The sequence below is a fragment of the Camellia sinensis genome, chromosome 10 (genome assembly GCF_055761805.1).
Source record: "Camellia sinensis isolate YWXY chromosome 10, ASM5576180v1, whole genome shotgun sequence".
NCBI classification, from domain to species: domain Eukaryota; kingdom Viridiplantae; phylum Streptophyta; class Magnoliopsida; order Ericales; family Theaceae; genus Camellia; species Camellia sinensis.
This window is the reverse complement of record NC_138970.1, coordinates 27,884,790-27,956,878: the sequence shown is the minus strand read 5'-3', so window position 1 is coordinate 27,956,878 and position 72,089 is coordinate 27,884,790. Positions and strand designations below refer to the sequence as shown.

The 72,089-nt window shown below is 35.1% G+C and overlaps 3 protein-coding genes and 1 long non-coding RNA gene across 5 annotated transcripts; 3 read left to right on the top strand and 1 right to left on the bottom strand.

Annotated features, from left to right (window-relative positions):
• The first annotated feature begins 9,611 nt into the window (after window positions 1-9,611).
• Window positions 9,612-13,439, top strand: LOC114270387 (WEB family protein At2g38370). The gene is made up of 2 exons (XM_082891178.1): window positions 9,612-10,124; window positions 11,777-13,439. Exons 1-2 carry the CDS (start codon window positions 9,867-9,869, stop codon window positions 13,166-13,168), a joined length of 1,650 nt encoding a protein of 549 aa, XP_082747304.1. The 5' UTR covers window positions 9,612-9,866; the 3' UTR covers window positions 13,169-13,439.
• Window positions 13,440-17,536: 4,097 nt separating this feature from the next.
• Window positions 17,537-22,145, top strand: LOC114270386 (uncharacterized). 2 transcript variants are annotated; one of them, XM_028211858.2, is made up of 6 exons: window positions 17,537-17,765; window positions 20,347-20,472; window positions 20,589-20,785; window positions 21,188-21,385; window positions 21,680-21,739; window positions 21,844-22,145. In XM_028211858.2, the coding sequence occupies exons 1-6, from the start codon at window positions 17,738-17,740 to the stop codon at window positions 21,979-21,981; spliced, it is 747 nt and encodes a 248-aa protein (XP_028067659.2). In that variant the 5' UTR covers window positions 17,537-17,737; the 3' UTR covers window positions 21,982-22,145. The 2 variants fall into 2 exon arrangements, with proteins under 2 accessions (XP_028067659.2, XP_082747303.1); XM_082891177.1 differs by having other exon boundaries at window positions 17,759-17,865.
• On the bottom strand, window positions 17,700-19,476 carry LOC145801043 (uncharacterized). The gene is made up of 2 exons (XR_014341867.1): window positions 18,914-19,476; window positions 17,700-18,851 (listed from the first exon to the last, which is right to left on the bottom strand). It is a non-coding gene; the product is annotated as an uncharacterized LOC145801043 (long non-coding RNA).
• Window positions 22,146-34,833: 12,688 nt separating the features above from the next.
• Window positions 34,834-63,392, top strand: LOC114290314 (uncharacterized). Its single transcript, XM_082889914.1, has 5 exons — window positions 34,834-35,001; window positions 58,029-58,089; window positions 58,944-59,037; window positions 62,823-62,875; window positions 63,165-63,392. Exons 1-5 carry the CDS (start codon window positions 34,834-34,836, stop codon window positions 63,302-63,304), a joined length of 516 nt encoding a protein of 171 aa, XP_082746040.1. The 3' UTR covers window positions 63,305-63,392.
• The last annotated feature ends 8,697 nt before the right edge of the window (window positions 63,393-72,089 follow it).

The following is a 72,089-nucleotide window of genomic DNA, read 5'->3' as shown; positions in this document are numbered from 1 at the left end:
TTTTTTGACATTTATTTTTTTCAAATTAGTTTATATTTTATCAAATTGACGAATTTGCCCTTAAAATTGAGCAATGATATCTTTAATTGTTCTTATTTGAAACAAGATTCAAAATTTAGGATCAAATGTGTCACAATTGAAAAGTCAATAACTAAAGTGACACGAGTTCCAAACTATAAAGACTATTAGTGTTATTCGTCATTTATTGAATATGAGAATTATAAAGCATAATTCAATAATTGAGTGTTTTATGACAATAGAAGAACTTACGATGGAAAATTAGAGGGATGTTAGAGATCCCAAATAATTTATCAAATTTTTCACATAGATGTGAAACCCATACATATGTGAGTTTGAATGGATCACACATCCATGTGAGAAGTTTGATAAAAAATTTGATACTCCCTTAGTCCTAAAATATTAGTTCCTTATTTCATTTTTTATTTTCCCAACATATTAGTCCCTTTTCAAAAATCAAGTACAAAAATAATATAAATTTTTTATTTTGCCCTTCTTTTAAATTAATAAACAATATAAAAAGTATAATTATGATATTGATATTCTCAAAAAATGTACTATCAAAAGGGTAATTTTGAAAAATTAATTTTTTTAAAGTGCAATAATTGTACTACTAAAAAAAGTTAAGTTCCCCAAAAAAAACCATTATTTAGAGACAAAAAGAGTAGATTATTTAAAATCTATAACATTTTCTTAAAAATTATGTATCACGTTTCTTTATGTCATCCATCTCAATCATACAACATTTTTAATAATTCAATTTACATAAAAATCAAATCGTTATTCTTAATAATTCAATTTACATAAATATCAAATTGTGTGACTGTGAGGAATGAGGATCCTCTCTTTGCCGTTCTGGTACTTGCGCCCGTCCTTGTAGGCCTTCGGGTCTACTTTTAGGCCCAATTTTGATAATCCGAACCGTTCATATTTTATGATTTATTCAGTATATCATACCTGTAAAAAATTAAGTTAATCGGATATCAGAAAGTATGTGTTCGAAAAATTGAACTAAAAACTATTTTTTAAAGAATTTAATAAACAGTTTTCCAAACATATGCTTTCTGATATTCGATCAACTTGATTTTTTACAGGTATGATATACTGAATAAATCATAAAATATGAACGGTTCGGATTATTAAAATTGGGCCTAAAAGTAGACCCGAAGGCCTGTAAAGACGAGCGCAAATACAAGACTGCAAGGAGAGAACCTTGGCTCGACTGTGAGTGCATGTGTCAGGAAACAAGCACCTTCTTAAAACAAAAGATTTCGTGCCTCAAACAAGGACCCCTTCCTTTTCCTGGACAAGAATGATATTTATTACAAGGTGACTGCCTTTGCAATTTGATTTATAAAATTATTATTTTTCTATTTTAAAACTAGGTCTGTTGTGGTTTGAAAATGTTCCAAATTCATCCACATTCTCTAGTTCCATGGATTCTATGCAAAATATAGCAGCAGAAAAGGAGAAGAAAAAGAAGAGGACAAATGGTGAAATACTGAAATGAGATGATTTACAAAATTACATTATCCATTTCTTTGGATCAGCAACAACAGCTAACACAAAACATTTTAATTGCCATAGTTTTGGTTACCATACATGAACCAGAAAACCAAACCCCACCAAAACCAAAATCAAAAACAAAAACAAAAACACAAAAGAACAAGAGGGTGGCAATGGCACATGGGCTTCTAGACCTAAATCAGTTTGGTTTCGTTTTCAGAATCTATTTTCTGAAATATCACATTGTTCTCTCTTTTCTTTTCCTTTTTTAAGAGTTTTGATAACTCAAAAGCATATTTCCTCATTTATTTTCGCCAAACTAGTTTTTATTATTTTTAAAAAAACAAATTCCGAAAACGAAACCATAAAAGGTGTGTAAAAGTTTGGACCTTGAGTGCTTCTTTGTGGGTTTAGAGATATTGGAATAGTAGGAGGGAGGAGGAGTGAGAGGAGGGAGAGAAGTGTCACAAAGTGGATTCTTAGGAGTACCAGGCTGAGACTCCCACAAGAATGGGACAGCAACAGAGACTCCACCATAGTAGACTCTGAAAGATGGGCTACCCATGGAGCTTCTTTCCTTAGATTCAAGTCTAGAGAAGAACTTGTCATCCTGCTTAATTTGAAGTGACTTTTGGGGAAGCTCAGGGCTACTACTTGTGAACATCTTGGACTTGATTGACGACTTGCTTGGAAAATGGATATGATGATGGAGAGAGAAGAAGAGTGGAGAGCTTCAACTGATATATGAACTCACACATAATATATACTAGTGGGAGGGGTGGTTAATTTAGGGAGATTGGGATGGTTTTCTTACATTTTGTCCAAACAATTATTAATTGAAATAATTTAAATAAAAACAAATTATATCGGTAGCCTCTATACTTTCATCTTTATATCATTTTGGTTCGTAAAATTTTAATTGGTTCCATTTTGATTATGAAGTTATGATATTGTCACAATTTACTCCAATTAATTACAATAGTTAGTATTTTTTTATGAAAAGTGCACACATAAGCGGCATATGTTATACTTTTAAGTAAAATTATAAATTTATTAAACTCAGTGAGTTAATTTCAATTAACTTAATAATTATTTTTTAAAAAAAATCCTTGTTATCAATTAGATTAATTGATACAAAATTTAAAATTAAAGATCAAAATTAAACTAATTAAAATTAGAAGAATTAAAATGATATAAAGGACAAATTGTAAAGACTATCAATATCATTTACTATAAAGTAATTTAGGGGGCTTTGTAATATAACCTCCTTTGCAAGTCATTTTTCAAAAGTGAGTTCTATGCCGGGATTACTAAATTCTCGATCTTTAAAATTTTTGTCTCATTATTTTTAATGCACTAGTAATTGCACAATCACATTCAAGATTTTTTTGTTTTGAAATTTTCACCGATATAATTAAAAGTAATTTAGAGGAAAAAAATATAGAATAGAAGACCGTTGAACATGACGAACATATGGCAATTGATTAAGATTTGTGCCCACAATAAGTACTAGAGCTTTAAATGACAACAATTTGGGAAAGTGTAATATTAGAAATTTCAAAAATTTTATTAAAAGTTTCACCAAATGTTTTATATGGGTGTGGGACCCACACAATGTGGGTCCTATGTAGGTCTCACACTAATGTGAGACATTTGGTAAAATTTTTGGTAGAATTTTTAGGACCTCTAACATTTTTGTTTGGAAAATCAGTCATTTACTGTGCTTATAAATGGTGGGGGGCAAAACCAAGTAGTCTTTTCACTCATAATATAAGTCTATTTATCGTTCTAAATTAATTGGAACAAAATCATAAATCTGCATTGCTGGTTGTATATGGAGTTTGAAATTTCTCAGAATACCTTAACGGTGGTATCACATATACTAATTAGGGGTGAGCAGCGGATATACCGATCCGTCAAAACCGACCGAACCGAACCGATCCGCCGCATTTTGGACGGATGCGTGATGACGAGCGGACGGTTGTAGATTGATTTTCTCCAATCTGCCAATCTGGCGGACGGATGGCGGATTTGAGATTCCTTTGGCCGCAACCGAACCGCCAAACCGCAACACCATAGTAATTTATAAGACTTTGTGTTTTCAATTTGTTTAAATATTTTGTTTGTGTTTTCAATTAAAAAAGAGTTTAAATATTCTATTGAAAAAAAGTTTTCAACTTGAATATTTTTTTGAATTGAAAAAAATAAACATATTATTTATCTATATTTTTGGTTTTTAAATCCATCTCTAAAAATAATAAGTAGAAAATATGATATATGTTGGTTGATTTTTGTTTTTAAAAACAGATATAGATGTAACAATACAGAGACATATAATCTCTACTACTGCTCTGTTCATGGTTTTGTTGGTTTGAATTGTTTTTATATTTTAAGAATCACAGATTGTAATACTTTATGTGGATGATGCATGTTGTGATTGTAGTATGTGGATGAGACATGCAGTGATTGTGATATTCTAAAATTTCAAACTTTCTTACTTTGGATGAGGCATGCAGTGATTATAATATTTTTTTATGTCATTAGCTGTAATACTTTCTTTTCTTTTCTTTTTTTTTTGAAAAAGTGCACAAGTTGAATTATGTTGAAAATTTATAAAATTTTAAACTGCCAAACCGATTCGCATCCATCCGCCAAACCGCCAATCCGCTCAATCTACATCCGCCGAATTGGCGGACGGATGCGGATTGATTTTCTCCAATTCGCCAATCTGGTGGACGGATGACGGATTGGAGGTTTTGTGGCTGCAACCGACCCGCGCCCACCCCTAATACTAATTAGTATATTAATATTAATTATGATATTATTTTGATCTCATTCATTAATCACTTTATAAATCTAAAAAATCTCTTAAATTATATCACATTATCAATTGGTACACAAATTAGTATACTAATTAGTGCATATAGCATTATTCATACATTAATATGACACAAACTGTACATAAAATTAATGAATATATAAATTTTTAAAAAATGGCACATACTATACCTAAAATTAGTGAATGGATCATTTTACCTCATTACAAGATCTGAATTCGACTCCCTTCTCTTCCTCTAAATACACACCAAAAAAAAAAAAAAAAAATCTAAAATTTGATTGCTCCTCAATTAGTTTTTCAAAGTTTTGATCAAGCAATTTAAATGTTGATGTGCACAGGGGTGTGCATATGTCATGAATTACTAACCCCATATGCATTTAGGTAAATTAACAAATCATATATAATAGGAAATTTTCTCTTCTCTAAACTAATTTTTTTAACCCTAAACCCAAATGAAATATGAGCTGAAAATCAATGTGGACGATATTAACCTTGATGGAGCATCGAATAAGAGTAAATTTAAGCACACAACAAGATTTTCATGTAATAAAAAAATTCTATTTTCATGTAACATTTATATTTTCTTATGTAAAAATCTTATGTATTCATAATGCATTTGTTCCGATAATAATAGTCGGTGGCACCATCATGTCAATCATTGTCGTTTGGGCCCTTGGTTGTACAAAAAGACAATGTGCTACATGATCCTAATTTTTTTTGTCTAGGCTACAGGAGCTCATAGGACAATGACCACACACTATACATAGAGGCTTTTTTTCTTTTTTATTGGGAAAGTCCGTAGACTTAGAAATTGAACATAAAAAAGTGAAATCAATTATTTATATAATGAGGTCCATGAAATCAATTTCAATCATTAAATATGTTTTGTAGACATTTTTTTGAAGTGATACTATACTGCTGCTAATAACCATATTGTATATATTCATTCAGAGTTCAACTTTTGTATGCACTCTCTTTTAAAAGAGTGACATTATGTTGGAGAAAATATCAATTCTCATCGCATTTTTTTATTATATATTTTTATACATTTTTAACTTAATGATCACTTATGCAAGTTTAATATTTTCATGGGAGAAATGATCTTGTAGGCCACTAAACGAAAAAGAGAAGGATGATTCCAAAAGATTGACCACTAGATGAGCAACTTCTTTGGTTGATATGGATTGAGTTTTTTGCAATACCATCTATAAATATGCAATAATGGCTGCAACAACTCATGTGATGTACCGTGAAACATTGAACAAGAGAGAATTTTGAGCCTGAACTCATGTGACCACACAGAAGACAGAGACATATAGACTCTCTTCTCACAACACTAATATTATCGGGTGACATAATTTATCTCGTATTCTAAATTAATTATACCAAAAATCTAACAGGCGAAAGATTCACATTTGTTAGATAGTTGAGAGGTAAATGATGAATGCTAGTTGATCGATGGGGAGAAAGAGAGAGAGAGAAGAACCTAAGTAGTTGATATAGTACATAGACAGAGAAGAGATTAAGATTGAAAATGAAAGATACATTAATTAACCGCGGAACCATCAAATTGTTTCATGAGATTAGTGGCTTCCGCTTTGTTTACATGTACCATAAGATTATATATATATATATATATATATTTTATACTTACTGTTTATATAAATATAAACAACACACATTAACAAAATATTTGTTAAGAATGATAATTACGTTTGGAAGTTCAAATTCACCAGGGATGGAGTGGTTCTACTTATACATAATAATTTTTTTATAATAAAACTTATTGTGTGTAAATAGAAACCCTCCAATGTAGGATCATCCATCAGCACAATATAGTACAGGTTCACAACAAATTTTTTTAATGATTTTAATTTCTTTATTTTAAATCATCTAATCAAAGACAGACCTTAAAAATAAAATAAGCTACATACCAGCTGAATAATTAATCTATGATTGCAAGTAGTTTCTAGACCAGCTCGGGATAGGATCCGTTAAACATACTTACAAGGAGGGAAAAGTATGCAAATCTCCGTGTAAACGAAAGCTTCAAATATAACGAAGCACTAACTATTTTTTTAACTTTGTCTAATTAATTTTGTTTGGAAATATATTATTTTAATATTTTTTTAATTTTTTATGAAAAGATAGAAAAAAATAAAAAGAACGACATGATAATTTATAATAATTTTTTAATTTTTTAATTAAAATTAAAAATTATCAAACGAGACTATTTCTTTACTTATTTCATAAAATGCTAGGGTGACTTCTACTATGTATTGCTTTAAATTTTTTTTCCAATAATATGCTTTAAAAAAAAGAAAAGAAAAGAAAAGGGTGACCATTTACCTTAATATGTTTCAACTGTCACTTCCCATGAAAAAGTAGATTCCAAAATAAAGCTCGAGAGTTTGGTCTACCACGCATTACCACTTTTGCAAAAGCTTTTGTTTGGGATGTGAATTAGGTTTTTTGATTTTTTATTTATTTTAGTTAAGGATTAAAAAAATTTATTTTGAATAAGTTTTTTTATTTTTTTAAGTTTTGTGAAAGAAAAAATAAAATAGTTATGATTTGGATGTGATATTTTATTTTATTGACTTTTTAGTCTATTTTATTTTTTTGTAACTATTTTAGTCCGAAAGCTATATGCCAAACAAAGCTCAAAGGGCAAAAATATTGCTTTACTTTAGGATTATGCAAAATACCGCCTAATTCACTAAAATCGCATCGATCTGCATTAATCTGCACTGTTTTAACCGCTAATCGTGGTTTAAATTTTAAATTTTATAATCCACCAATCGAACTGTTCCGCTTCACTATAGTTTTTTTTTTTTTTTATCAGCAAGAGAATTTTATTGAATAAGAATCAAAGATAAATCCTTACATCAAACATCAATAAAGAACAAAACCTAGTAGGTGCTATAAGCATCAGAGTGAAGGCCATTTATCCTAAGGGTGGGCGCGGGTTGGTTGCGGCCACGAAACTTTCAATCCGTCATTCGTCTACCAGATTGACGAATTGGAGAAAATCAATCCACATTCGTCCGCCAATTTGGCGGATGTGGATCAAGCGGATTGGGAGATATATGCGAATCGGTTTGACGGTTTAAAATTTTATAAATTTTCAATATAATTCAACTTATGCACTTCCTCAAAAAAAAATAAATAAATAAAATATTACAGTCACCGCATGTCTCATTCAAATAAAGAAAGTTTGAAACTTTAGAATATTACAATCACTGTATGTCTCATCCATATATTACAATCACAGCATGCCTTATCTATATAAAGTATTACAATTTGTGATTCTTAAATTATAAAAATAATTCAAACCATCAAAATCATGAACAGAGCAGTAGTAAAGACTGTATGCCTTTATTGTATTGTTCAATCTATATCTGTTTTTGAAAATAAAAACCAACCAACATATATCATCTTTTTTATTTATTATTTTTAGAGTTAGATGTAAAAATCAAAAAATATAGATAAATAATACATTTATTTATTTTTAATTCAAAAAATATATTCAAGTGAAAAACTATTTTTCAATAGAATACATTCGACAGAATATTTAAACTCTTTTTCAATTGAAAACACAAAGACTTACAAATTATTAGGGGTGGTTGGGGTTTGGCAGTTTAGTTGTGGCCAAAAGAACCTCAAATCCACCATCCGTCCAAAACTAGGTGGATTGGAAAAAATCAATCTGCAACCGTTCGTTCGTCATCACGCATCCGTCCAAAATACGACAGATTGACTCGGTTCGGTCAGTTTAAGCAGATCAGTATATCCGCTGCTCACCCCTAATTTATCTCAACTAGGTTGGCACAAAAGGACTCACCCAATCATATGCAACACCTACAGAACAAGGCTGAAGAGAGATCAACCAAACATAAACAAAACAACAACTACCAACACCCAAAACACAGAAACCTAACCAGCTAGCTACCCCTTATAACTTTGATACTAAACACCAAGCCAAAAACAGAGTAACTCACCTCTTTGACATAATATTTAACCCATAAGGCTATATGCAATAATATCGATTCACACAAATCTTTCTAATTAATACCAAGACTAGCAAACTTGTACCCATTTCTAGTCTTCCATAAATTCCATGTCACAGCAGCTGGAATTGCACCCCAAATACTTTTTTCCAACTTTTTGAATTTGAATCCATCCCACCACTCCAACAAATGACTTACAGATTGAGGAACCAGCCAAAAAATACCCCACCATGACAAAATCTCTGTCCAGATTTTCCAAGCAAAACTGCAATGAAGGAGCACATGGTTCACATCTTCATCACAAGAATTACAGAAAATGCAATATCAATATAAAATGAGTGTGAGAGAGATTTAAGATATGAAATTTGTTACAAATTAGTGGTTATATATATGAAATATGTTATGTAAAATTACTTTGTATTATATATCTCAAAAAAAATTATACAAATTAGTGTTATATATTATGCAAATGTATAATAATTAGTTAGAATATTTTTCAATTTGCCAATCCGCCAAAAATCGTCCAAACCGCAATTTGTCAATTCATTAATCCGCTAACCCATCATTCGATTTGTAATTTTACTTTCAAACCATCTGAACCGCACCGCGCACACCCTTACCCTAAGCTGCATATAATTTTTTAGGACAATTAAAAAAAAAATTGAATTTGATTTTTGTAATAAAATAAATTTTTAATTTTTAATTTTATCAATTTAAATTTAATATTAGTATTTATTTTAAATCTAAATTATTTGCCCATTTTCTTTAACTAAATCTGATGAAAAAAATAATATTTTAATAATTAAACTCAATGTAAAAATATCTAAAATATTTATGTTCATTTGGTTTACTGATTAAAATATTTGTTTTTTTAGTCATTTTCATTTTCCTATTTGACTAAATAGATATTTTTTTCATTTGCCTATTTGAAAATAAGTATTTTAGATATTTTAGCCATATCTTGAGTTCAATGATTAAAATACTATTTTTTTATCGATTTTAATTAATGAAAACAGATAAATAATTTAAATTAAAAATAAATTAAAATATTAATATTTAAATTAACAAAATTAAAATTAAAATTTTATTACAAGGTCAAATCTTGAGTGTGTTTTTTTTATTATTTTAAATTTATTTATCAATAATCCACACATTGCAAGATGAACAAAAGTGGATGAAAGAAAAAGTCAAACAAAATGTCATTGAGCCCAAATAAATTAAATAGTAGAATCCAGTCCAAACTAGCCGTTGGCCCGTAATCCATGCTGAAATTTTTGTTTCCCTCTCCTCCACTTTTGGGTTCTTCTGAAAAATCGAACGTTACACACCCACCTAGTTACTCCTTGACTCAGATACACATTACAACACAACGTTTCTCTCTCTCTCTCTCTCTCTCTCTCTCTCTCTCCTCTGTTGTATCTACTAGTATAGTCCACTGTTTGGGATAATCATTGTTCATTATCCACAAGTTTAAGTTTTGGATTGAGGTTTCAATGGCTGCTCAGGACTCAGATTGCTTTACCCAATTTGTTTCGGAAACACTAGAGACAGATTCACTTGGGGGTGAAGCTGAAAGTGTCGAAATTGGACTCAGACAGAGCGAAGCTGAACTGGGTTCGGGGAAGAAGATGAAGATGAGGGCTGAAATCGACACGTCAGCGCCTTTCGAGTCTGTGAAGGAGGCAGCGAGTCGATTCGGTGGAATCGGTTTCTGGAAACCCAATTCCCATAAGCCCTCTGAATCTTCTGAGGTGTGCTCTCTCTCTCTCTCCAAGCAAAGTTTATTAATGTTTTTGCTTTAGAATTTTATTTTAACCTGTTATTCTTTAGTTATTTTTTGATAAATCATACAAAGTATGAATTTTTAATTTTATTATGATTTCAGCTTCTTTTTTGTTTACTGGCATTGACATTGTCATTCTGTCTCTCTTTTGGTTTTTGAAGCTAATTGTTAATTGTTCTTCTTCAAAGGTGTTTCATATTATTACTTCTTACTTAACCCATGATCCCAATTTGCTTTGAAAAATATAGTTTAGAGCTATATTCATGTTATGCCTTCATTTGCAAAAGTATATGGTTCTCATTTTGTTTCTTTTTTTCTTTCCATTCATAGTTTCAATTTGCAGTCAAGAGCAGTAGTCTCCATTTAAATGGGGTCATCATAAATCTCATATTTGGCATCCATTTATTCAGTTTATGTACCTCAGGATTAACCATCTTTTTCCACCATGAATGGGGACTATGGTTGTAGTCATAGAGTGCATTACCTAGGAATAGGATCATCCGTAGTTGGGGGACCTATTTGAGCTCGGTACCTATTACAACTACCGGCAGGTGTGGGATACCCAACAACAATATGATTAGTTTAGTTAAACAAGTTTTGCTTTTTTTTTTTTCCAACCAAACCCTTGCTATTTGAAATAGATTTCCAAAAGCAAGTTTTTTTAAACTTATATGTCGCAAAACTCAATACATGACTTAAAAGAACAACCTAGGTTTGGTAAATAAGTTCAAAACAACTTTTATTTGAGAATTTTTTTAGACACGGCATGGGTTTGGTGCACTGGTTTGTCATCCTTCAAAAAAGTCAAAAAGCCAAAAAGTCACTATCCTATTTAAGTCACATCATCTTATTTAAGTCACATCACCTCTCTACCACATCACTTCAAACCCAATCCATACCCAACTCATATTTCATAAAAAGTCAAAAAGTGCACTTATTTAGATCCTCCCAAACCACCCTGAACACCTCACAACCAGTTTAGTTTCTACTCTAGAGCTGCATTGCGCACATTTTAAAGTTGATACCTTTTTCCCTTTTTTTGGGTAATGTGGTTTTGAGATGTGGTTTTTTGGGTAATACACAATAGCATAGATATAGTTATATTACACTTATCTAGTTTTAATATGTTTCACAGATTCTCTCCCACCTAGGAAAAAAAGAGCATAAATTTGAGATGAATAGTAAATCAAGTGTTCTGATTTCTTGATTCATACCTAGAAAGCTATCTATCTTGGCATTATTTGATGTTAAGGATTATGAAGATCCTCAAAATTTTGCTGCATTTCTTATAAATTATGGTTTCTCTTCAATTTTTTGGAGAGCCATTTATCTTAAAGTCTTGTTGTCTTACAAACTCAATAGCTGCCATCTTAATTCAATGTGAGGATCATGTTTTTTCTTATGATTTTGCTTTCAGTTGAAATGGAAACACAGTCTAAACCACTTTAAGCAAAATCTGTTTGTGATTTCTATTGAGATTTTTATTTATTTTTTGGGGGTATGGAAGTCTGAAAGATCAGTTAAATACAATTACAAGGCTGGATTCTGGTAAATTTTCTTTAACTTATTTATTTATTTTTTACAATATTTGATTTGTTGAGGAGTTTCCATTAATGGCAGCATGGCATTGAAGTGGTTGACATCGCAAAAGTGGAGGGACAGGCTGCACAGTTGGAGAAAGATCTGATTGCAAAAGAAAAGGAAACACTCGATGTCTTGAAAGAACTGGAAACAACTAAAACAATTGTACAAGAACTGAAACTAAAGCTACAGAAAGAAACATCTGAAATCAACGCAGCCTCTGATGCAAATTTCGAAGATAGGAATGCAAATTCAGTTCCGGAATTCATCTTAATGGAATTGAAACAAGCCAAGTTGAATCTCAGCAGAACCACGAATGATCTTGCTGATATTCGAGGTACTGTTGAATCATTTAACGAGAAAATAGAGAAGGAAAGAATTTCGCTTGAGAAGACCTGTGAGAGGTTATCTTTAAATTCCTCAAAAATGTCAACACTCGAGGAAGAACTAAACAAAACAAGACTGAAGCTACAACAGGCCCAAGATAATCCCATTGATATAACACGAGAGCTTCAATGGTTGAGTAATGAGGCAGAGCAGTACAAGAGAATGGGTGAATCAGCAAAATCAGAAGTTCTGAGAGCAATGTCGGAGATTGAACAGACAAAAACTAGGATTAAAACCGCTGAGATCAGATTGGTTGCAGCCAAGAAAATGAAGGAAGCGGCTAGAGCCACTGAAGCTGTTGCTCATGCCGAGATCAAGGCCCTATCAAGCAGTGAGGCTAAAGGAGTTACCCTTTCGTTCGAGGAATACACATCTCTAACTACAAAAGCCCGAGATGCTGAGGAAGCTTCTAAGAGGAGAGTAGTAGATACCATGCTTCAAGTTGATGCAGCAACAAACGTTTCAAAAATGGAGATTTTGAAGAGGGTAGAAGAAGCAACGGAGGAAGTCAAAACATGTAAGGTGGTCTTTGAAGAAGCTATGAATAGAGTAGATGCTGCAAATAGAGCAAAGTTGGAGGCTGAAGAGGCACTGCGAAAATGGAGATCTGAACACGGTCAAAAAAGACGTTCCATACAGAACTCTACCAAGTTCAAGAATTCTTACCCATCTCACCATCGAAAAGAACCTTGTGTTATTGATGTGAATGGGTTGAATCTGGTAAATGATGAGCCAAAGCTGGTTTTGAGGTCATCACTGTCTATAGGGCAAATACTGAGCAGGAAACTGCTTCTAAAAGAAGAATTTGAGAATGGGACGAGGGCGGGAAAAGGTGCTGTGAAGCGGAAGATTTCACTCGGTCAAATGCTTAGTAGGTCTAATGGTGATACGCCCTCTACGCAGAAGAGCGATGAGAGGGAAAGTGGCCACAAACAGCTGCCTGCAAAGAGAAAGAAGTTTGGATTTGCTCGGTTCTCAGTCCTCATCAACAAAAAGCAAAGTAAGAAAAAGAAGAAGCAAATTCCTCATCAAAAAACAAAGTAAGAAAAGGAAGCAAATTCCTCCTAATTCAAGGTGCCACGGTTGCTTCAGATCAAGAACTGCCTTTTCTTGTCATCTTTAATTGTCATGTTCTTGTTATTATTAGGCCCTAAACCTCTTTCGGTGTGTCGCTAGTTTAATGTTTATGTCTTCTTAATTAGGTGCCTAATCCATTGTTTATGGATTGTATTTTCTCTCTTTTGTGGTGGTTCAAATGATGAAAGTGAAATTTCACTATTACAACCTTCACTGAGAATGTGGTGTATGCTTAAAACATTGTCTCGATGATATATTTCTCTTTTGGCAGGGAGTAATTCTAAGTGCACAAATGATTTTTACAGAATGGGACATAAATGTGAAACAACCTGTGTCTCATGTCTGTGTCATATTCTATGAATATCTTTTGTTTTTCTAACAGAGCTGTTTTTGGCAATTTGTATAGTCATTTATGCCAAATCATGCAATAATCTGTCAATTATTTTCAGCAGTTTCCTTCTGGCTCTTTCTTTCATGCACTGTGAATGGGGAAGTTTATCTGTTGCTTCTTTCCCAGCTCCTTCATATAATAATTCAGATTAATATTTTTGCGAAGGAAAATGAGTGAGACTCAATTTTGGGGATCGTCACGACCCTCAAAATGATCTGTCACGACCCTCAAAATGATCTGGGCCACTCAAATGTTGTTGTTTTTTTTTTTTTTTCCTATCTCTCTCACATGACTGGTTCATATAATTTTGGGGGCGAACGTGAGTGGAGCAGACTATTTAGGGATGGACCTCACTGCCCACTGGGCTGCGTTTTAGACATTTTAAAAGAGAGGAGGGTTGTGTCCGGCAAAAAAAATTTAAAATATTTTTTTGTTCTGAGAGCAGTAAAAAATAGAAAAACAAATTTGCAAATTTACTTGGTTTGTTGTTCAAAAAAACTATTCTTAAAATAACTTATGTCGAGATAAGAATTTTATCGAAAAGTGGCTAAACTAAAATACTTTGGCCAAGTTTGGCATGATTGAAAAAAGACAAAAAGTCAAAAAGTCACTATCCTATTTAAGTCATATCATCTTATTTAAGTCACATCACCTCTCTAACACATCACTTCAAACCCAACCCAAACTCAACCCATATTTTATAAAAAGTCAAAAAGTGCACTTATTTAGATCATTCCAAACAACCCCTTTATCCTGAGATAACTTGTCATATCTTATCCTATTCACAACCCAAACATGACCCTTGAATTTTTCTTCAATTTATTATTATTTTTTGAAAGAAACATTGTGAAAGAGAAACATAATCAATCAATAGAGATAGACAATGATGAGCTTTTGTTTTGCTTTCCAAATTTGACCTTGCTTTCTTCTTAAGCTAATCCTCAAAACACACTCATTAGTGTATACAACAGAAAATTAATAAAATTGACATAAATTCTATGTCCACTATTTTTTTTATTTTTTTTTTGGTTACAGGAAAATCCTCCCACCCTCCCGCAGGTATGAGGAGATCACCAGGGTGTCCTGTTGTTCGTTCCGAGTAAGAGACTATAATCTGGAAGCTTGTCCCGACCTCCCAAGGCAAGTTTCAACCGAGTAAGAGACTATAATCTGGAAGCTTGTCCCGACCTCCCAAGGGACTATAATCTGGAAGCTTGTCCCGACCTCCCAAGGCAAGTTTCGATTAAGTCAGGACTCGCACAGCGGGGGAGCATTAAACCCACACCAAGTAGCTGATTAGGCATCCTTGAGGTCCAACCTCCTAACCAACAGTGCTTCGCCCAAGAGATTGGCCCAAAGGAGGAATTGAACTTGTGACCTTGGGGCTTAAACCCCAAGACCTTACCACAATGCCGCAACCCCTTGGGTTATCCACTATTATTTTAATCTTTAATCTCTTTAACATTCTGTTTAAGGTTTCAAAATATTCTCATCTCAATAGAAAAAGTATCTAATATTCTCTTTTTCATTTGATAACTTTTAATATTCTTATATGAAATATGAAAAGTTCTATTTAAGAGGTCTTATATATAATGAGTGTCGCCTACAGATTAAAAATTGTTGAATAAATTATACAAACGGTCTCTGTAATTTACCTGTTTTATCATTTTGATCCCTATTGTTTTAATTTGATCAATTTTGCTTCTGAATTTTACGGATTGTATCATATCGGTCCAATAAATAACGGCGGTTAAGTTTGATGGACGGAAATCGAATGATGTATCAATTTGGTCCCGATGGATTATAGGAAAGTCAAAACGACATGGACCAAATGGACACATCGTGGAAAATACAATGATCAAATTGACACATCACTTAATTTTTCGTCCATCAAACTTAACTGCCGTTATTTATTGGACTAATATGATACAATCCATAAATTCAGGGGCAAAATTGATCAAATTAGAACACAGGGACCAAAATGATAAAACGGGTAAACTACAGGGACTACTGCTGTAATTTATCCAAAATTATTTATAAATCATATTTGAAAGACTTATTTAATATGAAATTTTATAAATATTCTTTCAGAGTTTGAAATCCTATTTAAATAGAAATGTGTTCTATAAGATCTTATGAGTTGTAAATGGATGATATTAGTATACTATTATACTCCTAATTTGTTTTCATATTATACCTTACTTTCTCATTTATCATATCATGTTTGGGAAGACTTTTAGAAAAGATAAGTCTACAGGCAACGAACGTGCGAATTTTTTTTGCCTTGATCGCAAGATTCTAGTGCAGTTTCAAAATATTGCTTAAATGGATGTAGATATGGTCGATGATATGATAGAGTTTGAGGGTTGTGTGTTGATTCCTTCGACAGATTTCGACTCCAATCGGTTGAAGGGAAGAGGTATACTTTCTTCTTCTTCTTTTTTGTTGAAGTGTAGATTGTTCATCTTTACACTTTAGCCAATGTTCTGATTGAATGTGTGTATTTGACATTGTGATGGTTGATTCGTTTTAATATGTTCGATGTGTGGGGTGGTGTGCATGGGTTAGAGGGTTGGGTTAGGTTAGGAGTATTTGGTTTGGGTTGTTAATTAGATATCGAATGTGAACGACGTCGTAGGATGGCAATTGTACATTGAGACATGGATGATCGTGTTATAATGCATGTTACATTTAGTGTGTGATGTTAATCCACATATACCATGTAGTAAATGACATTTGTGTGTTTGTTCAATTATATATGTGTTTGAATGTGTATCATATCTTTGTTATAGTCGATGTTTATATGCATGTCACAGTACATTGAGTAAAATTATTAGGGATTTGGATTTGTAATTGAATGTAGATTGAATCTCATTGCTCGATGTTGAAATTACGCTGGATTGGGAGTGATGGTGGTTCAATACATGGGTTGAATTAGGATGTTACATGTTACATTTAAGAGGTTACATTATTTATAATTCAACGATAGAGTATTGGAATGTCACATTGGGTTTGAGATGAGAAGCATATGGGAATGTCACGGTGGGTTTGAGATGTTACATCTTATATTTACGCTGGGTTTGGAATGAGAAGTATATGAGAATGTCACGTTGAGTTTAGGAATGTCACATTGGGTTTAGAATGTTACATGTTACGTTTATGTTTTGAATTTCAAATTTCCAACCACATATATATATTACTACAATTTATGGTAATATTGGATTTCTCAGGTATAATATTGCCGTTAATCAAGTTATTTTGAATTTCAGAAGCATATTGAAATATCACGTTGGGTTTGGGAATGTTACATTGAGTTTGGGATATTACATGTTACATTTACGTTTTGAATTTCAAATTTTCAAACATACAGATATGACCACAATTTATGGTAATATTGAATTTTTCATATATGGTATTACTATTAATTAGGTTATTTTGAATTTCAAATTTCTAACCATATAGATATAATCACAATCTATAGTAACATTGAATTTCCTATATATGGTATGGTCATTAACTAAGTTATTTTGAATTTTAAATTTCTAACTGTATAAATATGATCACAATTTATGATACACATTAAAATTTTCATATATAGTATTATTATTAATCAAATTATTAATTCATTAAGATTGGGGGTACATGTATCCACGAGAAAATCACAGGACCAATAAATAAATTTTTTCATTATATAAGTTTTCCAAATGTTACCCATTAATGTTTGTGAATTAAATTTTGAATAAGGTTTTAGGATACAGCAATGCTAGGTATCATGAAAAATCGTTCATGAAAATAGTCATGAAAGATTTGTGACCTTTGGATTACACTTACAATAAAGCACCACACACTAATCAAGGTAATTTAAAGGTCACAAAATTTTCGTGATCATTTTCATGACAAAATTTCTATGAGCTCTAACATTTCTCTTTAGCGTATGTGGTATTACTGTTCTTATATTTTGGTAATCAGTGGACAGGATCAAAACTTATGTGGGTGTCCTTTTTCAAAGTTGTTATCTAACATTCCAAATGGAACCAAAATGACAACAACCATTCAACCCAAGAACCCTTTACTTGTAAGGAAGGGAAGAATCAATACCTATCCATCTTTTTCTTTCCCTTCTGAGACAATCCACATTGACTCCCATGGCGTTCCCCAGAACTTCTGCAAAAGGTATGGTTTTGGATTTTGAATTCTAGGGTTTCATTCTTGTATTTAGTCTCTATATTTCTATTGTGTTTGGGTTCTTATATATGGCCTTAAATCTATTTAGGTATGTATGTATGATTGGAACTTAAACCTTCAATTTGTTTATTGTGGGTTTACTAGTTTATTATCTTCAGTGGCATTGCTGGTTGAAAATTTGTGCAGGTTTTGCTCTGATTTTTGTGGGTTAATTAATTAATTTATTTACTTATTTTTTGCACGGATATTAGCAAGTTAACAAGCTATGTTAGCAAAATCGGACATTCAACGCTTCTCTATGAGCTTGAATTCCAAACCTCTTTCTAGAAATTTACAGGTACAACCACCTGAGGTACGCTAATGTTCTTTGTGGGTTAATTTGATAGAGCCATAGATTTGATTATTACTAGGTTGTCAACTAAATATGGGATTAGAGAACTTAGCTAATCATATGGGTTTTAAATTTCTGAGGTAAATCTTCAAACTAGTCCTTGCATTACACTCTGAGGGCATACTGATTACGATGTTGGAGTATACACTGGGGTTGGGTCCATATTAATAATCACTCATGAATAGTATCTTCTTTTTTTTGAACAGTCACTCATGAATATTGTCAGCTTTGCTTGGTTGTTTTCTTATTTTAGCTTATCCACAAGCCTAAATAGGTACCGTTAAACTTGTGCAACACTTGGCTCAATGTTATTGGCTTGTTAAATGTTGAGGTAGGTGTCAAGGGGAAAAAAAGTTGACAAGTGACAGATTCTTTGTGCAAGCTTTTGCTCTAGTAATGAACTTGACTTCAGAAATATGGATGTCTGAAGTGGGTCATTTACTCATTTGGTTAGGCAGGGCTTGTGTATGAACCAAACATTGGCCAACCTAGATGAGTGATCTCAAATTGGGTTATGTTATGTTGTGTTGTGCATTTTTCTTTTTCTTTTTTTTGAAAAGTGTTGTGTTAGAGTGTCCGTGTCGTGTCGTGTGTTTGCTTCATAGTATTGCATAAACATGGGAGAATTTGATAGCTCTAAATTATTTCCAGAGCTGCTAATATGCCTTAATTGATTTGATAACCTTACTTTGATAGCTCTAAATTATTTCCAGAGCTGCTAATATGCCTTAATTGATTTGATAACCTTACTTTTTTGCATTCCAAATGTAAGGGTTGTATTGTATCTTTCACCATTGTTAGTTTTTTTTTTTGTTTCTATTCTATTTCTTATTTGTTAAGTTGTCTTATGTTCTAGTGCCAAACTGTATCCTGTAGAAACCTCATTACTTCTTTGACTAATGAACTTCTAAATTTGGAGCTTGTGATGAATACAAATTGTCCCCTGCTCACTTCTCAATCACATGGCAGTGTTTGGAAATTTCCTTGAAAAGATAACCTAATTCCTGTGGCCCCAATTATATTATAATGAATATGAACCTTTAATTCCTGTGTCCCCAATTATATCATAATAAATATGAACCTTTTCATTAGAATCATCATAACTAGGGTCAGTCTAGTAGTTGTCTTAAATTCTCAATTCATATTCCTTTTATCCAAGGTGAAGCATCCTTATTATCTTCAGAGCCTAGAATGTCCTTTATGAAAAAGTTCCCATTTGGATTTGCTAAACTTATTTGAAGGTGCTTGTTTAGAGGTGTTGGATTATTATTATTATTATTAAAAAAGAAATAAAAAAATAAAAAAAAACTGTGATTGTGTTTGGCAAAGGTTGCTGAAACTGGGTCATATGTGGAATTGCCACTTTTGTTTTGAGGGAAATTTTGGAAGCTTATGGTTGCTAAAAACAGGTTCATTACTGAAAGTTTACATTTGGGTATGGTATTTAAAGCTTACAAGTGGAATGTCACTAGTTCGGGAGAAAACTTGTGCAACTGAGCTTGTCTATTTGTGTGAATAAGTTTAGTTTTCAGTACATGTTTTTGCAGACATAGCACAATAGTGTATATTATGTTCATATATTCTGGTACAATTGAAACTTAGGTACTCTGCTCTTGCAAAATTTAGTTCTGATCTTTTTTTCTATTTGTACCATTTGGGAATTTTTTATTTTTTATTTGAGCTAGAGAATTAGCAATCCAAATTATTGTCATCAAAAGAAGTGTTTTTAGAGAAGCAAGGAAAACATTGTGGATCAAAGACCTGCTAAGGTTTTTTGACCTTACAACTGATTGGTCCAACCTAAGAGCATGAACATGATCCAATGAAGAAGTTAATGGATAGTAGATTTCATCTAGTACATATATAATTCATTCAAATTATATTAATTGAGTTTTTAAATTGGGTAAATATTAGTCATTGTCTTATGATTTGGCTTTCATTCACTTCTTCATATTTATATGCATCTAGGAGTTGGTCCTACCATTATGAAAACCTGTGTGCTGGTTTGTGCCTTTTGTTCATTAATTCATCATCTAAGAACGGTGGGTTACAATATTTTGTGATTTTCAGCTATTACTGTCAATAAGTTTATCATATTGGTGATTTGAGTGTTTTCCTTTCATATTGTTTTTCTTTTTTCAATGCTTTTTGGGTTGAATCGAATTTCTTTTGCCTCAGGCACCATGGTTGCAACGGGTGGACTCTTTGTTCTTTTCGTTTTGGGCACTAGCTGGGCATGTGATGCTAGAGAATTAATGACAACCGAACTCTCTAGTAGAGAAACGGTGATATCTGATGTTTCAGGTAGTTCTCTTTTTTCTTTTTTCCTCTTCCAAATTTATATAATTTTAAGATTTTAATGTTTGCAGTACATGATACTTAAGTATATATCCAAATAAATCAATGTTTTCTGGCTACAGTGTTGCAGATAAATCACCAGGAATCAGAAGGGATAATTAAAGCTTCAGAAGAAGTTGGAAGGAATGAAAATGTGTGCACGCTGTGTGAAGAGTTTGCTGCCAAGGCAATTGAGTACCTCGAGGACAACAAGACTCAGACGGAGATCATTGATATCCTTCACAACACTTGTGCTCGGCTGATCCCTATTGAGCAAAAGGTAGTAACTGACATAAATGCCATTGGATTTGAATAAACTTGTTTGTTCACCATAATCCCGAGCTTTAGGCACTGTCAAGTTTCTCATGCCTAATTTGTAAACACTAATAGGAGTAATGAATACCCAATTACCCATTCTAGGTAGTTATTATTAGATAGTGGTGTTTTTCGGTGATTGCCACCAAAAACATCTGCAACCACATGATTTCAGCCTTCACTAGTTGATTGGTTATCTTGATCAGCAAGTGTTGAGATTCAAACTGTCTGTTTGCACGAATGGATCTATCATCTTTGTCATGTTGATTTGTATAAAAAATGAGTAGGTTCCCTTCATTTGAATGGCCCATCTTCTTCACATATGGTGATAATTGGAAGACTTACATCTATAATATTTTTTTGGCAGTGCATAACTTTGGTGGACTATTATGTTACTCTCCTATTCTCGGAGATTGAATTATTGCAACCCGAAGATTTCTGCCAAGCATTCTATCTTTGTGAACAAAGGGTACTCGCTTCTCAGTCACTAGCTGAGGATAAGTGTGAAATTTGCCATCTTGCTATTTCGGAAGTTATAGTAAAGTTGAAAGATCCTGACACACAGGTACATATACTTCCAATCATCAGCTGATCTCCAAGAAATACAATTATAAATTGTATCTTTCAATTTACAACTGCAAATTACCTTTGTGACTTTATTTTGTTCTTCAATGTGGATTTCATGTCTAAAACTCATTTCTATCTCTAGAACATTTTCTTTCTAGTTGAGGACGGTAAATGATATTGAGTGATAGTTCAAACCCGTTAATTTATCTTATATGTGTCTTGAAGCATAAATATTTCACAATCTATCTCAATGTACATGGATATTTAGTTTTGTTTTTGCCTTTTATTTCAGTTGGAGATAATTGAGCTGCTTCTGAAAGCATGTGATGCTGTGGAGAACTATGTCAAAAAGGTTAGAAACATTTTAGTAGCTTAAGTAAGATGAACAATCCATTTTGTGACTCCAATATATGCTCCTCTCTTTTTTTGATTCTGTTATTTCAATTCTTTGGGCAGTGTAAGACTCTGGTTTTCGAATACGGACCGTTCATCCTTGAGAATGCAGAGCAGTTTCTTGAATCAACAGACATATGCACTCTAATTCATGCCTGCCCTTCGACTTCCACTGGCGGCGAGCAAGCTTTATCACAATAGAGAAAACATCCCTCACAATAGAGAAAACATCCCTGCTTTCTGTTTTGTAAAAAAATGCAAAAAAATGGACCTGGTTGAAAATGTCACAATGTAACAAGAGCAAATTGGTATATTCTCTTCTTTAGGGGTTTGCGTGCAATAATAATAAGGGTAAATTATATTAATCTCTCTTGAGGCTTGAAAAATATGTCGAGACCCATAAATTTGACATAATTATGTTAAGTTTTGATAAAATTTTAGTTCACATAATATTTTTCATATTTTTAAGTAATTTATTAGTAGTATGAATGAAAAAAATGATGTCATATTTCATATTAAAATATATATTTTACAATTGTTTATCATTATGACCACACAAGTCACATTATTTGTATTAGTTTTGATTATTTTATTCTTACTAAAAGTAAAATAAAGGTAATTATGCTAAAATTAAATTTAGGAATATGAACGGCAATGCGGGGCAACAAGGCGGATATTAATTTCCCGTTCTTATTCCCTGATCATAATTTTTCTCCATTCTTTATGGGAACTACCATTTTCATCTCCTAACGAATTTGAATTTTCCTCAATTTGACTTGACTAATTTTTTACTACTTTTTTTTGAAAAAAAAAAAATTATTATTTTTCAAACAATTTTAATTTTCCTAAAATTACATATATTTTTATTTTTTAAAATATTTTTTTATTAAGGAACTTATTTAAAAAAATTTAGAATTGATGGTATAAGTAATGTAAAAACATATGAAGAAATTGGTGAGTATCATTGTTGATGAAGATTTAAATCATGCGACTGACCTGATCCGAGGGGTAGAAAAACAAGAAAAATCCATATATTTTAGGTTGGGTTTGCATGCATAACTGCTGGATAAAGTCCATTCCTACATAGGTAGGGGCAGAGCCAAAACTCCGAGGTTGGGGGCCCACCTAAGAAGCATTTATGTTCTTTGAAATCTCTATGTTTTTATAATTGTCATTTTGTCATTTTTTTTATAATAGCAGTGGGCTTTTAAAATAGCTAATAAACTATTGGTTATTGTTTGATTAACTAGAATGAATAAAAATCTAACAATTATTTTATTAGAATATCTATTTTATATTTAGTTCATTAAAAAATGATATAAAAAGTATTATAAATTAAAAAGAGATTTATTAGAAAATTATTTTTTAAGTGTTTATATCTCAATTAGTTTATAAGATATTTTTATATTTTAATAAGTCCTATTATTTGAACATTTGATTTATCAAATCCTAATTCTCATATTTAAGGTATTTTATGGACATTTCTACTCTTACAAATATTTTTTGAACGGTTAGTAATTTGGTGATGTGAACATTCATATTTTACAATGTGAATATTCACATTGACGTGCTAACATTTACATTGACGGTGTGAACATTCACATTGATAGTGCCTTACAAATAAAAAGTATCCCTAAAAAAATTATCAATTATCATTATAAATAAATAATCATTTCAAAGAAATAAAAAATAATGAATGACTATTCAATTTTATTCCACTTTAGTAAACCAAAAGTACCCTAATTTTTTTCTCACTTTTATTTGTCATTACCTTAATTGGTGAGTAATTATTTTTGATGATACCTAAATTGGCTTTCCACCCATTAATATTTGGGTAAATTACAAATACCTCCTTCGAGATTTAACTAAATTACAAATACCCTCTCAGGTTTCAGAAATTACATCCCGTCCCCTGGAGTTTGTATTTTCATAACAATTTGTTCCCTGAGATTTATATTTTTCATAACAAATTACCGTCTAATTTGTTATGCAAATATAACATTCAGGGAGAAATCAAATCTCAAGAAGTATCTGTAATTTAGCCAAACTTAAAAGAAGTATATGTAATTTGTCCTTAATATTTTGACTTTCCCTTTAAAATTACAGTAATACTTGAGACCCCCAGGTGCGGGTGAACCCACCACCCCCACTGCCTTTTCATTGGTTTAATTTTTTTTTTTTTGTAAGTCTGGCTCTCATCTATTTTAGCCTAGCCTTTGTCCCTTTTGAAAGCCTACATACGGTGCATATTGGTGCAAACAATGGAAAATGTCCCATCATTGATGATAGACAAAAAGACCAAATATCAAAACTTGGAAGATCCAGCAAATTCGGAGGGCCATTGCATGAGTGCCATCAAAATATTTGAAGTCATCTACTGTAAAAAGGAGTGGTCAGTATAATTTATCCTAATAATAATTTAATTGCTGACCACAACTCATTAACTTGCTAGCCTGGAGTCTCATTACCCCTGTTTGGAAAATTTTGTTTGCAGCATATTTAACTTTAAATTTTGATATTTCATACTTTCGTACTCATTAAATATTTGGTAGGATTTTTCAAGTTGTTAACTGATTTACCTTTTCAAGTAAAAAAAAAATTAAAATAAGCTAAGAATTTATTATTATTATTATTATTATTTTTTATTTTTACAGTAGGATTCGAGATGTTTTTCTTAGATTGTGAGTAAGTTTTATCGAACAAGTTCAATCTGTTTATTTATGAATGTTGTTACTCAAACTTATTCAAATTAGCTACGTCACATGTATAAACTTTTTTTATTTTATAGAATGAGATGCAAATATGAAGACGGTGTTAAATTTTGCTTAGTCATACTTAAAAATCCAAACTGTTGATGGGTTGGTGAGAATGGTAGCTATGAATTTTTTAAATTCAGTTCTATACTTGAATAATGCTTCTAAAATTTGTAGTTTCGATAATCATACAAGTACATGAATCCAACCCAGTAGGTTGGATAAGATTTACAAATTGTTCTTCCATTGAAACAACTTCATTTAAAAAATTAATCCACTGTTAATTGGGCTGGGGGGGCATAAATAAGTTTAAAACACAGATTACCGGAAAGTTAGGAATGTCATTTTTCATTTTTCTGATTATTAAAATTTTGATTACAAAGAGTTGCACCAAAAATCTTTATAATATAATCTATAATTACAATTTCGAAGCACCTCTTTCATACTTTTAGGCTAATTTATATAGGTTATATTACCTATCAATTATATGTAGTGATGATACAGTTTGTCCCAGTGAATGGATCGGACTGGTCCAAGCTCCTCAAGCCCTGGTCCAAGCTCCTCAAGCTCTCCGAATAACCTACAAACAAGTTCAACGGGGAACGGGGTAGTCCCCCAGTGAACGCTCCGACGAGCAAGTTAGGAATATGAGTGGAGTGTAGAGAGAGAGATTAGAGATAGAAAAACTTAACATTCTTCTTGTCTTCAACGTTTGCTTATATCCTTTGATAATCATTTCACTGTCCCTTCCGATCTGCCTCCTCGCCGAAAGTCTATGCTGTAGCTTACCTTATTCAGGTTAAGGGGGTCCTGTTCCGACGGAGAAGTGTTGTCGTAATAAATGCTGTGATGGGCTGCATTAATGGTGATGTGCAGTGGCAATAATTTTGTAGATCTTTGTCTGCTGATGTGGCTCGTCCTTCTCCTGCCGTGTGTCTGAATGTCATTGGCTCTTTATGCTATGTTGGACTCCAGCTGTCCTGGACCTCACCAGCTGGGTTATGCATTAGGCTCCAAGTGATGGGCTTGAATGGTCCATAGGTGATTTGTGGCCTTTATGGGCTTATACACATCAGTAGTCCCCCATTCCCGAGTGCAGCTTTAGTCCAACGAAGGGCATATGAATGAAGTAGATGAGTGTGTTAGGGATTGGCAGGATGGAGGTCGACCGGCAGGGGTGATCGAGGGGGTGAACTGACCGGGAGATGGTCCGACTGTGCAGGGCGACCGAGTGGAAGGGCCGATCAGGGAGAGGATCGACCGCAAGGTTGGCCGAGTGGGATGGTTGACAACAAGGAGGGCCGACCGCGAAGGGGGGGCCGAGCGCGGTGGTTGGCCGAGCGGGAGGGTCGACCGCAAAGGGTGAGGTGGAGAGGCGTGGAGCTGGTCGGCCAACCCTCCCGCCGAGCGGTGAGGTGGAGGGGCTGGTTGAAAAGACAGTTTTGGCGGATGATTTGAAAAGTTTTCAAACTGGCGAAAATTAATTGGGATCCTTGGAATACGGGTGAACCGTGGGCTTTTACCGTCGTCCGATTCACTTACTTGTTTACACAGAACCAAAACATTCCAAGTGTTACTTCATTTGTTGCTCACGATACACCTCTGCAGCACTTCTTCAATTTCCTTGCTCCTACATCGGAAGCGATTCGCAGACATACCATAGAAATGGCTCAAAAAGAAGCTGTGAATGTCAGGGTGGATCCACTGGGTGATGATGATGCGGTGGAGTTAGCGCAGCAATACAGGATGGAGAGGGTGGGGGAGTTGATTGTACGATCCCATGGTTCCACCATGATAGCAGCTCCAAAGTCAATCAACCAAGCAGAACCTGATCACTGGCACACAAAGGCAGATAAATCAACAGTCACTGCAGCGGATTTGGAGGCTATTCGCGAAAAATACCAGGTGCCTGCTGAAATAGAGTTGTCGTTGCCGATGTCGACGGAGAGGCCATCCGATGCCAAGCTAAGGCAATTTGCCCTTTATGAGGAAGCATTGAAAGGAGGACTGAGGTTGTCCCTGTTGCAGGTGGTAGTAGATGTCCTAAATCGTTTGGAGGTGGCGCCGAGCCAACTAATGCCCAACGCGTGGAAGATCTTGTTGTCCTGTGCAAGTACCTGGCCGAAGGCGAACGAAGGGGTGGCCATGACAGTGGACGAATTCTTCGCGTGCTACAAGGCCTCAGGGCAGCAAGAGACTTGGGTCACTCTGCAAGCAACAGCAGGGAAAGGGCTGGTGGCGGGGTTGCCGTCGTCGATCAAGGGGTGGAGACCACGGTGGTTCTATGTGTCTGCCAGTAGAGGAGTTGGAGTGCGCACCATTTGGAAGGTACCCACCAAGTCGATGGAGCCAAAGTTGGGGACAGCAGCAGAGGAGAGGGTAAAGAGGGTAAAGGAGTGGAGGGAGAAAGAAGGGGCCAAATGGGATGAGCTCGTTCAGCCGTCTGCATTGTTTAAGGCAGGGGTTGGGTCCACAGCCGAGCGGTGGGGACCTCGACCGTGTGGAGTTGGAAGCGAGGAGGAGGGCTCAAGAGGCGGAGGATCAGACCGTCCTTGCGAAAGCCCAAAAATTCTAAGAGTCCCAGGCCGATCGACCACCAAAACCGGTTGCAAGGGAGCGGATTCGACCTCACCCCAAACCCTTGGGAGAGAAAGACTTGAGCGAATTTGTGCCGCGACCGCCCCCAATAGACCCTTTGAAGGAGAGATCTTTGAAGGAGTTGGAGGCGTTGGGCGTGGTGGAGAAGAAGAGGGTGAGGCGGAGTGAAGAAGAGCCTGCCTAGAAGAGGAGAAGGGAGATGAGTGTAAAGGAGACCAGTGTGGCCAAGGAGGCAGAGAGGGGAGAAATGGGGGGGGCCCAGGAAGAGTGATTGCCTCAGAAGTGGTGGACATCGCCTCAGAGGAAATGGAGGTGGTACCAGTGGTAGCGGTGATCGCCACAGGGGTCGCAAGGGCCGCCCCTGAAGGGCAAGTAGAAGATGGGGCAACTGGACCTGGGCCAAGGAGGGAAGAACAACCCCAGGAGGGTCCTGCACCTCAAGGAGGGGGAGTCAGTCTGACCACAGCGATCTACCATGCTCGTGTGGTGGCGGGGCGGCTGGAAGGAGAAGAAGGCCCAGCTAGGGCAGGGGCAGACCGCCTGGTAGGGATTGTAGAAGAGGCAGCCTTGCGCTCGGCATCCAGATTCAACGAGGCTGAACTGCTAAGGGGGTTATGCTCCGCTCAAATGGAGGTAACCACCTTAGCAGGGGCTCTGCTGAGGAAGGCGGAAACTGCCAAACTCAAGGCAGATGAGGCCAAGGCTCAGCTTGCAAAGTTGAAGAAGAAGAGTGCAAGTTGGGAGAGTGCCCACGCTGATCTGCAAGCGGTTAGGGTGGAGCTGGAGAACACACGCTGCCAGGTTGTGTCGCTCGAGTTCCAACTGGCTAGCGAGCAGAAGAAGTTGGATGAGGCCCAAAAAGCTTACGCAGTCGCGGTCGAATGCCATGAAGAGGCAATGAGCAGTAATGAAGAGCTGGTCAGGCAGAAAGATGAGGCAGATGTGAAGATTGGCGATCTGCAGAAGGAGCTGGAGGGCAAGCGGGCTAAGGCAATGGAGGAGAAGAGGAGCCTTTAGAAGGAGCTGGAAGCAGAGAGAGCCAAGGCGACGGCGGAAAAGGAGAACCTGAAAAAGGAGTTGGAGGAGGAGAGGGCTAAGGCTGCGTCTGAAAGGGCGACCTTGCAGAAGGAGCTAGACGAAGAGAGGGTGAATGCAGCCTCTGAGAGGGCGGCCTACCCCGATCTGTGCATCGCAGCGGTGGAGCAATTCAAAGGGTCTGATGAATTTCAGATGGCAGTTGATGCCGCGGTCGCCAGCAGCTTGGCTAGGCAAGAATCTGGGGGGGCGGGCCCATCGAGGACGACCGCTGGAGGCAGAACCAAAGCAGAAGTTATTGAGAGCTTCCAGCGGTCAAATTTCTATAAACACGAAATGGCTGAGTTTTGGGACAGTGGCTGGAAGATGTTCAAACGTAGAGCTGAAGAACTGTTCCCAGACATAGACCTCAATAGTGTAACAATTGGTGAGGACGATGTGGCCCAAACCCCCCTGGATGAGGGTATTGAAGAAGAGGACCTCATCTCCAGTGAGAAGGAGTAACTGGAAAATAAGAAGAAGAAGACTGTGCACAGACATTGTGTTTGTTTGGTTTTGTTTGTTTGTTTGTTTTGTTTTTTTTTTTTTTTTTTTGAATTGCTGTAATGAACTTTTGTACAAAGTTGTGAAGAAATAAAATTTCAATTGTGTTTTGCATTTGATTGTTTTTGCTTGTACGTCTGAAACGGGTGAAAACTGGTGATAAAAACTTGTGATAGACTTGTGATAAAAATTGAATTTAGGAATTCCTCAAGGCAGAGTGAAATTGAACTTGTAATAAAAACTCAATCCAGAGTGAAGGTGAACTTGCAATAAAAACTCAATGTAGAGTGAAATTTAAAATGTAATAAAATTACAAGTTTGCGTTTGCCACACTGCTCAAGTAGGTTAGTGGTTTATAGAGTGAGGCTTGGTTTGTGAGTTTGATTGAGGAAAGAATAACTTGACTTGTGTAAGAACAGCTCTGGAATTCGACTGAGCAAAGAGTGGTGTAGAGATTTGGAGCTGGAATTGTGACTAAGTGTGTCTACTAATTCCACGAGCATGGAATTTGAATGGGTGGCCTTGGTCGAGTCCTGCATGCGTGCTCATTTGGGTTAAGGCTATGATTTACTGACAGTGTAGGTAACTGAGTCTAACCCTGAAACTGTGGTGCTCAGTCTGGCTAAGACTTGTCAGGCAAGCCGAGTACTTCATGTTCGGTCTAGCAGAGGCTGTTAGTGCTCGGTCTGGCTGAGGCTTTTTAATGCTCAGTCTGGTTGAGGCTTTTGGTGCTCAGTCTGGCTGAGGCTTTTTTAGTGCTCAGTCTGGCTGAGACTTGTCATGTAAGCCGAGTACTTCATGTTCGGTCTGGCAAAGGCTGTTAGTTCTCGGTCTGGCCGAGGCTTTTTTAGTGCTCAGTCTGGCTGAGACTTGTCAGGCAAGCCGAGTACTTCATGTTCGGTCTGGCAGAGGCTGTTAGTGCTCGGTCTGGCCGAGGCTTTTTTAGTGCTCAGTCTGGCTGAGGCTGTTGACGGTCGGACTGGCCGAGACTTATAGAGTGACGCTCGGTCTGGCTGAGGCTTGTAATAAGTGCTGCAAATGAGAATGTTATTGAGACAACACATAAATAGCCAAGGTATAGAATTATTGTCATGATCGGTGTAATCCAGTCGATCCAAGTTTACATTATGTAACAAAACAAAAATAAAATAAAACAACTGAGCAATACAAAAGTAGGAGCTTATTGAAAGTAATGTTTCAGGTGTTCAGCATTCCATGGGTGGGGTAGGTCTTGACCTTCCATGTCCTGAAGTCGGTAGGTGCCCGGACGTGGTTGGGCTTTCACAACGTAAGGTCTCTCCCATTTGGCTGCCAGTTTACCCTCAGTCGGATTTTTTGTGGCAATAGTTGCTTCTTTTAAGACAAGGTCCCCGACAACGAACTCCCTTGGTCGGACTTTCCGGTTATAGTGTGTTCTCATTTTCTGTTGGTATGAGGCCAGTCTGACAGAGGTGGTCTCTCTGAGTTCTTCGATTAGGTCCAGGTCTGCCCAACGGAGCTCTTCCGTTTGTGCTGGATCCGGATGTAAAACCCTAAGAGTAGGCAGACTGACTTCTACTGGAATAACCGCCTCAGCGCCGTATGTTAAGCGGAAAGGGGTTTCCCCAGTGGGAGTCCGAGCTGTAGTTCGGTAAGCCTAGAGTACATTCGGTAGTTCCTCGGCCCAAAGCTCCTTAGCAGCCTCGAGCTTAGTTTTGATGATCTTCGGGAGAGAACGGTTGGTGACCTCAACTTGGCCATTGGCCTGGGGATGACCGGGGGAAGAGAAACATGGTTAAATCTGGAGGTCGGCACAGAACTTCCTGTACTTGGCGTTGTCAAATTGTTTGCCGTTGTTAGAGACGATGGCCTGAGGGATGCCAAATCTGCAAACGATCGACTGCCAAATGAACTTTGTTGTGTTCCGTTCAGTAATGGTGGCAAGGGGTTTTGCCTCTACCCACTTAGTGAAGTAATCAATGGCAACGATCGCGAACTTGGTCTGACCTCGACCGGTGGGAAGTGGACCGACCAAGTCGATCCCCCATTTGGCGAACGGATAAGGGCTGCAAAGTGTGATCAACTCTGAAGGAGGAGCATGGGGAATGTTGGCAAAACGTTGACACTTATCACATTTGAGCACGAAATCAGTCGCATCTTAATTGAGAGTTGGCCAGAAATAACCAGTACATAGCATTTTATGGGCCAGAGACCTGCCACCCGAATGATTGCCACAAATTCCCTCATGGATTTCCCGCATTACATAGGTTGCTTGAGCCGAATTGAGGCATCGCAGGTATGGGGGTGAAAAACCACGTTTGTATAAGACGCCACTGACCAGGATGTAATTGGACGACCGGGCCCTGACTTTGGCGGCCTGCTGTCGGTCATCTGGGAGTTCCCCGTTGTCAAAAATAGGAAGATGTCGGAGGCCCAAGGGATGGGTTCATTTTGGAGGAACTACACTTCTTGTAAGTCGGGTGAGATGGCCGGGTAGGCTAGGTATTCGAGGCGGACACCGTAGCTGAGGTCGGACTGGTCTACAGAGGTCAACTGAGCAATCTCGTCTGCCTTGGAGTTTTCCGCCCGAGGTATGTGCTCAATGTGAAAGGTATTGAAGAGGCGAACAAGGGGGAGGGCCATATCCCTGTAAGCCCGCATTGTGTCCTCCTTGGTATCGAATTCCTCCGTAATCTGGCTGACGATAAGCTGGGAGTCACTGAACACCCGGATGTGGCTGACTCCAATGTCGTTGGCGAGGCAGAGTCCTGCTATCAATGCCTCACATTCGGCCTCATTGTTACTGGTATTAAACAAGAAACATAGAGCACATTTGAAATAGCTGCCCTCAGGAGCGGTAAGAATGAGGCCAGCCCCACTACTTTCCCTGCGGGATGATCCGTCCACGTTGAGAGTCCATGAATGCGGGTCTTCTGGCTCGGTAGGGGTTGGTGGGGGTGGGGGCGTAGCGGTTGGGGTAGGATTAGTGAATTCCAAGATGAAGTTGGCGATAGCCTGCCCCTTAATTGCTGTTCGAGGCCGGTAAGAGATGTCAAACAGGCTGAATTCCACTGACCACTGCATGAGTTTGCCGGAAAGTTCTGGTTGCTGCATGACCTTCTTCAAGGGTTGGTCGGTGAGGACCACTATGGAATGGGCTTGGAAGTAAGGACGGAGTCGTCTGGAGGAGGTGACCAAGGCCAAGGACAATTTTTCTAACAGTGGGTAGTTCTGCTCCGCTCCCTTGAGGGCCCGACTGATGTAGTAGACCGGTCGTTGGACAGAGCCGTCTTCCCTGATTAGTGCTGCACTGACGGTGGTGCTTGATACGGCTAAGTAGAGAAAGAGGGGCTTGCCCGTGATTGCTTGTGAAAGGAGGGGAGGGTTGGCCATGAACTGCTTCAACTGCTGAAAAGCTTCTTCAGATTCAGCTGTCCATTCAAAAGTTTGCCGAAGAACTTTAAAAAATGGGAGGCACTTATCTGTTGCGCGGGAAATGAAGCGGTTGAGGGCTGCAACTCGGCCAGTGAGACTTTGAACCTCCTTCACCGTTCTGGGTGACTGCATCTCAATCAAGGCCTTGATCTTTTCAGGGTTAGCTTCAATGCCCCGCTGACTGACCATAAAACCCAGAAACTTCCCAGATCCTACGCCGAAGGCGCACTTCTCTGGGTTGAGCATCATTTGGTACTTGCGTAGGGTGGCGAAGGTCTCTCGCAGGTCAGACAAATGATCAGTAGAGAGTTTGCTCTTGACTAGCATGTCGTCGACGTAGACTTCCATATTCCGACCTATTTGATGATGGAAAACGGCATTGACCAACCGCTGGTAGGTGGCCCCAGCATTCTTTAGTCCGAATGGCATCACGCGGTAGTGGTAGGTACCTCAGTCGGTAATGAAGGATATATGTTTCCGATCGGACGGGTGCATCAGGATTTGGTTGTACCTAGAGAAAGCATCCATGAAGCTGAGCATTTGATGACCGATCGTAGTGTCGACCAGCAGATCTATGCGGGGAAGAGGATAGCTGTCTTTGGGACAAGCGCGGTTTAGGTCAGAGTAATCAACACAGAGTCGCCATTTGCCATTGTTCTTGTGGACTAGGACCACGTTTGACAACCACTTAGGGTAATCCATGTTTTTGATGAATTGGGCCTCAAGAAGCTTGTCAACCTCTGCGGCTATAAGTGTATTGCGCTCTGGATGGAAGATGCGCTGCTTCTGGCGGTAAAGTCAGAAATGGGGTTCGATGCTGAGGCGGTGAGTTATGAAAGAGGGGTCGATGCGTGGCATGTCTGAATGGGTCCAGGCAAATACATCATGGTGCTCGATCAGAAGGGCGGTAAGGTCGGCCTTAGCTTGGAAGAATAGTTGGCTGCCAATCTTGGCAGTTTTCAAAGGATTGGTGGGATCGATGGGAACCTCAACGAGCTCCTCAACCGATTCTCCTCTAACCAGCTCGTTCTCATCTCGGACGTCAAGTCCTTCAATGATCATGGCCTCCTTCAGCTTGACTTCCTTGAGTGAGGCGACATAACATTCCCTGGCTACAGTTTGCTCTCCCCTTACTGTCCCGACGCCCAGGTCGGTAGGGAACTTTATGGCGAGGTGGTAGGTTGAAGTGATAGCTTGAAAAGCATTGAGGGTGGTGCGACCAAGGATGATGTTGTAGGCAGAGGGACAGTCGACCACAAAGAAAGTGACCAACTTGGTAGTCTGCCGTGGGTATTCGCCGATGGTGAGGGGGAGATCGATGGAGCCGATGGAGGTCATCCGGTCGCCAGTGAAACCAACCAAAGGGGCTTGGAGGGGAGACAAGCTTTCCTCCCCAATTTTGAGCTGGCGGAAGCAGTTGAGGAATATGATGTCGGAAGAATTGCCGTTGTCGATGAGAACCCGTCTAACCTTATAGTTGGAGAAGAGTGCAGAAATGACGAGAGGGTCATCATGAGGATAACGGATGCCTGTACAATCGACGTCCGTGAAGGTGATGGGCTCTGTCCACTGCTTGGGCTGTTTGGAGGGTCGGTCTACCGTGGCAACTGCTCTGTCCGAGCCTTGCCTTATCTTCCTGAGTTCTGCTCTCTGAGCGGAACGGGATGGTCCGCCACAAGCAAGACCACCTGAAATGACTCGGATTTCACCGACTGGCGGAGGGGGATTACCTGGAGGCCGAGGCTGTTGTGGGGGGCGATCATGGCCTTGGTTGGGTTGGGCGGGTTGCCGGGGTGGGGTGCACCGGCAGTTGTTTCTGAGGGGCTCGGTTCTTTGCCTCTGTTGTGGGCGGGTGTCCGTGAACCGGCTGAGACGCCCTTGACGAATGAGGGTCTCGACCTGATCCTTGAGGTTGATGCAGTCATCAGTGTTATGGCCATGATCTTGGTGGAAACGACAATATTTGGATTGGTCTTTCCGATTGGAAAAGGTCCGTGAAGGTAGGGGCCATTTGAGGGGGTAGTCCCGTTAGATCTGGTGGAGGACTTGTTCCATAGGAGAGTTAAGGGGCGTGTACAGCTCGAACTGACCGGGCGGTCGAGCGGGTGTCGACCGGTCATTGCGAGAAGGTTGGTCGGTATAATGTGGTGTTTGGCTGTTATACTGGGTGTTTCTGGATTCTGAGTCTTTTCTCTTTTCTCTGGGGGTCGGGTTTTTAGATATGGGATCCTGCCGAACGGCTAGTGAATCTTCGGCATTCATGTATTTTTAGGCTTTGGAGAGTAAGGCTGCCATGGAGGTTGGGGGGTTTTTGGAGAGGGAAAAGAGGAAATCGGATGACCATAACCCGGCCATAAAAGCCGTGAGGATGACCTTGTCATCGTTTTCCGCCACTTGCAGGGCTTCGGTGTTGAAGCGGGTAACAAAACTGCACAGTGACTCCCCCTCGGTCTGACGGATGTTGAGGAGTTGGGTTGCCGGGTGGCGTTGGCGCTGGGCTTCAATGAAATGGCTAAGGAAGGAGTCGCTGAGATGCTGAAAAGTGGAGACAGAGTCTGCTGGTAACTGGCTGAACCACAATCGAGCTGACCCCTTCAGTGTCACGGGGAAAGCCCGACACATGATCTCGTCGGGGAAGGCATGAAGGATCATGAGAGTACGGTAGGTCTCTAGATGGTCGACTGGGTCCGTCGTACCGTCAAAAGAGTCAATGGTGGGCATCTTGAACTTGGTGGGCAGAGGTTTGTTCTGGATGGAGGCAACAAATGGTGAATTTGCCGTGATAGAGGGTTTTATGCTGAATGTTATGCATGACCCCTTGGAGTTGGAGCTTTATTGCTCGGAGTTTAGCGTCTTAGAGGGAAATGTGGTCACCATGGTCAGTCAATGGGGTCTGGACGCTGCTGGCTTCCCCTTCAGGGGCTGGTGCCACAACCGACGGGTGTGGGGGTGGAGGTGGTGGATTTATATGTGGCTAAGGAGGTTGCAAACCTTCCAAGTTGAGTGGATGGGGTTGCGGAGCAGTGTGGCTCGGGGCTCTTTCTTGGTTGGGTGGAATATCTGGAGGTGGTGGAGGAGGCATCGGAAGGTTTCTTTGGAGTAAAGCATTTATCAGGGCCTGGTTTTGCTCGGCCATGCGGTTAATGCTGTTGGTAAGCTCGATAAAATACTGGGGTGGATTGTTTGGATTGGGGGGGTCGGCGTGATGGTCGGCAACATTATTGTGAGAAGCCATGGATCTAGTTGTGACCATACACTTTGACGGGTAGGAGGAAAGGTTGTTGGAACCGGGTCTCCGGCGACAGTGAACACAACTGGCGCGAGGAGCAAAGTGTTCCCACAGATGGCGCCAACTGATGATACAGTTTGTCCCAGTAAATGGATCGGACTGGTCCAAGCTCCTCAAGCCCAAGTCCAAATGATCAAGCTCTCCGGATAACCTGCAAATAAGTTCAACGGGGAACGGGGTAGTCCCCCGTGAACCCTCCGACGAGCAAGTTAGGAAAAGGAGTGGAGTGTAGAGAGAGAGATTAGAGATAGAAAAACTTAACCTTCTTCTTGTCTTCAACGTTTGCTTATATCCTTTGGTAATCATTTCACTGTCCCTTCCGACCTGCCCTCCTCACCGAAAGTCTATGTTGTAGCTTACCTTGTTCAGGGTAAGGGGGTCCTGTTCCGACGGAGAGGTGTTGTCGTAATAAATGCTGTGATGGGGTACATTGATGGTGATGTGCAGTGGCAATAACTTTGCAGATCTTTGTCTGCTGATGTGGCTCATCCTTCTCCTGCCGTGTGTCTGAATGTCATTGGCTCTTTATGCCATGTTGGACTCCAGCTGTCCTGGACCTCACCAGCTGGGTTATACATTGGGCTCCAAGTGATGAGCTTGGATGGTCCATAGGTGATTCGTGGCCTTTATGGACTTATAAACGTCATGTAGAATTCAAAATTTCAAGATAAATAATAAAGAGTTTTGCTAGTAAGTGTCCCTATAATATAAGAAATAACAATAAATAAATAAATTCTGAGACATTTTTTACTAAATTCAAAATATTTTTTTAACACATTCACTAGGAACACTTGTTGACATTTACTAATAATTAAAAAAAATATATTAAAAACTCATTTAAGATGCGTTGATATAAAAAAATTAGGACTTAATATTCGTTTGGGAATTGATTTTGTTTAGTTATTTTTTGATTTTTTACACACAAAAAATATATACAAAAAATATAAAGAAAATAAGTTGACCTTTTGTATTGATTTTTTTGATTATTTTGGTTAACGACAATGTTAGGTAGCTCAAATTTTTGTAGCTCAAATAGCTCAAATCTGTCAAAACGACGTCATTTTGACAGATTTTGAGTGTAAAACGACGTCGTTTTGACAGATTTGAGCCATTTGAGCCACAAAAAATTGAGCTACCAAACATTTTCCTTTGGTTAATTGCCAGACACTCCCGAGTAAGGTTCAATCCGGGTGCATGCGCCCATTATTTGGTCTTTTCATTTTTACAACTATGCGTAAATTATTTATATAAAAATAATTAATTAATTTAATAAAAATGAATGACAAATATAATTTTAAAAACATAATAATCAATTTTTTTTTAATAAATAACAATAAAATTATATAATTATAATTATTGAATCAATTTGAATGACTTACTTTTAGAAAAAATTTAAAAGTTAACAAAACCAAATTACAGAAAGGATAATTCTTAAGTGTACAAGTATATACTATGTGTATTTACATAAGTTGTCATAAATATGCGTAAGTTACCTCATAAAATTGCGGATGAATCCACCATTACGAATGTACGGTCAGAATTATATATATGTCCAAACTTTTATGTCATTCGGATGGAGATGGTGTTGCATTTGTAAGGTTGAAAGATAGATAAATATTAAATCAGTAATATTTTTAAAAAATAATTATAAATTAATAATAATTTTTATAAATATTAATAATTTTAATCTTAATTTTTTTTTATAAATTTGTAATCCTTTTAAAAAAATTATATTAAATTATATTCTTCTAAAAAAAGTAATAAAATTGGATATTAATATGATTGATCCACACCGTCTATTTCATTCTATTTTCATTTCATCAGCTTCAACGACGTTTGTCCCAAAAAACAAAAAAAGCTTCAACGAGGTTGTTGTGTCTTCGTTGCTTCGCATTTGCGCATGCGCGAAGTAGAGACAACTTATGCCATTATTGTTAGGGATGGATAATGACACGATAACATGATAGGAATGGGAATTGAATAAGGCATTGCTTTGGACCAGTTCTTCATCGAATTGGATAGTACTGTTAGGTTTGTGGGAGTCTATTACGAGTTCCGTTTTGAAAATTTAAACCGTTTAATGTGTAGAACTCGTTGAGTGCTATATGTCTATAAAAATCACGTTGATCGGATATCGATAGTTATGTGATCAAAACAGTTTTTTATCAACCGTTAATTTATTCACCGTCTATTTTTTTTTTATACAAAACGGATTTGATCACATAGCTATCAATATCCGATCAATGTGATTTTTTACAGGCATATAGTACTCGACGAATTCTACACATTGAACGGTTCAGATTTTCACAAAGAGACCCGTGATGGGCCCCCACAGGCCCAACAGCACGGTCCAGTCCGATGGTGGACTGGACCAAAGCCAGACCCAAAATGGTACTCAGTCGGCTTGATTTAAGAGTATCCGTATTAGTCTTAATAAATTTTGGATTAAATTATAATTCAAAATTTATTTTTGTTATTTTAATTAGTCATTTTTTTTGTATTTACTGTATCAAATTCTTTATTCTAATTCAATCCTATTAAAATATTAATTTTATTATTGTATTTGTTTTTTTTATTATTAAATTAATGAGGTGCCACCCAAACAATTCTTAAAAAATGAAAAAATAAAAAATAAAAAATTGTCGTTGACCGATCAGTTGACTTGTCAGTTGATCGGTTAGGCTAATTTTAAACATTTTTCTTCTTCTGCTACAGGCACTCACGGGACATTCGGTGGGATATTCAAGAGGACATCTAAGTGGACGACTGGTTTAAAGATTTTAACCCAGTTTTGCTCCAGAAAATATAATAAAAAATAAAATAACCAATGAAAAGTGGCTCAACAAAGTTATTGAGTTACTGTAGCAAATATAAATAATAGTTAGCCATAGAATTAGTTTGTTGAGTCTGATGGAGCACATATTCTTGACTTTTGCTCTCTACAATAGCTTTAAAGCTAGTGTAGATGCTCTAAGATGACACAATCCATCCTTTGTTGGATTCATTTTCGATTTATCATGATGATTTAAATTATTTATTTTATAAAGTTTGTCGAGTAAATTATTCATATTAAAATTCAAGTTGATCAAATTTCAATATCTACTTTATTGAAACTTACTTGTTTGGAAAAAAAGAACAGAAAAAAAAATGGTATTGTCCGGAATTATACTGATCAATTATTATTTTTAGACAAATGATTCTGATAAAGTGGATACTGATATCCGATCAACTTGATTCTTGACATTAATGATTTACTCAATGAAGCTTACAAAATGAATGGTTGAAATAATCAATATAGATCAAATTGGATGATTCAGTTGGCCATTCTTGATACGTTTAATTATAACACAACACGACAACACCAGTGAAGTTGTTGTCAAACATGTATAATGTAAAATTGACAGGGATAACCCTTTTACTAAGAGATTGTAGTGGTGAGTAGCAGCTATACCGGTTCGTCCAAACCAACCCAACCCAACCGATCCGTCGCATTTTGAACGGATGCGTGATGACGAGCGGACGGTTGAGAATTGATTTTTTCTAATCCATCTAGTTTTGGACAGATGGCGGATTTGAGGTTCTTTTGGCCGCAACCGAACCGCCAAACTGCGAGCACCCCTAGTAATTTGTAAGACTTTGTGTTTTCAATTTGTTTAGATATTTTGTTTATATTTTCAATTGAAAAAAAAGTTTAAATATTCTGTTGAAAAAGAATTTTCAATTTGAATATATTTTTTGAATTGAAAAAAATAAATGTATAATTTATCTATATTTTTTTTATTTTTAAATCTAACTCTAAAAATAATAAATAAAAAAATGATATATACTGGTTGGTTTTTATTTTCAAAAATAGATATATTGCCAAGCAATTCAGCTCATTCCCATTTCGCTGGTGGGCAGAGAAGACCGGCTGGTTTGGCATCATAACAAGTCTAGGCTGTATTCGGTAAAATCTGGTTATTGGGTGGCAAAGATGTCCAAGCAAGAGAGTTCTCAGTCACAACTGTCCAGCTCTTTTCAACTTCCCCAAGGTTTCTGGAAGAATCTGCGAAACATTAAGGCCCTTCCCAAACTCAAGCACTTTTGGTGGCGCGCTTGTAAGAATTTTTTGGCTTCTAAGGTTAATCTCTATCGTCGACGACGCTCAACCCCTCAGGTCTGTCCTATTTGCTTGAAAGAAGACGAATCGCTGGAACGTTTGTTATTTGATTGTCCATGGACTCAAGCTGTGTGGTTCAGCAGCCTGTTGAATATCAGAATTGAGAAAGGGTCTGTGGCACATGTGGCTGAATGGACGTCTAGTTGGATGCAATTACAACGGCAGGTTGATGGCATGGATTCGGTCCTCAACAAAATTGTATTTATTGGGTGGCATATTTGGAAGGGACATACAATTTATAAATTTTCTACTACTTTGTTCATGATTTTGGCGGTTTATGTGGATGAGGCATGCTGTGATTGTAATATGTGGATGAGGCATTGTTGGCTAAAATGTTGGCTTATTTTTCCTACGAAGGAAAATATCATAAATGCGAGCGTGCCAGCAAGGATTGAAAAATCCTTACAGATTAAATTCAAGCCAATTATCAAGCGATTGTGTTGACGGTTCTTTTGCCTCAACGAAGAGGACTTCAAGATTGCCAAGTGTAAAGAAAAGAAAAATTAAAAGAAGAATGGGGAACGGAGAAAGATGATTGAGTGAACAATCAAAGTAATAATTACTTACCTCTACTCCTATGCTTCGAAAAGAAAGTGCATAAAATGCTTCGAAATGGAAATGCTGAAAATAAATGCTTCGAAATATAAATCTATGTTAAACTACCCCTAAGATAAGGAAAATAACAAGAAATATTGAAATCAAGTGTCTTTGATTATGAATTCTGGATCCTTTACAATGTAGCCATTAATGGCTATTTATAGAAGAAAAAATACAGCAATAACTACTTAGTAACTACCCATTTCTTCCATCTTCATTCTTGTCTTGCCATGTGTCATTCCATTCATCCACTTTGTCCTCCCACTCATCCACTTTGTCCTTCATATTCTCCATTATCTCTATAACTTCTTTTAACTTCCAAATGAATAAGAGGATGCCACGTGTCCTGCAATTATATAAATAATAAATAATAATAAAAATTGCAGATTTATGGTGTTAACATTACCCCCCGCGGCCCTTAAAAATGATGTTTATTTGAATTTTTGAAGGGCCGAACCAAGCACATGACTAACCTAAGCAGCAAAGTGCTTCGAATGATGTAACAACACCAATAAAGTGCTTCGAATGAGTATGAAATTATGACAAGATGACTCGAATTATTACTAGTAACAAGCTTCGAAAGTGATATAAAGGACCAAAATCATTCTTCGAAGGTCGATGGAACCGACCAAAGACGAATTACATCCTCAAAAATACTCGACAAAGCTTCGAAGGTTCACAGCCACCATTATTATTTCTTCGAAGCTGTTGTTGATACAAGATAGAGTGCTTCGAAGCTTACAAAATTATGGCAAAACGGCTTTCGAAGCAACTTATGGCAAAACGGCTTTCGAAGCTGTTTTTGGCCAACATTGTGGTTATTCAAAACTTATATGTTCTGGTTCACACAGAATTAATGAAAATATTAATTTTGTGCTTCGAACCAATTATTAATTCTTCGAAGACACCAAAACTGTTGTTCTTCGAGCCAACTTATGATGCCAAAAACAGGCATTATTCGACAACTAATTAATTGTCATTTTACATATATTTGAAGAGATGTACACATTTTGAAAGTTTTTAAAGTTTTATACAGTTTCGAAGGTGAAGTAATCAACCTTCGAAACAACTCTTGATGTTTCGAATGTATCTTCAAAGCTTTATACAGCTTCGAATGTGAAGTAATCAACCTTCGAAACAACTCTTGATGCTTCGAATGTATCTTCGATGCTTTGATTGTGTACATACAAACAATTGGCCATCAATTTGAAAAGATAAGCCATTCTCAGCCATTTATTTAAATGCACAGGCTTTTTCTAGCCAAGTTCATGCATTTTAAATGGCCATCCCTTGTTCTTAGTGCTTCGAACTCATAAGAACAATTTGTTAATTTTATTAGCCACATCATCATAATTATATTTTGATGTGAACCACAAATCCAAAAAGGATTTTGAACACCAAAAGTCATGGTATAGTGTGACCATGAAAATTTATACTTTTTGACATTTTGAAAAATGTCAAAAATTTTGAATTCATGAACAGTGGCTTGTTCATTATTCTTTACCATGTTTGGTTTAAAAACATGACTTTCGCCAAATTGATTTTCATAATTCTTTGGCAAAGTGGGTTGTTTTTCCATGTTAGCCATTAATGGCTTATGAAAATCTCCCATAAGAATATTATTTTCATGACTTGACTCTCTAAAAATTAGTTTTTGGACCCCCCGAGTCATGTATGAAATATCATTCTTAGCCAAATTTGGCTTAAAAATATGCTCTTTCGTTATGTTAATTTCATAATTTGGCTCTTTAAAAACGGATTCTTGAACCCCCCGAGCCATTGATGAAATCAACTCTTTGCTTTTGCTATTTTTAACCATGGAAAAATTCTGAAAAAATTCACCAATTCCGGCCATTAAGGCCTCAGTTAAAGACTTGGTAGTGAGAGTTGATAACTCATCATTCCATTGGCGAATTTCCATACCAAGTTGATGAATTTCTCCAATTAAATGGTGTCTTTTTTCTTCCACCAAACAATATTGTAAGGGATGAAAATTTATTTCATCAAGAAAATGGATCTCTTCTTGAAGATCCAAAATTTCTTGTTTACGCCAATAAATTTCATCTAGGCTATTTGAAATGGACAAATCCAATTCATTTTCCATTTATTACACTTGACGTCCCACTGGGCGTGCCAAAAAATGTTGGCTAAAATGTTGGCTTATTTTTCCTACGAAGGAAAATATCATAAATGCGAGCGTGCCAGCAAGGATTGAAAAATCCTTACAGATTAAATTTAAGCCAATTATCAAGCGATTGTGTTGACGGTTCTTTTGCCTCAACGAAGAGGACTTCAAGATTGCCAAGTGTAAAGAAAAGAAAAATTAAAAGAAGAATGGGGAACGGAGAAAGATGATTGAGTGAACAATCAAAGTAATAATTACTTACCTCTACTCCTATGCTTCGAAAAGAAAGTGCATAAAATGCTTCGAAATGGAAATGCTGAAAATAAATGCTTCGAAATATAAATCTATGTTAAACTACTCCTAAGATAAGGAAAATAACAAGAAATATTGAAATCAAGTGTCTTTGATTATGAATTCTGGATCCTTTACAATGTAGCCATTAATGGCTATTTATAGAAGAAAAAATACAGCAATAACTACTTAGTAACTACCCATTTCTTCCATCTTCATTCTTGTCTTGCCATGTGTCATTCCATTCATCCACTTTGTCCTCCCACTCATCCACTTTGTCCTTCATATTCTCCATTATCTCTATAACTTCTTTTAACTTCCAAATGAATAAGAGGATGCCACGTGTCCTGCAATTATATAAATAATAAATAATAATAAAAATTGCAGATTTATGGTGTTAACAGGCATGTAGTGATTTTAATATTCTAAAGTTCAAACTTTCTTTTTTTGGATGAGACATGCAGTGATTGTAATATTTTTTTAAGTTATCGACTCTATTTTTTTTTTTTTTTTTTGTTGAGGAAGTACACAGGTTGAATTATGTTGAAAACTTATAAAATTTTAAATCACCAAACCGATTCGCATCTATTTGCCAATCTGCTCAATCCACTTCCGCCGAATAGAGATGCGGATTGATTTTTTTCAATCTGCCAATTTGACGGACAAAAAACGGATTAGAAGTTCTGTGACCGCAACTGACTCACACTCGCCCCTAAGAGATTGTTTGACAATGAATTAATTTAGTTAAAAAAAGTAAAAAGTTATTAAAAAAAAGTCAAAAATCAAGAGAAAAAAAAGAGTTGGAAAATACTTTTCATTCTCACAGGTTTTTGTACATTAAAAGTCAAAAAGTCATTATCGGATGCTACGTTTTGTTTTTTTAAATTAAAAAAAAATCACAACTTTAAAAATAAAAAATAAAAATTAATTTGATGAAAATAAACATTAAAAATATATTTTTAAAATTTTAAATATTATTTATAACCTCTCAAAAGATAAAATTATATAAAAATAATAAGTATTTTTTATTTGCTTCACCAAATTAATTTTTTGTTTTTGAGAAAAAAATTCTAAAAATCAAACCAAATATTTTTAATTTTTTTATCTCATATTTTAGATAAAAAATAAAAAAAGTCAATTTCCAAACTAATCTTACTTAACATATTTTAATCGCTTATAGAATTCCATCCAATTGAATAAAAACTATACACAAAACATAATAATAGAATACTAGGATTAATATAGTCATTTTGTTATATTGTTTTAAATAATTTGATTTTTTTCATTTACTATATTAGATTCGATCTAACAAATAAAAACAAACAATAAAAACTAGTGTTTTAAAATTAAGAAATGAAAATTAAACATTTTTTGGTAATAAATTGGTCTAGTAAAGATTAGTTTATGAATTTCAATGTAGAGATAAAATTTTATTATTCTTAAACTGTTGGTATTTTTAATTGAAAGTATTTTTTTTTTTTTTTGACATAACACATTTGCATAAGAGGAATCTAAAATAAAATGACTTTAATAACGTTAGAAGAATAAACAAATTACATTAATATTAAAAAAATTAACACCAATTTGAAAACTTGGCGGCACATCATTCGTAATTATGGTGTTGATGATGTGTGGGCCATCTACTTCGTGTTACGTGAACTAATTAATATATATATATATATATATATATGTTGTATCCTGTTTCTAACTGTTTAGCTACTTCTGTTCAATCGTCTTCCTTGTTTGTTTAATTAATCCTGTTTTCAGTTCATCTTAATCACCCAAAAGATCAGTCTGTTCTATCCACCTAGTTTAAGTCACCCACTTCTTCCCAGTCTTCTGTAAGTCCTTCGGTTTAGGCAGAGTCAGACTTTGGGGTTTAAAGATAGGGTATGTATGTATACTAGGTATGTGGTAAAATTGACAAGAATAGGGTATGTATTAAGATATCTGTAAAACTGGTTAATTATATCAAAACAATGAATCGATTATTTAGAAGTAACTCATCAGTCAGTTCTAGGTCAACTACCTTGCCTTCCATACCTAATCCAGGTATCATAATTAATGAAGAAGATGTTGAAATACAAAATGATCAAATTAATTCCGGATGGAATATTCCAAAACTACCTATTAAAGAGATTTATAAAACTTCTTTTATACAGGATGTTTTTAAAGTTACTCTCCATGTTAAAACTATTGAACAAGTTTATGCTTTAGAAAAACCCAGAGAAACCTGTCAGTTATTTGATAAAAAATTAATCAAACGACATTTAGATCGTGGTTACAATTTTATGCATATTGGTTTAATACAAATTGGTGTCAATCCGTTAACAATAATAGGACAAAATACTTCTGTTTTACTCTGTTTAAGAGATGCTCGTTTTCTTAATTATAATGCTAGTTTAATGGGAATGATGAAAACTGGTCTTAATAAAGGTCCAGTACATTTTAACTGTTTTCCTGATTTTACATTAAGTTTAAGAGATCCACATATTCTCAAAGCATTAACACTGAACATTCAATTACATGGTGAATATACTGAAATGTTAGATTCTTTTCATAATATTGCTTTAATTTATCGTGTTCATTATAAATGTATGCAAACCAATTTACATGTTCATGCTTTACATAAAAGTCCCAAAGATAAAACTTTATTAATCCAAAGCAGTAGTACTAATGAATCAAACATTAATATTCCTCACATGATTGAATGGAAAGATATTAATTTACCTGATCAATGGGTTACTGTCAATGAAAATTACAAACATAATCAACAACAATCTTCAATCCATGACATTCAACATATCCAGCAAAACAATGATGGATCAGTTAATATCAAATTTAATCGAAGTCAATCTTCTCGACATAGTACATCTAGTGTCCCTTCCGAAATATCAACTGACGATGAAATATTTAACACTCCTCTATTTAGGAAAAACAGTCAAATCCATCTTGGTCCAACTAATCCAACTTCAACAAATAAATTAAAAGGAATTGATAATTCTACCACTTCCCAAATTAATAAACCTGTTTATACTACTACCTCACATTTCCCTGAAGAAGAAATAGCTTCAAATAATTCCCCAACTCAAACTGATTTCGAAGGATTTATACCACCTGTCAATCCTCAGCTAATGACAATCAAAAAAGATTTTACTCCTGATTTAGATAAATTACTTGTTGAATTCCGTTCCAAAGAAAATAAAACTAAAAGACATGCCTATAGTGCTAAATATAGTTCTGTTCAACAATCCCAAATAACTAGAGAATGGTATAATTTCATGGTTCAATATGGTTTTGAATTATCTTTCTTTGATTATATGGATCAATATTATAAAAAGGTTAATACAATCACAAAACATAAATGGAAAACTTCTCCAAATACTTCTGTTAGTTCTAATCATCCACCATTAGAAAATATAATTATTGATCACCAAGGTTCTGAAGTTCCAGCCTCTCATTTTAAGTTACCTGGTCCTGACCCTGAAATTAAAAAAGTTATTGAACAAAACAATTATACTAATCAATGTCTCAAAACAATTGGTAAACAATTAGATAAATTAGAAACTAATTTAGATGACCAATCTGCTAAATCAACTAAATCTCTCGATCAACCATTACTTAATCTACCTAGTCATCGTTCTAAACGAACTAGCCTCGTCACTACTGATCAATCTACTGTCAAAGCTATTGAACAACTATTTACTAAATTAACTCCTAATGATACTTCCACCTCTAAAGACAAAGGTCTTACTGTCTTGAATCAACAACCTACTACTAACACTGTTTCCGATCAATCTGAAACTGATACTACTGATAATGAAATCAATCAATTAGCCCAACAGTTTCAACCTACTACTCTTAATAAAATTCATTATCCCAAAGTTAATCCTCACAATACCAAAAACTGGTATTCCAAACCAACTCCTGTCGACCTCCAATTTGAAGACACAAATATTAGTAATCAATTTTCTGTTTCTGCTAAACGATTATACGAATGGAATATAGATGGTCTCAGTGAAGATCAAATCCTTCAAAAATTAAACCATTTATCTATGGTCGCCAATAGTTATCTCAGTAATTATCCCCAATACACTCAACCTGAAATTGTTTCCTTACTTACCTCTGGTTTTACTGGTATGCTCAAATCTTGGTGGGAAAAATATCTCACTGAAACAGACCGTGACTCTGTTATTTATGCCAATCAAACTGATGAAAATGGTCTCCCTCTTTTTGATGAATCTATAGGATGTTGTCACCCTGATGGAATTAACCAATTAATATACACAATAGTTCGACATTTTATTGGTACACCTACGAATATTTATTCTCGAATCCATGATCAACTAAGTAATCTTAACTGTCCAACCTTAAGTGATTTCCGATGGTATAAAGATGTATTCACCTCTCGAGTCATGTTAAGAGAAGACTGTACTAAATCATTTTGGAAAGAAAAATTTATTAATGGATTACCCAGCTTATTTGCCCATAAAATTAGAGATGTTCTTAGTCAACCCACTGGTGTTATTGAATATGATAATCTCACATATGGTGATATAATTAGTACTATTCAAAAAGAAGGTTTAAAAATGTGTATTGACCTCAAACTTACTCAAAAAGCTAATAAAGATAAACATAAAGCTAAGTATGAATTAGGAAATTTCTATGAACAATATGGTTTACCTCCTGTTGCACCCTCTCGTAGGAAATCACATAAATACTCCAAACATAAATCCCCATACAAACATTCCAATAAATATAAATATAAAAAGAATTATTCACCTTCCAAATCCAATGACAAATTTTATACCAAACCTAAAAAGAACTATTATAAATCTAAATCACATCCAAAATCTAAATCTACTAAAGATGTTACTTGTTATAACTGTGGTCAAAAAGGTCATTACTCTAATAAATGTAAAGAAAAACAAAAATTAAAAGATAAAGTAAATCAACTTCAAATTGATGATAATTCCAAAAATCAACTATTTGAAATCTTTCAATTAAATCACTCCCTCAGTAGTTCCTCTTCAGATCCTCCTGCTACTTCATCTGATTCCTCCTCACCTAGTGATAATTCTGATAATGATATTACAATAGGTTGTAATGACGTTTGTTGTAAATCCGTTAAACAACTTACTGTCCTTACCAAAACTACTCAAGAAGAATCTGCTTTAATTGACCTAATTAGTAAATTGGATGATCCCAAGTTAAAACAAAAATATACTGAAAAATTAAAATCCTTATTAATTCATTCAGATTCCAAACCTAAATTTGATAAACCTATAATTAGTCTATCCAAAACTTTAGAAAGATTTAAAAATAAACAAAAAGAAGTCACATTACAAGATTTACAACAAGAAATTAATCAGATTAAACAAACAATCAAAGAATTACAACATAAAGATAAAAAATTAGAAGATGAAATTATTACTTTAAAACTTGATAAAAGTTTAGATAATTTCCACACCAATGAACATGAGTCCCCACATGAATCTGAACATGAATCTGATCCTAATCAGGATAATTTAATATTTGATAACCGATCACACCAATCCCCATCTAATAATCCTGAAGACAAACGATTAAGTTTAATCAACAAACTTTACATTCAAAAATGGTATTCGAAAATTAAAATAATTATTAATGATTTTGAATTAGAATTAATTGCCTTAATTGATACTGGTGCTGATTTAAATTGTATTCAAGAAGGATTACTTCCTACTACATATTATGAAAAATGTCAAGAAAAATTAACTTCTGCTAATGGTACTAAAATGCATATCAAATATAAATTACCAAAAGTACATGTTTGCCAAGATAATGTATGTTTCAAAACCTCTTTTGTTTTAGTCACTAACATGACTGATAAAATCATTTTAGGTTCCCCGTTTATTTATTTATTATATCCCTTTACCACATCCAGTACAGGCATCACCACCCATGTTTTAGGGCAACCTGTTACATTCAAATTTTTATCTCCTCCTGAACTATTACACTTAAACCAATTAAAAGATTGTTCTATTTCTTATCAAATTAACCGCCTAACTAGGCATTTAAAATTTCTTAAAGAAGAAGTAAATCATAAACGTATTGACCAACAATTGACTGATCCAATTCTTGTTTCCAAAATCCATGATTTTCAATTAAAACTTGAGTCGACTGTTTGTTCTACTTTACCCACTGCTTTCTGGCATAGGAAAAAACATGTTGTTACCCTACCCTATATTAAGAATTTTCATGAATCACAAATTCCTACTAAATCTCGACCAATTCAAATGAACTATGAATTACTTGAAATGTGTAAAAAAGAAATTAAAGAATTATTAAGAAATCGCATCATTAGCCCAAGTAAATCACCGTGGTCCTGCCCTGCTTTCTATGTTAATAAAAATGCTGAGTTAGAACGTGGTGTCCCTCGACTTGTTATTAATTACAAACCATTAAATTCTGTTTTAGAATGGATTCGGTATCCTATTCCTAATAAAAAAGATTTAATTAAACGACTTAGTCAGGCTGTTATTTTCAGTAAATTCGACTTAAAGAGTGGTTTTTGGCAAATTCAAATTCATCCCAAAGATAGATATAAAACTGCATTTAATACACCCTTTGGTCAATATGAATGGAATGTCATGCTATTTGGTTTAAAAAATGCTCCTAGTGAATTTCAACATATCATGAATGACATATTTAATCCATTTAGTCATTTTTCAATTGTTTACATTGATGACATCTTAATTTTTTCAAAATCAATTAGTGAACATTGGAAGCATTTAACTGCATTTTATTACACCATCAAAAGTCATGGTCTTGTCATTTCTGCTCCTAAAATTAAATTATTTCAAACCAAAGTCAGGTTTTTAGGATACGATATTCATCATAATACTATCCTACCCATTAGTAGATCCATTGAATTTGCTTCCAAATTCCCTGATGAAATCCTTGATAAAACCCAATTACAAAGGTTCTTAGGTTCCCTCAATTACATTGCTGAGTTTTATAAAGACCTTAGGAAAACTTGTCAACCCCTATTTGATAGGCTAAAAGATAATCCTCCTCCTTGGTCTTCTGTTCATACTTCTATTGTCAAACAGGTCAAACAATATGTTAAGACTCTTCCTTGTCTTGGTATTCCCACTGAAAATTCATTCAAAATTATTCAAACTGATGCCTCTGACATTGGTTATGGTGGTATCCTCCTTCAGCAACTTACTCCTCAATCATCTGAACAAATTGTTCGCTATCATTCTGGTGTCTGGAATAAAGCACAATTTAATTATAGTACTATTAAAAAAGAAATTTTATCTACTGTTTTATGTATTCAAAAATTTCAAGATGATGTTTTAAATCAAAAATTCTTACTTCGTGTTGATTGCAAATCTGCCAAATTTATTTTAGAAAAAGATGCACTACAACAAAAAAGGTCTATGGTGACGAAAATGCGTGACGAAAAAATATTTCGTCTCCAAATATGCATGTTTTAGTGATGAAAATAAGATTTCGCCTCCAATTGTATTATTTTTAGAGACGAAAACCAAATTTCGTCACCAAATGCTTAAAATCAAATAAAACAATAGGTGGCAAAAATTTTATTCGTCTCTAAATTTTATTTTTCGTCACAAAACAATTTCCCGCCCTTGGAAAATTTGGTGGAAGATTTGGCGCCATTTTGGAGACAAAATTTGTCGTCACCATTGTAAAAATTTTTAAAGAGGAAATAATTTCGTCTCCAAATGTATTATTTTTAGAGAGGAAAACCAAATTTCGTCACCAAATACTTAAAATCAATAAAAAAATACAAGAAATCTAGGCTATTGTGACAAAATTTAGTGACAAATTTTTTTTTGTCTTAAAATTTAACCGAAAGATGACAAAATATTAATTTTGTCGTTTGTTTTAATTTTTTTCAGAAGTATAGGAGACGAAAACAAAAATTCGTGTGCAAAAATGAGGCGCCAATTTCATTTGCATTGGCGCGAATTATTTTAGCTCATTGGAGACGAACATTTTTGTCACAAAATATTTTTTTTTTTTTGTGACGAACGTAATTCATCACCAATAAATTTCATACCTATTAAACGATGTCGCTTCATATTTCCATTTATTAGGCGACAAATATATTTTTGTCTGGGAATGATAAGTTATGGAAGACGAAAATATTTCGTCACCAATAAACACTCCATCATGCAAACAATGTCATTTCATCTTTCTATTAAATAGGCGACAAATATATTTTTGTTTCTGAAGAATAAGTTGTGGGAGACGAAAATATTTCGTCACTAATAAATTCTAATTGATTGCGTGACGAATATATTTTTCATCTCATAAGGTTAAGTCGTGGAAGACAAAAATATTTCATCACCAATAATAAATTCTTTGTTCTGGTATTGAAGGATACAAAAATATTTTATCACTAATCATTGCTGTTTTTTAAAATGCCGTGAAACTGTGACCCCAAGAGATACACTCTGACGCTTATCACTCATTTTCATGTACACGGACCTTGAAGTCATGACCCAAGAAAACACTTTCTACAAACCCTCATTTCTCTCTCGCACTTGAGTCTACTCCTCTCTCACAAGTATTGAAGTCGTGACTCAAGAAGACACTCTGTAAACCATTTTTTCTATTTCGCGCTAAAGCCCCTCTCTTCTGTCTCACACTTAAGCCCTTCGTGCATGCTAGCATTGAAGCTATTATCCAAGAAGGTACCCTATGCAAACCCACTATTCTTTCTCACAGTGAAGGCCCCTCTTGCACGCAAGCACTTTTTCTCATTGTCGGAGCCAACTCTATCCTTTCCGTCTAGAACACTCATTTCAGAAAAATCGAAGGTCAAAACCTCTCTCCACAAAAAAAGAAAAAGAAAAAGATAATTAATGTAGCTATTTTTTTTGTGAGAAAAAATACAGAGAAACAAATAATAAAAAATTTGTAATTTTTAAAATTAATAGAAAACATTACCTTGTTTAGTATGGAGTTTTCAATAATTAATTTTTAAAATTTGGTGATAAAATTTATTTTCATTTTAGAACATAACCCAAACTTGACCAAATATTACTTTTGTCGTTTCTTTTAATTGTTCTCAAAACTATAGGAGACGAAAAAATAAATTCGTCAGAAAAAAAAGAGGCGCCAATTTTTTTTCTTGTTGGCGCCAATTATTTTAGCTCATTGGAGACGAACATTTTTGTCACAAAATTTAAAGTATTTTGCGACAAAAGGAATTCGTCACCAATAAATTCCAAACTTATTAGACGATGTCGTTTCATTTTCTTATTTATTTGGTGACAAATATATTTTTTGTCTGGGAAGGATAAGTTATGGGAGACGAAAATATTTTGTCACCAATAAACCCTTCATGCTCGTTTTATCTTTCTGTTAATTAGGCGACAAATATATTTTTGTCTCGGAAGGATATGTTTTGGGAGACGAAAATATTTCGTCACTAATAAATTCTCCATGTGTCGTGTTGCATTTTGATTGATTGTGCGACGAATATATTTTCGTCTCATAACGTTAAGTTGAAGGAGACGAAAATATTTCACCACCAATAAATTCTCCATCCCCACACAATGTTGTTTTTGTATTTTTGTTGATTAGGCAATGAACATATGAGTTTGAAACGAAAATATTTTGTCACTAATTATTTCTCTTTATTAAAATGCCGTCAGAAACTAAGAGACACTCTTCCTTAATGACTTACTTTCACACACACACAAATACTAAAGTCGTGACCCGAAAAGACACCCTCTACAAATCCTCATTTCTCTCGCACACTTGAGTCTCCTCTCTTACAAGTATTGAAGCTGTGACTCGAGAAACAATCTTTATAAACCATCTCTTCTATTTTGCACTGAAGTTCCTCTATTCTCTCTCACATTTAAGCCATTTGTGCATGCAAACATTATTATTCAAGAAGACATTTTGTACAAAGCTACTATTCTTTCTCACAATAAACCCCTCTCCACAAAAAGAAAATAATAATAATAATAATAATAATAATAATAATAATAATAATAATAATAATAATACTAATAATAATAATAATAATTAAACAAGGAAACAAAATACAAGAAATCTAGGCTATTATTGTGACAAAATTTGGTGATGAAAATTTTTTTATCTTAAAATTTAACCCAAAGATGACAAAATATTGATTTTGTCGTTTGTTTTAATTTTTCTCAAACGTATAGGAGACGAAAAAGAATTTCGTCTGCAGAATTCAGGTGTCAATTTCATTTGCATTGGCTCGAATTATTTTAGCTCATTGGAGATGAACATTTTTGTCACAAAATATATATATTTTTTGCGACGAACGTAATTTGTCACCAATAAATTCCCTACCTATTAAACAATGTCGTTGCATATTTCCATTTATTAGGCGACAAATATATTTTTGTCTGGGAATGATAAGTTATGGAAGACAAAAATATGTCATCACCAATAAACACTCCATCATGCAAACGATGTCGTTTCATCTTTCTATTAAATGGGCAACAAATATATTTTTATCTTTGAAGAATAAGTTGTGGGAGATGAAAATATTTCGTCACTCATAAATTCTGATTGATTGCGCGATGAATATATTTTTCGTCTCATAAGGTTATGTTGTGGAAGACAAAAATATTTCGTCACCAATAATAAATTCTCTGTTCTTGTATTTAAGGAGACAAAAATATTTTATCACTAATTATTTCTCTTTATTAAAATGCACACTGACCCTTATCACTCATTTTCATGTGCACGGACACTCAAGTCATGACCCAAGAAGACACTTCCTACAAACCCTCATTTCTCTCTCGCACTTGAGCCTACTCCTCTCTCACAAGTATTGAAGTCGTGAAGCAAGAAGACACTCTGTAAACCATTTCTTTTATTTTCGCACTAAAGCCCCTTTCATATGTCTCACACTTAAGCCCTTCATGCATGTCAGTATTGAAAGCTATTATCCAAGAAGGCACCCTATGCAAAACCGACTATTCTTTCTCATAGTGAAGGTGCCCCTTGCATAAGCACTTTTTCTCATTGTCTAAACCAATTTTACCATTTCCATCTAGAACACACATTTTAGACAAATCGCAGGTCAAAACCCCTTTCCACAAAAAAAAGAAAAAAAAAAGATAATTAATGTAACTTTTTTTTTTTGTGAGAAAAAAAAACAGAGGAAAAATTAATAATAATTTTTTAATTTTCAAAATTAATAAAAAAACATTACCTTGTTTAGTATGCAGTTTTCAATAATTAATTTTTGATTTTTAATCTATATTTTTTTAGTGAACATTTTTTAATATTATAATTTTTTTTCTTTTTTTTTTAACTTTTTAAATCCCTTTAATTTAGATGAGGGCAAATTGCAGCAGTTGTCCCGATACTTTGGTCCTTGTGTCATATAAACGTTATGTGCCATATTTATATCTATCTATCTATCTATATATTATAGAGAAAAGCTAAGGATCATGAAAAAACTTTCATGAAAATGATCATAAAAGAATTATGACCCTTAGATTACCTTGATTAGTGTGTGGTGCTTTATTTTAAGTGTAATCCAAGAGTCATAAATCTTTCATGATCATTTTCATAAAAAAAAATTCATGATACCTAGTATTGCTCATTATTATATAAGGAAAATGGGGTTTTAAATTTACAAACCTTATGGGAGCTCTAATATCCCAATCTTAATTTTAAAAATTTTTGATTTAAAAAAAAAAAAGCACTCAGCATTTATTGAATTCTCCCAACCCACTTTTTGACTTTTCTCATACCTACTCCTACACCCTTTTCAACTTCTCGCATATACTATGGCTAGTGATGGGATTGTTAAATTATTTTTATAAAAAAAATTTAAAAAATAATTAGTATATTAAAAAAATATCTAAAACAAATATAAATTCTTAATAATATATATATATATATACTATATATTAAGCAAAAAGGGGTTTTTAACCCCAAGGCCTGTGGGAGCTTCAATATCCAAATCTGAATTTTCTAATTTTTTTATTTAAAAAAAATCAACATTTATTAATTTGGTCAAAATCCCTTGATCAGCATTTATTAACTTGTTTCAATCCACATGTCTTTCCACATGCTTGCATTTATTGATTTGGTCAAAATCCCCTATCAGTATTTAAAATCCCCTCATACAAATAATTATAGATACAATCTGTGTATAGTTACTGCAATACCCTTTTCAACTTCTCTCATGCGCTATGGTTAGTGATAAGATTGTTAAATTATTTTTATAAAAAAATCTTAAAAAACATAATTTATATATTAAAAAAAAATCAGAGGTTGCGATTCACTCATCACTCTTCTCTGTCTGTCCGTCTCTCTCTTTCTCTCTGTGTCTCTGTTACTCTTCTCTTTCTCTCTCTCACTCATTACTCTTCTCTGTCTGTCTGTCTCTCTCTTTTTCTCTGTATCTCTCATCCATCTCTCTTCTCTCTCTCTCTCTCTCTGTGTCTCTCACTCATCTCTTTCTCTCACCATTCATCTCCTCTACCACCTTCACCACTACTACAAACGCCATTTCACTACCACCACTACTACCACGGTCGCCATTTCACCTCTACGACTACCATTACTACTACCATCGCCACCACTCCACTACTACCACTACCACTATTGCCACTACTACTACTACCATTACCTGTCTTCTCTATCTCTTTCTCTCTCTGTGTCTGTCTCTCGCTCTTCTCTCTCTCTCTCTTTCTCTCTATGTGTCTGTCTGTCTATTTGTCTCTCTCCCCCATTGTGTTCACCTTACTCACTCTCTACCACCACTATTCTATCTCCTCTACCACTACCACAACTTCACCACTTATCTCTTTCACCATCACTTAAAAAAAAAAAAATGGGTTGTAAAAAAATATTTTTCATTGGCCACAAAAAATTAACTTTATTTTAATGGAAAATATTATCCCTACTTCTACCAAATAAAAAAATAATAATAGTTTTGTATTCATTAAAATAAATATGAAACAAATAAATTTTCAACCTTAATAAATGAAAAAACAAAAACAAAAATTCATTAACTATAAAAAAATTATTTTAATAAAAAATAATTTTTTTATAGCAATGACATTCTCCGTTGCAAAAAAAAAAAAGAAAGAGTCGTTTTATTATTTAAATATTCATTTGTAATGAAAAAAAATCAAAAAAATAAAAAAAATTTCCATTCTCCCCCCTTCCTTTTCCATTCCCGCTCGGGTTCCCCCCAACCCAAATCCAAAATCCCCAATCTCAAAAATCCCTAATCTCTCCCCCCCTTCTTTTCCATTCCAGCTCGGGTTTCCCCCCACCCCAATCTTGAACCAAAATCCCCAATCTCAAAATCCCTAATCTCTTCTTACATCTCTCTCTCTCTCTCTCTCTCTCTCTCTCTCTCTCTCTCTCCGTCTCAATTTGTTTCAGATGATGAAGACATTTACGACGGCCTTCAAGACGAGCCATGGGAGGAACGAACTCTCCACCTCCTTTACAACTCCAAGAGATCTCTCTCTCTCTCAATTCTTACACTACTACAAAAATAGTTAAAGATCACATTTTGACAAAAAAAAATATCTCACTTTTATTGAAAGTGTGATAAAAAAAATTAGATTGATATTTTAATCACACTTAATTTGATTGAGTGTGATAATATTTATTTTCTATGTCACTTTTCAATTAAGTGTGATTATATATATATTTTTTAATCACACATTCTAATTAAAGTGTGATTATTTATATATTTTTTAATCACACTTTCTAATTAAAGTGTGATTATATATACATTACTACTTTTTAATCACACTTTTCAAATGAGTGTGATTATATATATATTTTTTAATCACACATTCTAATTAAAGTGTGATTATATATACATTACTACTTTTTAATCACACTTTTTAAATAAGTGTGATTATATATATATATATATATATATATTTATTTATTTATTTAATCACACTCCCTAAATAGGTGTGATTGTAGAAAATATTCCAATTTGATTTTTATATAAAATATGCAATTCCCATTTTTTTTTTTTAAAAAAAAAAAAACCCCAACACCAAAACACAAATTAAAAAAAAAATTCAAAATACATTTAACTCTTTGGATATAGCTAAAAAGTAAAATATTTATAAAAAAATGTAATACATGTGAAATGTATTAAATTTTATATTTTTTTGAATTTAGTATTTTTTAAAAAAAATAAAAAATATTTTCCTTCTAAGTATATGTAATTTTTTTCAATTTAAAATGTAAAAAAAAAATTTAAAACATTTAAAAATTTACAATAACTAAAATAAAAAAAACTCAAAAACATGATTTTAAGGCTTCCTTCACCACTCTCCCTCTTATTCTATCTATACATGTTTTTGCCTCAAACCCCCTCTCTCTCTCTCTCTCTCTCTCTCTCTCTCTCTCTCTCTCTCTCTCTCTCTCTCTCTCTCTAATTTTTTTGGACTTATTTGGGTATATTTATGATTTTAGAAAAAAAAAACAAATTTTAAAACTTATCTTAAAAATTACTAAAAAAAGCTACACACACAAATATGAGTTATTTTTTTATCGGTGATGCACCAATTGGTGTACCAACTAAGGTATCAACATACCTTATGTTATTATTATTGATCTCATTCATTATACAAATTATAAATATCCAAAAAATTTAAAATTATGCCACATCATAGCATTATTAATTTTTTATAGCATTAATTTTTTTATTTAAAAAAAAAAACTTATTTTTAATTAATAAATTTTAACATCAATTTTATCTCATCGTTTTTTTTTCTGACATAATTTTTTTTCCTAAGTAGACACTAAAAATAGATAAAGATCACACTTTGATACATGAAAATATCTCACTTTTATTGGAAGTGTGATAAAAAAAAATTAGATTGATATTTTAATCATACTTGATTTGATTGAGTGTGATAATATTTATTTTTTATCACACTTTTCAATTAAGTGTGATTATAGATATACATTTTTTAATCACACTTTTTAATTAACATGTGCTATATTTATTTTTTATGTCACTTTTCAATTAAGTGTCATTATATATATATATTTTTTTATCAGACTTTTCAATTAAGTGTGATTATATATATATACATTTTTAACCACACTTTTTAATTAACATGTGATATATTTATTTTTTATGTCACTTTTTAATTAAATGTCATTATATATATATATATATATATTTTTTTAATCACACTTTCTAATTAAGTGTGATTATATATAATAAAAATATAAATGTGATTATATATATATATATATTGAATATATTTTTTTATACAAAAATATATCCTAAAATTGGTGCCTTTTCCTCTTCCACTACTCCAGCAGACACGCCTTCTTCCAAGAAGATTTAGAAGTTCCAAACATATACCAGACTCTTCCTTTTCCAATTCTGTTTTGCCTCTCTTTCTGATTCGTTTTCCCTAATTTGGTTTGCAGCTCCAAAATCCCCATTGTTACTCACTCAAGTCTTCGTCTCTGTTGAATCTTCAAACTTTTGGTGAGTTCTGTTCTTTTTTTTTTTTTTTTTTTTTTATGCTCCTTTCGTATGTCATTCATAAGATATATTTGTATATGATTATGATTATTATTAGTGGAATTATATAAATATAGTGTTTCATTTGGAATGAGGGTTTTGGGTGGGAATGTTGATATTGTATTTGGGTTTTGTAAATCAGAGTTGGAATTTTTATTTTTTATTTTTTATACTGTATGTTGATAGTGTATTTGTATCTGAATGTGTGGAAGATGTGGTCTAGGGTTGATGAAACGGTGGGGATTGCAGTGGGTTCATTTAAAGCTGGTTCTCTGTTTTTTGAAGTTGGTTCTCTGTTTTTCATCATTTGAAGCTGGTTCATTTGTTTGGTTTACTTCATTTTTTTTGTGCTTCTTATCTCTCAATTGTTTGGTTTTTACTGATGTATTCATATGTTTTTGGTTTACTGATTTATTTCCATGTCTTTGAATCTCTCCATCCATTCCTCATAAATTCCATATATTTTTATAGGTGAACTGGTTTTATTAGGAGGGAAAAAACTGTAAAAACTATCCTCACAGTTCCAGAATTATTAATTTTGCTGCTATAGATTAAAATCAAGTAGATTGATTTCACCTCCTTATTCCAAATACATATTTACAATATCAATGACCCCATTGGGTTGGCCACAAAATTAAAACATGACATCTGCATCCAATTTGGGATAATTTATCTTGTTACAGTACTGCAGAATTTGTTGGTTGATAGATTCCCCCATTTGTTAAACATGGCTCCCCTGCTTTTGTCCTAAACATTGCTGCTGTTTAATCTTTTTATCATCTTAATAAGGTTTTTCTGTTTCTTCATTTTGCCATCAGGCTGTGAGAATTCTTGCAAAAAGTCCACATTTGCTAGAAATCTAAGGCACCTTCAATTTGAGGCTGATATAAATCCACTCTTTCTTTACACCAGGTCAGTATCATTTGGTTATTGAATGAACCATTGTTCACGTTACTTGTCCCGAGCTTGCTTTTGCCTTTCACAGCACCTTTGTTTCGTGCTTTAATGTTATGAATGCATTAATGCTTGATTGACCTGAGTTTTGTGGCCTTGAAAAAGAAGAAATTTTAACAACTGTTAATGTATTGAAAATGGTGTCATATATTCTGGAAAGGTCATAATAAGATGCAAATTCATCTTGAATTCCTAAAGTATCTATTATCGACAATAATCTTATGGTATTTCAATTTGAGCAATATATAATTTTTGTTTCTATCTAGAAATCTAGTAGTAAGGCTTTGAATCTGTAAGCAAAAAAGAAGCCAAAAATTGATTTTAGCTAATCAAAAGTGAATCAATCGATTCACCGATTCACCGATTCACTCACGGTTCACAACTATTTTCGATTTATGCAACATGTTCATATCGATTACTCACTGAATCGAATAGAATTGTACGATTTGAATTGTGAACTGTATGATTCCAATAACAGAATAGTAATACTTGGCATAAGTGGATAAGTATTTATGATTGTTGAGCTTTGACGAGGTAATTCACTTTCATAGTTTTGGAAGATTGAGACAAACATCATGATTAATATTCTGCATTTCATGTATTGATGCTCTAATCTACCATGCTCCTTCATGTGAACACGATGCAGCCTTTGTTGCCATATATTTACCTTCATTTCTTTTTATCATTCTAGTCTTAATTCCTTATGAAATCCTTGCATATCCAGCTATAATCATTTAGGAAGAAATGCTGATGAATCAAATGCAGAGGCGATCATTGATATGGCTGGTAAAGCCTCCCTCTCTGATCAACAGAAACATTGGTGCCAATCCTTCGCAATCATATCACTAATTTCTTGGCATAGATTAAAATCAAGATTCAAGCCAGTTTGCATGAGAGTTTTTTAAAATCAAGATTCAAGCCAATTTACTGTTTGGCATAGATTAAAATCAAATCGCTAATTTCTGGAACTGTGAGAGTTTTTTATTTATTTAAATTATCAAGATTCAAGCCAAAGTCTTGAAGTTAATGATGAAGTTGGATCTTATTATCAAATTTTATCGTTCCGCCAATTCTTCAAAAATTTTCTGACTATTATATTTATTATCAATATATTATTCACGCATAAAATAATAAATAAAATATGATAGGAAAATACCATGTGTTGACATTATTAACTCGGAAAAACAAAAAAGGTGTCGAAGAAGACAATATTTGAGAATGATTGCCTTGTAATGTCCTGACAGGCATACCACATCACTAGGTTTGAAGGGATTAGGTCCAAATCTAGGAGCCAAACATTCTTATTTTACAAAATTGACTATTATTATTAGTAGATTATATAATTCTTTCCACATTCAATAGTGGCAGAATTGAATTTTTGAGTCAAAAGGTAGCAACACTAAATTAAAGCTAATCGGCTGAATCTTGATTTTAATCTATGCCAAGAAATTAGTGATATGATTGCAAAGGATTGGCACAAACAGAAATGTTAATTCTGCCCATTAGCTTGCCAACCTTCAAGTAGCCTACAAACAGTATGCATCAGCAAGCATGGTGCAGAGCTGTTTTGCTGCTGCTGCTGTTGTATAGCTGTTTTTGTTGCTGCAAGTTGCTGCTTGTTTGGGAGGCAAACCACCTAAGTTAGTTGGGCTATACCTCATCATTCCACTCCCAAATTGACACAGTTATGTAGTTAGGATTAACTACAGTTAGGTTGACTTGGTTATAGAGTAGTTAGAACTGTAGTTTAATTAGATGGTTATGCAATATATGTATATAAGTTCATGTACTCTGTATGGTTATGTGTTAGGAATTGACCCAAAAAATTTCAAAAGTTCCCAAAAAATTTCGGTTGGGGGGGGGGTGGGGTAATTGATTTGTGATTGAACCCTGCAATTCTTCTACAATGCGGGCACCATCTACTGTGGCTTAATATCAACAATGACAATAATAAGCAAGTTTTTATGTCTCGATCCAGGAACAAATCAGATCATTAACAACCGTGCAACATATCTAACCAAAACTCTCCAAAATGTAATGTAGTCCAATCTCAGCATCCGAAAACCTTACTGCTGACCTATCTCATGCACACTGTTACTGCTATTAAGTTGGACAGCTACATAAAGATAAACTCTTCCACACCCAATTTGACATGATATAGAAAAGCCCACAACAGTAAAAATACTAACGAAGAAGAAGCCGGTGAAGTACTCAATACTTCGGACCTGGCTTTTGGGTTGGCAGCAATCCAAATCGTTTCTTCAGAAGAACCCTTTGCCTTGAATATTTGTCATCAGTGGAGAAGCGAGCTGTGGTTGAAAAAATATAACAATAAATAAATAAAACAGATTAATTATGAGAACAATGCAGTGTGCATTATATTCTTCTATTGTTCAATAATTTAACTAGTAGAATATGCATAAATATAGACGCGCATATGTGAGACGAGAATAGGAGGTGAAAAGAGAGAATGGGTTCATCTGATCACTCTGACTCTTACAAAAAATTATCTACTTAAACATGGTCAAAAATTAACAATGGACTTGAGCCCAAAACAACCTACTACCACAACCTGATACACATAGATGCAAATTCCAAATTAATGAAATGGGATTTCCAACCAAATCTTCACAGAGATCTCCTTTTAATAAAATCATTTATAACTAGGATTACACATAACAAAGAAAAAGAAAATCACCTAACTCTTTGATTGTGGATGGGGAAAGGGGGGAAAATACTTGTCAAGATCTTCAAATATTAATGAAGAAAGGTACGATTTTTCATCCAATATTAAAAAAATATCAAATGTGCAGTAGATTATGGGACTGACTTTACTTTGATTAACCAACTTACCAGTAATATTTTCAACAAAAAATAAGGAAACAAATAGTATGCATTTATTTTTGTAAATGAATTCTCTTTTTTGTTTTCATTTTACATATTTTAGAATATTAATTTTATAGGGCTGGGATCAAGAACACAATCAATTTGCTGTGAAATTCCATGTGTTCTTTTTTCCTTATCCTCTAAGCATGTAAGTGAAACATAATAAAAACCAAATAAGTGGCAAAATGAGAAAGGGAAACTATTAAACATGGATTGGAAGGCTCACATAATAGGAGATTAATTTATGATTCCTTAAAATGCATCTTTCACATCATAGAATAAAGAACTAAGATTTCAGTTTCTATGATTGTATTTTCTGTTTGTTCTTGAGTTTGGTCTGAAGTTTCATGATAATGGTAAGCAACTAGCTGAGTAACTAATACAGGGTATTAAGACAGAACTTTAGATTTGATATAGTTGTGGAAGAAAGAAAGGGATATGAGTTTGGTATCAGTAATTGTTCCATATCTTGTGAAATGTAAATGGATTTTTTCACAATCTATCTTGCCCATGCTTATATGCCCCCTAATTGTGAACGGTGTAAATTACTCGTTTTTCTTTTTTCACCCAGAAAAATCATCTTATAATGAAATCTCAACAAGTCCTCTAATCTATATTTCAAAGAATTGAATGAAACTAGTGAATAATTTGAAACATCTTTTAAGTTGAAATGATATATAGGAAAAGGATAGATATGAACAATGCAATTCTTTATTATCAAGCATTAAATTTGTTTTATTAGTGATACATTTCATTGTTATATTGGTTCATTCTTCCTTACAGGAACAATCAAAAGCTAACATATTTGTCTTACTAATAATACATTTCATTATTATATTGGTCATTCTTTCTTATAGGAGCAATCAAAGGGTAACATCGCGAACAGAGAAAGGATGTATACAAAACACAGGTGTGGTTCTAGGTCAATCCCTGTTAGAGTAGAAAAACTGGTACGTATCCTTGCACTTTAAGAATTAAATGGACCAATATAAGTTATATGAACTTACGGCACATTAATGGGATGCACCATTTGTGAATTAGCCTTAAAATTAATTTTTTGTTCTCATAATCTTGAAAAAAAAGTCTATTAGAGGGGTAAATTGTATAATTGATCTAATTGTAAATTGATGAGTTACTAATGTTTTTAATCTTTTGTATAATTAATTAATTACTAAAGCTTTTAATTTATTTTTTTGCAGATTGGATTGGGGTGCAATTTTTGACGTGCAACAATGATCTAATTTGCTTGAATGTTCATTTTTGTTTGATAAGGATACACATACTTTGTGGAGTTGCACTAGTTATTGTTGGATTTTTGGTAAAATTGAACAAGTTATAACTTTTGGATATTTTGTGGATATTTCACTATTTTATTGTATTAGGATGAAATTATTTGTGATGATGAATGGATATTTTCATTTTGTTAATTCGTAAATGTGTTGATAACAGGTTAGGTTAAGTTGTGATGGAATTGTTATATTCAACAGGTTTCAACATGAACAGGGTTATATTTGTTGAACTAAAATTTAGATTTTGATAAAATAGGTATATAATATGGAAAAAAATATTATGAAATTATTGACAAAATTTTTCACCCCTAAAGAAGATTCTTTTGTCTCTTATTTCGCTTAGGTGGATGATTAATTTTGTCATGAATTTTTTATTTCGTCACTAAATGCATTTGTCGTGACAAAAAATATTGTCACATTTTGTCACTATTATCCTCAATGTGTGACGAATTTTTTGACATTATTTTATCATTTTTAATGATGAATTTGTTTTTGTCTCTATTGGTAGCTTCTTTGACAAAAAAAATTTCGTCTTCGTTTATATTAAACGTGACAAAATTATTTTGTCTCCATTTCTTATATTTATGACAAAATAATTGTGTCTCTAATTTCTCCTTTAATGACAAAATATTTTGTCGCTAATTACTTACAAGTATGTTCCCAACAGAGTGTATTTGAGACAAAAAAATTCGTCACAAATTTATCATTTTTAATGATGAATTTGTTTGTCTCTATTGGTAGCTTCTTTGACAAAATTTTTTTTGTCTTCGTTTATATTAAACGTGACAAAATTATTTTGTCTCTATTTCTTATATTTATGACAAAATATTTTTGTCTCTAATTTCTTCCTATAATGACAAAATATTTTGTCGCTAATTACTTACAAGTATGTTTCCAACAGAGTGTATTAGAGACAAAAAAATTGGTCACAAATTTATCATTTTTAATGATGAATTTGTTTTTATCTCTATTGGTAGCTTCTTTGACAAAAAAATTTCGTCTTCGTTTATATTAAGCGTGACAAAATTATTTCGTCTCTATTTCTTATATTTATGACGAAATATTTTTGTCTCTAATTTCTTCCTTTAATGACAAAATATTTTGTCGCTAATTACTTACAAGTATGTTCCCAACAGAGCGTATTGGAGACAAAAAAATTCGTCACAAATTTATCATTTTCAATGACGAAATTGTTTTTTCGTCTCTACGACCCTTTAGCGACGAGGCTTTGGCGACAAAACGGGTGACGAAAAATTTTCGTCGTAATTAGTTTGAGTGACGAAATATATATATTTTGGGACAAATTTGTTTCGTCTTTAAATCCCAAATTTGTTGTAGTGATGTTCAAAATCTTGCTAGTAAACAAATTTTTGCCCGTTGGCAAGCTCTTTTAAGTATTTTTGATTTTGATATTACCTATATACCTGGTTGTCAAAATTCCCTACCTGATTTTCTTACCCGGGAATTTTTACAGAGGGGTAAGGGATGACTACACCATTTACTGCTTACCATAAATCCCGAATTACCTATTTCAAAACCCTTATTAAACAGCTTACCCATCGCATTCACCGCCTCAAATCAGCTAGACCCACTACCAAAAGAGCCCAATACATCAATTACCAACAGATTCAAGCTCGCCGCAATTTACTACGACACAACTACAATTGTTTGCGTCATCATCAAGATTATTTAGATCTTCTTTCTGGTTGCTAATCATTGTCTCTTATTTCAACAGATGTCTCGTCCAAGGCCTCCTTCCAAGGCTTTGGCCTCATCCTCCAGTAAACCTAATCAACTTTTTGTCCCTCCTCCTTTGGAGTCAGTCACCCCTTCTTATTCACTTGACCTCATTAACCGTTACCAAACCCTTGGTACTATTCAACGCCCTGATTATTCATCTGCATTGGCCTCTGATCCTTTTGTATCTAGCCAATCGGTTTCAGTTACTCCATTTCCAGTTAACCCTATTAAATCATCTCGGTCTGAATATACCAATTCACATGTTACCAACCTGTTCTATAGAGAACCCAGTCACCCAAGAAATCAAACCATCAATGACATTGTTAAATTCCATTTTGGCTCTGGATGCCATTTCACCCTTTCCCATCCAGGGAAAACTCTAGCCTATTACAAGGATATTTTAATCAACCATCATTCCATCCTAATCAAGCCAATTCAAGACCGCACCTATGCCTATAAGGTCCTATACCATTCACTTTATATTCACAACATTGTTTCCATGGCTGAATGGGGAAATCCTAACCAGCTTCGTGATCTACCTGGTTATTCTATTCCATACAATTATCATGATTATGTTGATGCTTGGTTCAAGATTTTCTTGTACCAAAATGAAACTTTTAGTCATTCCTGGTTCATCTCATTTGATCAAAAATTCAAATCTGAGTTACCAACTTGGTTTTTGAGATGGTGGTCTCACTATGGCGCCATTTCAGCTATCCTTCCTGATGATCTCAAAAATATAATTCATTATTTCAACTCTGTTTATCCATTTTCTACTCACCAGAAGCAATTTCCCTTATTACTCATATTCATTGCCAAATACAAGATTCCATGGATATTCAAATGGCATTATGGGATTGATGATAATATTATCATCCGCCAACACACAGTTAAATGGTGGGATAAATTCAATGTTCCCAGAATTCTTGAAATTGTTCCAGCAGAATTTCCACCTGATCAATATGCTCCAACTCCTGCTCTTGCTCCAGCCCAGCAGAACCCAACTGCTGCAATCACTCAAGGAAGCCAGCCCAGTCTTCCTCCGGTCAACCTTGGCAGCCCCTCATCTAGTGGCTCCAAGCCCAAATCAACAAAATCAAAGCCCAAAGCACAGTCCAAAGTCAAGGCAAAGCCCATTCCACCTCCTGCTCAGACCAAAGGTAAATCCAAAAGTAAAGCCCAATCATCCAAAGCAGACATGATCCAGTTAGCCCATCAACTGTTGAATCAAGCTAAAGCCCAATCCACCGATTCAGACAATTCAGATGATTCAACTCAGGTCCATTCCTCTGAAGAATCAACCAATCAATATTCCGGACCAGAGTTCCAAGATGCTCAAGATCCGTTTATCTGATCAACATTGGATTCCATATAGATACAAATTAGCTTCAATCAATACTCTTTTGAGAAAAGCTGCCAATTTGTATTTATATTGATTCCATAATTCACATGTTCCACCGAAAGTAATGAATAGTAGAAGTTACTGTTCACTTTTACTATTCACCATCACTGTTCACTCTGCTCAACTATTCAATCAATCAACCGAAAGCAACCGACAGTATCTGCTTTTCACATGCTCGGCCAGCTGCTTTCAGAAGTCACATGTTTACTGTGTTTGCTTTTATTTCTTTAAATGTAATCAATTGTAAGGATTCAGGCATTCTTCACTTTTCTTCTCCTTCATTGTTGTAAGAAAAACCAGAGTGTTTTGAGAGCCTTACAAGCTTCCCCGTTGTACTTATTTAACAGATCCTTACAGTTGCTACTACAATTGTAAGTTATTCAATGTTTTATTTCAATATTTTAAATTATTAAATTATAGTTATGTATGTAATGTGGTATGTGCAATCCAGTTATCGTCTTGTGATTTCATAATTCATCTTCCTTCATATATATGCTGCTTTAATATATTAATTAGTGTTATACTATTATTATTAATATTACTTATTATATAAATTTTAAATATTTAAAATTTTTAAAATTATGTTACATTATCTGTTAATATATTAATTGATACATATAATATTATTCATCTCCTAAAACTGTTTTTAAAAACTCTGTTTGGTAAAGATTTTACATGTAGACTATGTTTGGTAAAGATTTTTTTTAACTAAAATTCATAAAAAGATAAAATGTTTAAAATAGTTAATAAGATAAAATATTATATTAAATTTATAATCATTTTATTTTTTTCCTCACAACTATTATATTAAATTATAAAAAATTCAATTATCTTTTTAAATATAAATATTTTAACTTATTAAAATAATTAAAAATTAAAAATTAAAATAAACTATTAAAATAACAAAAGAAGCGACTACCGATGCAAGAGCTCTTTTCCCCTTATGCGCTCTAAAAAAAATAATCTTTATATTTTCATTCATTTTATAGGGTTTTAATTTTTGGCCATCTACAAACTTTTCAATCAGTAGACTATTTATAAAAGGAAAAGGCTATGCTGCGCCTCTCAAAAGATATATAGACTTTATAATTATAGAAAAAAATGATATAATTTTATATTTTTTTAATTATAATTAAAAAAAACAAAAAAAAAAGTCATAACTAAACACAAAAAAAATTATAATTAAACATTTCAAAATAATGTCATAATTAAATAAGAAAATAACGTAATTAAATATATATATGATATGAGATATTTATAATAAAATTCTCCTTTATGAAATGCTAACCTCTGGAAAGAGACATAAATCATTTTAAAGTATCGTAGCTTAGCAGCTATTTAGATTATTCTTAAATAAACAAACAAATTATAATCCAAATGATAGACAAAAACAATAATAATTGTGCCTTCTTGTATTCTCAAAAGATTTCGTCATTTCCTTCTTGTTTTCAAATAATAATGAAGTTTTAATTGTTTGCAAATTCGATGCAATTTGTGTATATTTTAATTGAAATAAATTGACAATTAGAGATCACATTCAAAGAATATATACCTAATATAAACTCAAAGGGTTTCCTTAGGGATTATCGTGAGCTCTTCACCTCTTTTAATAGGCGAATGAGTTTTAATCACGTGTGTTCAACTCAATCGAGTTGTTATATAATATTTCTAAAGCAATTGTTATCTTAATGGAGAGATAGCGACTAACTTTCTCTGATGACAAGGCCTACGTATAATGTACATTTTTTTATCACATTAGTCAATAGAAAATTATAAATAAATTTAAATAGACATTTTGTGTCCTCTACTAATTCTAAATATTAATTCTAATCTTCATTATTACAATATGAAATTTGTGATTGATAGATGATAAACCATCACATAATGGCAGCTGTCTGATGAGTGAATCACGCTATAGGGCCATTTTAAAGCTTCAGGCCAGTTAAAAAGAGCTGGTAGGCCTGGAATCAGTATCGTTAATTGGCAATTTATCTATAGGAATCAGGCCTCTTCAATTTAAAGCCTTCTTCTATGGGGAGCAATACAATAAAAGGGTTGCAAGCGCGGAATCCTATATTCTAATTGTACAATACACTCAGTGCATGAGTAATGAGAGGGTAATTTTTAGTGAAAATTGGGCCGAGCTGTGAGATGGACTTTGTGGCCCAAAGTACGAAGGACTGTGTAAAAAAGGCCGAAAAGTTACTCCGGCCCAAGACAGATAAAGTTACTCCGGTTCAAGAGTGATAAAGTTATTCCAGCCCAGAAGAGATGTTGAGTTACTTCGGTCCGTGCAACTTGGAGTTAGGCCGGTCTCAGAGAGAGTCCGGTCATGATGTATTCTGGGTAGGTCGGTCGGAATGTTGCTATTCATTAGATCGGTCCAAACACACCATGGTTCGTGTATGAGAGAACCGAGATATGGCGCAGCAAGAGGAAGAACTGAACTACTGTTAGTACGGCCTACTCTGTGGCTCAGTATAGCCAGGTTTATCTCGGTCGTATGGCAGTTCGGCCGTGGTGAAAACCATCCCACTTGGTTTAAGCAGTGGAAGGGTGTAAAAGGATAAGCATTATCCTTTAGGAGTATGAATCCTAGGAGGACTCTGCATGAAGAAATAAAAGTCCTACTAGGATTGTGCCACTCGAAACCTATAAAAGCTCACAAGCATCACCTTGGAGAAGGTAACATAACACAACATACAATTTAGCTTCCTGAATACATTGAGTTTTGTCTATTTGTCAAGTTTTCTGACTTAGGCATCGGAGAGGTTTCCGGCACACACCCGCCGGCTAGCTCACGTTTGTGTTTTCAGGTAACAAAGCGACGTCGAACGGAGAAGCGTGGACTTAGTCAACAGGATTATATGAGGAAACTTATTTCTTCCCCGTACAATTGGCGCCGTCTGTGGGAAAGAACAGACAGAACAAAACCTCTTGATTAAAGCTTCTCCCCTTTACATTCAATGGCACACATTGAAGAATTGCCGCAGTCCACCGTCGACGGACTAACTCCAGAAGAGGGCGCAAGGCGTGAAGGATTACCTTCTGTCCCTCCCATGGCGAACTTGGAGCCCCAAAGACATACCTCCAGGAGGGATGCTAGGGGGAGACGGACTCACAGCCCCCGTCAATCCCATTCTCAAAGTCCCGACAGGAAAAGACGGAGGATTGACCCTCAAGCTCTGGAAGATCGCGTGAAAGAGCAAGATGAATTGATAAAGAAGATGGCGGCGGACATGGAGGCCTTGAAACGCCAGATGAAGAAAAAAGAAGTGGCGACAGGAGAGGGGCGCAAAAACAAGACGCCCCCTCGCCACTCAGAAAATCATAGTAGGAATACTACACCCTCACAAGGAGAGAGTAGAAGCCTCAGGACAGGCGATACTCAAACATGGTCTTCCAGAACTCGTCACTCCAGGTCTGAGAGGACGAAGTCTGAAAGATCATACACTGAAGGAAGCACATATTGGCCCTCGCATTCGCACCAAACCAGATCTAAACAGACGGAATTACCCAGATCATTCGACTTACGAACCGTGCTCGAAGAGAAAGCATGATGCAAGGAGGATGCCAGGGCAAGGGATCCACATAGAGTTTCAGCCTTGCAGCGGTTGGCTCCTCGGACGCATGGAAGCGTCGAGGTTGGAATGCCAATACCGCGCCCTGCCTATGAACCGACGGACAAGGCATTAGCAAGGCTGCAGACTTCACCGTTTGTTCCAGCGATCGAAAACGCGCCCCTACCATCAGGCTTCCTTCAGCCGAAATTCACTACATATGAATGGAAGACGGATCCCTACTCACACTTAAGCCATTTTCGCCAAGTCATGGCTGTATACAGGCGAAACGAGGCCTTAATGTGCATACTCTTCCCATCAAGTCTTGGCAACCTCGGCTTGACTTGGTTCGAGAAACTTCCTGAGGGCAGCATAGCCTCTTGGGCGCAATTGGCAGAAGCATTCGTAACAAGGTTCCGAACGAACACTAAAACCCCGGTGGAGATCGACCAGCTTCTCTCCATCGACATGGGTGAAAAAGAGACCCTCAGATCTTACAACAGTCGCTACTGGGAGACATTCAATCAGATAGGGGACTGCCCCACCAATCTCGCCATTGCACAATATAAAAGAGGCCTTCCAGTTGGGAACAGACTGAGGGACTCGATTACCATGACGCCACCCCTCACTATGGAAGCCCTGATGGAAAGAGTGCATCAGCACATCAGGGTAGAAGAGGATGGCGCACGTGCCAAAGCAAAATCTAGTGCGATCGCAATACCAGAAAAGAAAACCTCAGCCAAGGTCAACACGGTAGACCGAAGTAACAGAAACGGACGTGGCAGACGAGATAACGGAGAAGACCCTGATAAGAGATGGTTGAGAATCCGCACTGCCATAACCACGGTGTTCAAGAAACCGATATATCGGATTCTAAGTGAGATAAGAGATGAGCCTTTCGTCAAGTGGCCAGCCAAGCTAGGAGAAACTCAGAAGGACTATGACGAGAGATCACGGTGCACCTTCCACAAAGAAAAAGGGCACCGCACTGAGAATTACACACCATTGAGACAACACTTGGAGGAATTGGTGGCAGCAGGCCACTTGGATAAGTACATCGAAGGAGGAACGCAACCAGGCCCCCAGGATCACAATAACCCCAACGGAATGCCAATCGACCTCCCACCTCAAGGCATTATCAATGTGATACATGGAGTCTTTGAGCCTGAGCGTGTATGCGAGCTCAGGGGGTCAATTAAAAAGGCTGAGCATTTAAGAGAGGTGCTAAGTGCCCAACCTGTCATCAAAAAGGGAAAAACCGAGGCGACAAATGTCATGTCTTTTTCGGATAAAGACTTGGATCGAATATACTGTCCTCACAATGATGCCCTAGTCGTCACTCTCCAAGTCAAGGATTTTGACGTCAAGCAGATTCTGATTGACCAGGGTAGTTCATGTGAGATCATGTACTACGACACATTTAAACAACTAAAGCTACAAGACAAAGACTTGGCGCCTACAGTATCTCCCCTAATTGGATTCAACTCCATGCCAGAGTGGCCTGTCGGCAAAATAATTCTTCCAGTCAGAGCAGGAAGTGTAACAAAACAAGTGGAGTTATGGGTATTGAAGGTCCCCTCCACTTACAATATCATCTTGGGCAGAACATAGCTACACGCCATGCGTTCGGTGGCGTCATCCTACCACCAGGTAATGCGGTTCCCCAACGACACCGGTATAATTGAAGAAGTATATGGAGATCAGATCATGTCAAAACAGTGTTTCGCCACGGTAAATGGCAGCCGCGCTGCCAAAGGATACGTTCATTCGGTGGAGGAACCTGAAAGCAATGAACTATTCGTGGACGTCGGCAAAGAGGCTGATCAGAAAGCGGTGGAGGACTTGGTGGAGGTAAAAATAGATGAGAAGAACCCGGATAAGTTCTTCTTGCTTGGCTCGTTGTTGTCCAGCACTGAGAGAATAGAAGTCTTGGAATTCTTGACTTCTAACATCGAAGTGTGTGCCTGGACGCCCTACGACATGCCAAGCATTGATCCAAACTTCATCAGTCACCAACTCAATGTCCACCCATCCGCCAGACCAGTCATTCAACGCACGCGCAGATCGGCACTCCACCACGCGGAAATAGTGGCGGAAGAAGTAAGCAACCTGCTGGAAGCAGGAGAAATTAGA

Bases quoted from the DNA above. Each gene is read 5' to 3' on its own strand.
- LOC114270387 (XM_082891178.1), top strand. From the start codon at position 9,867: ATGGCTGCTCAGGACTCAGATTGCTTTACCCAATTTGTTTCGGAAACA. The intron at 10,125-11,776 runs GTGTGCTCTCTC...CATTAATGGCAG, and splicing joins AGCCCTCTGAATCTTCTGAG to CATGGCATTGAAGTGGTTGA.
- LOC114270386 (XM_028211858.2), top strand. From the start codon at position 17,738: ATGGCGTTCCCCAGAACTTCTGCAAAAG. The intron at 20,473-20,588 runs GTAGTTCTCTTT...TTCTGGCTACAG, and splicing joins GGTGATATCTGATGTTTCAG to TGTTGCAGATAAATCACCAG. The intron at 21,386-21,679 runs GTACATATACTT...CTTTTATTTCAG, and splicing joins TGAAAGATCCTGACACACAG to TTGGAGATAATTGAGCTGCT.
- LOC114290314 (XM_082889914.1), top strand. From the start codon at position 34,834: ATGGTGGGCATCTTGAACTTGGTGGGCAGAGGTTTGTTCTGGATGGAG. The intron at 58,090-58,943 runs GTGAGTTCTGTT...TTTTGCCATCAG, and splicing joins GTTGAATCTTCAAACTTTTG to GCTGTGAGAATTCTTGCAAA. The intron at 59,038-62,822 runs GTCAGTATCATT...TCTTTCTTATAG, and splicing joins CCACTCTTTCTTTACACCAG to GAGCAATCAAAGGGTAACAT.